General features: G+C 35.3%; 3 protein-coding genes, 1 long non-coding RNA gene and 1 other non-coding gene across 18 annotated transcripts in view; 3 read left to right on the top strand and 2 right to left on the bottom strand.

Moving 5' to 3' along the window:
- Nucleotides 1–28,637: 28,637 nt before the first annotated feature.
- On the bottom strand, nt 28,638–31,840 carry LOC112775247 (uncharacterized). 2 transcript variants are annotated; one of them, XM_025818760.3, is made up of 4 exons: nt 31,388–31,838; nt 30,374–30,391; nt 29,809–30,204; nt 28,638–29,073 (listed from the first exon to the last, which is right to left on the bottom strand). In XM_025818760.3, exons 1-4 carry the CDS (start codon nt 31,427–31,429, stop codon nt 28,891–28,893), a joined length of 639 nt encoding a protein of 212 aa, XP_025674545.1. In that variant the 5' UTR covers nt 31,430–31,838; the 3' UTR covers nt 28,638–28,890. The 2 variants fall into 2 exon arrangements, with proteins under 2 accessions (XP_025674545.1, XP_025674546.1); XM_025818761.2 differs by lacking the exon at nt 30,374–30,391 and having other exon boundaries at nt 31,388–31,840.
- A 12,124-nt stretch (nt 31,841–43,964) lies between these two features.
- LOC112782079 (small nucleolar RNA R71) lies at nt 43,965–44,072 on the top strand. Its single transcript, XR_003192820.1, has one exon. It is a non-coding gene; the product is annotated as a small nucleolar RNA R71 (small nucleolar RNA).
- An 8,388-nt stretch (nt 44,073–52,460) lies between these two features.
- Nucleotides 52,461–56,224, bottom strand: LOC112779598 (bark storage protein A). Its single transcript, XM_025823918.3, has 5 exons — nt 55,782–56,224; nt 54,824–54,979; nt 54,489–54,698; nt 53,514–53,693; nt 52,461–52,844 (listed from the first exon to the last, which is right to left on the bottom strand). The coding sequence occupies exons 1-5, from the start codon at nt 56,082–56,084 to the stop codon at nt 52,668–52,670; spliced, it is 1,026 nt and encodes a 341-aa protein (XP_025679703.1). The 5' UTR covers nt 56,085–56,224; the 3' UTR covers nt 52,461–52,667.
- Nucleotides 56,225–63,580: 7,356 nt separating this feature from the next.
- On the top strand, nt 63,581–68,933 carry LOC112775815 (uncharacterized). 12 transcript variants are annotated; one of them, XM_072226656.1, is made up of 14 exons: nt 63,582–63,872; nt 64,104–64,213; nt 64,861–64,980; nt 65,069–65,097; nt 65,294–65,415; nt 65,488–65,539; nt 65,635–65,825; nt 66,541–66,570; nt 66,709–66,802; nt 67,162–67,179; nt 67,319–67,355; nt 67,441–67,570; nt 68,073–68,402; nt 68,551–68,933. In XM_072226656.1, exons 9-14 carry the CDS (start codon nt 66,754–66,756, stop codon nt 68,653–68,655), a joined length of 669 nt encoding a protein of 222 aa, XP_072082757.1. In that variant the 5' UTR covers nt 63,582–63,872; nt 64,104–64,213; nt 64,861–64,980; nt 65,069–65,097; nt 65,294–65,415; nt 65,488–65,539; nt 65,635–65,825; nt 66,541–66,570; nt 66,709–66,753; the 3' UTR covers nt 68,656–68,933. The 12 variants fall into 12 exon arrangements, with proteins under 12 accessions (XP_072082756.1, XP_025675471.1, XP_072082760.1 ...); XM_025819691.3 differs by lacking the exon at nt 65,069–65,097 and having other exon boundaries at nt 65,689–65,825; XM_025819690.3 differs by lacking the exon at nt 65,069–65,097.
- Nucleotides 68,934–70,530: 1,597 nt separating this feature from the next.
- The window catches only part of LOC112775354 (uncharacterized), a 5,753-nt gene continuing 4,194 nt past the window's right edge, over nt 70,531–72,089 (top strand). Inside the window, exons 1-2 of one of the 2 annotated variants that reach the window (XR_011877958.1) lie at nt 70,531–70,753; nt 71,288–71,922. This is a non-coding gene — a long non-coding RNA (uncharacterized lncRNA). Of the gene's footprint in view, nt 70,754–70,784; nt 71,923–72,089 lie in introns of those variants that run through there. The other variant, XR_003189521.3, reaches the window with a different exon arrangement.

Below are 72,089 nucleotides of genomic sequence, written 5' to 3'. Positions count from 1 at the left end.
GGGGTTTTTGGGATAATAGGCATGAAATGTAAATGGCAATGAAAATAAACTAGTAACTAACAAAGCTCTTGGCAAGATATGAGAACTAGAAGTCCTATCCTAGTTATCCTTCTCAATTGTGACCACAAATTGTCCATTGCTACCACTTAGTTAACCTCTATCCATGGAGGAAAGTCAAGTGAATGAACTAACTTGATTCCACAAGTCCTAGCCAACTCCCAAGGGAAAGACTAGCTTTAGTGGTATCCAAATCAAATTAGCAACTTCTAATTATCAATCATCAAAGGCATTAGATAACTCAAGCGTCACTAATTACTCTACCAAAGCCAAGAGGAACAAAATCTAACTCATATCTAGAAGAGGCATTTCAACAAACACATAGAAGGCAATAAAGGCAAACATTATTATTGAAAGAATTAAAGGAATCTATAACTACAAAAGCAAGAGATTAACAATAGAAAGGCAAAACAATTATGAAACAACAAAGAACTTACCAATTGCATTGAAGAAGAAATGTAGATCTACAAAAGAAAGTTCATAAACTACAACTAACAATACAAAGAAATTACAAGAGAAGAAGAATTCTACAACTACAAGAGAACAATTAAGGAAGGAAAAGGAAAATTAGAAGAGAGAAGAAGAACTAGATCTAGATCTAAAACCTAATCCTAATCCTAGAGAAAAGTGAGAGCTTCTCTCTCTAAAACTAACTTTCCCTCTAAAACTAATCTAAAACTACACTAGTGTCTAAAGTGTGTCATCCCTCTTCAATCCTTGGGTTAAATAGCATCAGAAATGAGTTGGATTGGGCCCACAAGGCTTCTAAAATTGCTGGCCACGAGTTGCATTAAGTGAATCATGTGCAACCATCGGTGCATATGCATACAGTGCGTGTGCGCACCTCTAAACGCGATGAAACTATGGCAAGTCTTATATCATTTCAAATCCCCGGATGTTAGCTTTCCAACACAACTGGAACCGCATCATTTGGACCTCTGTAGCTCAAGTTATGGTCGATTAAGTGCGAAGAGGTCGGCTTGACAGCTTTTGCGATTCCTTCATTCTTCATGAGTTCTCCATTTTTACATGCTTTTCCTTCATTCCCTTGATCCAATATTTGCCTCCTAAATATGAAATCACTTAGAAAACACATCAAGACATCTAATGGAATCAAGGTGAATTAAATTTAGCTATTTTAAGTCCTAAAAAGCATGTTTTCACTCTTAAGCACAATTAAAGGAGAATGTACAAAATCATGCTATTTCATTGAATAAATGTGGGAAAAGATGATAAAACCCTCTAAATTCAACACAAGATAAACCCTCCAAATTGGGTTTATCAACCTCCCCACACTTAAACAATAGCATGTCATCATGCTAAACCAAGAAGGATAAGAGAAGGGGTATGGACATTTATTCAATGCAAATAACCTAAATGCATCTTTCTATATGAATGCAACTAAATGCAAAATGATTCTACCTACTTGGTTAAAAGTAAATCAATCTCCAAGACATACATGCACAAGTAGGGCCAAGATTATATAACGATTCATGAATCCTACCAATTCAAATATCAAGATGAAGTTCAAGTAGACTTGCAAGAAGAAAGCTCATGAAAGCCGGAAACAAGGAATTGAGCATCGAACCCTTACCGGAAGTGTTTGCACTCTATTCGCTCAAGTGTATAGGGTCAATCCTCTCAATTCTCTCCTAATCATGCTTTCTAAGATTTGTTTTTCATCTAACAATCAACATTTATTTCATGCATGCATACAACTATCATGAGGACTTTTCATAGGTTGTAATGGGGCTAGGGTCAAGCTAAGGATCCATATTTGGTCAAGTGGACTTGAATTTTGAATCTTTGATTACCTTAAACTTCCCACCTAACCTATATAGCAACCTATACAATTCTAAACAAGCCTAACTACCCATTCTTCACTTTTCCACATACTCATGCATTTTTTTCCTTGATCACAACATATATGCATTGATTATTATTGAGCTTCATTTGGGACATTTTGTCCCCTTTTTATTACTTTTCTTTTCTTTTTCTTTTCTTTCTATTTTTTTCTTTCTCTTTTGATATATATATATATATATATATATATATATATATATTCTTTTTATTTTCTCATTTTTTTTCTTTTTGCAATAAAGTATATACAAGAGTATCAATGCATATGGTTTTACATTTGATTAACACATGAGCATGTACTCAATTCCCAATATTACCAACAACAATACAATACACCCTTTTATCCCAACCAATGTCCCAAGTTTTCCCACACTTGAATGATACACACTCACACTAGCCTAAGCCAATCAAAGATCCAAATAGAGAACTTTTATTGTTTTTCGCTTTAAGGCTTGTAATGTGCTAAAATTAAGAACAAATTGGGTTAATCGTAGGCTCAAATTGGCTAACAATGGAAGATAAAAGGTAAGGCTTTTTGGGTAAGTGAGCTAATGAAATAATGGCCTCAATCATATAAATGCATGAATACACAAAATAATGGACATAAAGAATCAAACAAATCAAAGATTACAATAATAGAAAGAGAATAATGCACATGAAAGAAAATAAGTGGTTATAAGATGTAACCACATAATTAGGCTCAAAACTCACAAGCTTGTGTTCTTAGCTCAAAACCTATGTTCCAAAATAAATTCTTTCAAGCAAGTTCAGCAAAAATTTTTCAAATTGGTAGGGTGCCCTAAAACAATTTTTCTTAGAAAAGAAATCATCACCCTAACTAAGTAGTCCTAATAAAAAAGAAGTGATAAAATATGTACAAATTCTAACTAACATGCAACCTATCATGCAATACAATAACTAATCTAACAAATAAAACTAAGAATTGGTGTTGAAAATAGAAATTGTTACCCATGGAGATCGGTCGGACGACCTCCCCACACTTGAAGATTGCACTGTCCTCGGTGCATGCAAAGAAGAGCAATGTGGACGGGTTGCTACAACTAATGAGCTCCTTCAAAGGATTGTGTGGATGACTTGTTCGTTGCCCCATTTAAAATCGTTTCCTTTTCCTTCTTTTGGTGGCCAGCCTAAAAGGAGAGAAAAAGAAAGAAAATTTAAGCCTACAACAAAGATATCAAAGCAAAGAGAACATAGGCGGGGCTAATACCAAATAAAAGTAGGGTTCTCATTACATTGTAGCTACGCATGTAAGTGAGAAAGCAATATAGGCAAAGGGCATATCAACGAATACTTGATGCAAGAGTAAAGTCAAAGCATAAAGAGCACTCAAAAGCATTAAGTTTGAACAAGAAAGAGTGGGTCATGAAAGACAATATGAGGTCATATCAATGCACAAAGACACAAGTGTCATAAAAGATTGAAGCATTGATTTAAAAGTTTCATCACCCATCAATATCAAACAAGTCAAGAAGCACCAAAATAATGCAAGAGAGTCTCAACAATTGAGTAGGAAAGTGCAACACCATTATTAAAATGAGAAACTCGAAAAAAAATAAAGTAAAAAAAAGATATAAAAACAAATTAAAAATGCAAAGAATAAAAGTATGTGAATGCAATGGAAAAAAGAAAATGGAAGATGGAAAAAAAAACTCTTTTTTTTTACCGGCGCGGACGCGTCATGCACGCTTACGCGTCGATGCGCAGTTTGGCCAAAGGGATACACGCCAGGTGCGCGTTCATGTAGATGGGGGTGTAGGCATGGGCACGGACGCATACAGTACGCGTCCGCGCGAGGTGAGTTGGGCTAGAGGCTTAATGTTGGCCCAGGTTCAGCACAACTCTCAGGTTGGTGGCCTGGAAACTGTTTTAGTGGATCGGCGTGCACGCGGCATGTGTGCGGGCGCGCGTCTTTGCAAAATAGGGATATCAACGCGTATGCTAACAGTGCGCGCACGCGCGCAAGAGGTTATGCCATTGGCCCAGTATTGGCGCGAGAGTGGCCCAACTCTCTGGAAAAAGTATGGGCCTGCATATGCGTAGGGACGCGCACGCGTACAGCGTGCGTACGCGTCCTTGACACTTTTTCTCTCTGTTTTTTTTTTTTTGGAAAAAGCAAAAACAGCTCAAAATACCCCTCCAACACTACCTACAGCTCAAAATCAATCAAAATTGTAAGGATACAAAAATCTTTTTGGCTTTTTGAGAATCTTCAAATAAAAGCAAGGGTTACTTGCCCCACAAGTAACCTACAATCCACTTATTGAAACAAGTATGTGGAAAGAAAACTACCTACAATGGTAACTCAATTCACTTATTAATCAAAATACAAGAGAGTGGAAAGAGTTTACCATGGTGGGGTGTCTCCCACCTAGCACTTTTAGTTTAAGTCCTTAAGTTGGACATTTGGGAAGCTCTTTGTCATGGTGGCTTATGCTTGTACTCATCCTTGAATCTCCAAGGATCTTTGCTCCTCAAATGGTTGACAGAAGTTCCAACCATCTTCACCAAGTTTGGATGGAGTTCCACCCAAGATATGAGCTCCCATAGTTGGTCTCCGTGCTTCGAACCGAGATCCCATATCTTATTCTCGTACCCATCTTCTTGTTGGTCTTCTTGAATTTTCCATTCAGGTGGTTGACAGATAGAATTCTCTCTAGCACACCAAGCCTTTTTCCTATACCCATGTAAAGTAGCATTCATCCAATCATGGTCCCTATGCTTTGAAGCCTTGACCTCAATGAGCCTAATTCCAAACTTCCAACCACTACACAACTCCTTTTTACCCTTAACTCTACAAAGAGCTCTAAATTGCCCATCCGTTTCAATCAAGCCATATTCAAGTGAGAAAATGAAGCTTAAGGGTAAGAGTTTTACCCACTTGAATGTTGTGTTGGATGATGGCTTAGGGAGGGGAACCTCCCCACACTTAGACAATGCAAGGTCGACTTCCTCATGCTCTTCTTTGTGTATTTCCACCTCTTGATAACTTCTTTCATCTTCGTCATGCTTGTTGACTTCTTCCAATTCCTCCTCATCATCAATCGAGTCAAACTTAGGAGGTTGTATGAAGTCTACTTCCATATCAACTTCACCTTTGATGGAAGAGTCTTTAATGAGATCACCAACATCATTTAGTGTTGAGTTATCTTCTCTAGCTTCAATTTCACACCCCATGGGAGAGGATTCAATTAATGATAAGAAATCATTGACGATTGAGTCCATCTCTTGATCAACCTTCTCATATTCTTCAATCTTTATATGCTCCGGAGGTTGTTGAGACTTCCATGGTGGTTCCGCATCTCCTAGATCTTCAACCACTTCTTCCTTTTCTTCAATGACCCTAGGCGTCTCCAATTGCTCCAATACAAAGCTTGACTCTTCCTTCTTCTCCACCGGATTTTCCAATCCCTCTTTCATGCTTTGCTCATCTTTTGATTTTTCACATGTGGCCACGGAAGCACCTTGAGTATTCAAACATTGGTAGGCTAAGGTATGCACTACCTTAGTCAAATTAGTCACAAACTCTAGGGTGTTCCTTTGCATATCTACTTGTCCTTGAAGTAGCAAGGTAAGAGAATCATCTATTGGGGCATGGGGTGGATAGGAAGGTTCATTATTTTGGAGAGAGGGTTCATAGTAGGAAGGTGGTTCTTGGTTTTCTTGGTGATGGCATGGAGATGATGTGTATTGAGGTGGTTCTTGGTAATAATCATGATAGGGTTGTGGTGGTTCTAAAGGTTCTTGCTCATAATGGTCATAAGAATATGGTATGGGTGATTGGTCATATAATGGATATGGATCATAGGAAGGTGTTTGGTAATGAAAGGCTTGTGAGAATGGTTGAGGTTTATGTTGAGGATAGGAGTCATAGGCACATGATGTTGGTGATTGATTTTCACAAAAAATTTCACCATAGCCATTGAATTGACATGCATTAGGATGGTGATTGTACCTATGAGTATCCAGAGGTTGTTGCCAATAGGAGTGATCAATTCCTTGAAGCTCCTTCCATCTTTGTTGGTTCCATCCATAATGAGTGTCATCATTGAAGTTCACATTTCCTACAACACAATTAAGACCAAACTCATAGCCAAAGTGAGAATTCATAGTGGAAAAACAAAAATAAAGCTAACAAAAATTAGAAAACAAGCAAAAGACAAACCTATTCACACTATTCACATATATATAATAACCAATAACATAACACCATTACAACTCCCCGGCAATGGCGCCATTTTGATGAATGGAAATTGACTGTTTAGAATTCACAAATGAAATCTCGTTGCAAGTATAGTTTCTAAACCAAACAACAATTCTTTCATACAAAAATTTGTTTGTCACAAGTACAAACCCCTAAATTTATAAACCGAAGTATTGAACCTCGGGTCGTTCTCCCTAGGAATTGTGATAAAGTGTCTTGTTATTGGTTATGAGGTATGTTTTGGGGTTTTTGGGATAATAGGCATGAAATGTAAATGGCAATGAAAATAAACTAGTAACTAACAAAGCTCTTGGCAAGATATGAGAACTAGAAGTCCTATCCTAGTTATCCTTCTCAATTGTGACCACAAATTGTCCATTGCTACCACTTAGTTAACCTCTATCCATGGAGGAAAGTCAAGTGAATGAACTAACTTGATTCCACAAGTCCTAGCCAACTCCCAAGGGAAAGACTAGCTTTAGTGGTATCCAAATCAAATTAGCAACTTCTAATTATCAATCATCAAAGGCATTAGATAACTCAAGCGTCACTAATTACTCTACCAAAGCCAAGAGGAACAAAATCTAACTCATATCTAGAAGAGGCATTTCAACAAACACATAGAAGGCAATAAAGGCAAACATTATTATTGAAAGAATTAAAGGAATCTATAACTACAAAAGCAAGAGATTAACAATAGAAAGGCAAAACAATTATGAAACAACAAAGAACTTACCAATTGCATTGAAGAAGAAATGTAGATCTACAAAAGAAAGTTCATAAACTACAACTAACAATACAAAGGAATTACAAGAGAAGAAGAATTCTACAACTACAAGAGAACAATTAAGGAAGGAAAAGGAAAATTAGAAGAGAGAAGAAGAACCAGATCTAGATCTAAAACCTAATCCTAATCCTAGAGAGAAGTGAGAGCTTCTCTCTCTAAAACTAACTTTCCCTCTAAAACTAATCTAAAACTACACTAGTGTCTAAAGTGTGTCATCCCTCTTCAATCCTTGGGTTAAATAGCATCAGAAATGAGTTGGATTGGGCCCACAAGGCTTCTAAAATTGCTGGCCACGAGTTGCATTAAGTGAATCATGTGCAACCATCGGTGCGTACGCATACAGTGCGTGTGCGCACCTCTAAACGCGATGCAACTATGGCAAGTCTTACATCATTTCAAAGTCCCAGATGTTAGCTTTTCAACGCAACTGGAACTGCATCATTTGGACCTCTGTAGCTCAAGTTATGGTCGATTAAGTGCAAAGAGGTCGGCTTGACAGCTTTTGCGATTCCTTCATTTCTTCATGAGTTCTCCATTTTTAAATGCTTTTCCTTCATTCCCTTGATCCAATCTTTGCCTCCTAAATCTGAAATCACTTAGCAAACACATCAAGGCATCTAATAGAATCAAGGTGAATTAAATTTAGCTATTTTAAGTCCTAAAAAGCATGTTTTCACTCTTAAGCACAATTAATAGAGAATTTACAAAACCATACTATTTCATTGAATAAATGTGGGAAAAGATGATAAAACTCTCTAAATTCAACATAAGATAAACCCTGCAAATGGGGTTTATCAAGGGTCAGGAACCTTACCAGATTGATGACACAACTCTTTCAAAAATGGTGGTTGATATCGGAGAGCCGATCACCCTTAGGTCAGCTATTATGGGTGATGACATCATTAACCTTGAAAAGATGTCGATGCACTATCACCAGAGGACCACGATCTTCAAGAAGAAGACGAGATCGATGGCGACGAGGAAGAGGAAGACAAGTTCGATGATCAGGAAACTACCTCGAAAGAAGAGAATGGTGAACCAAAGGAAGAAGATGAAGAATCTAAATAGTGTTAATGTAAATATAATTCTATGATATGTACTTCTTTACAAAACTTTGAAAAGAATGTAATATAATTAGTATTGTTTCAGATATTCAATTACCATCATTACATTTTATTAATTTATATGTTTGATATTTCACATCAGGTTTAAAGTGTTGTTTCAATTATTAATTATCAGAGTACATTATAGATGGTAACAGCTCAATCAATTTTTTAAAATAATTTTTTTTAAAAATTTTCGTCGGCATTACTGTCAAATTAATCCTCCGGTAAAATAACGCGGAGACGTATAATATGGCGCCAATGTTATCATCAGAAATTTTTTGTTGGTAATGTTCAAAAGATTCTATTTTCTTACTGTCTATTTTTTGTCGCTAAATCTGACAAAAATTACCGTCAGACACAAAAAATCTGCCAGTGATATGTTACTGGCGAGGTTTATTCCATGGAATAAATACCGACGTAAAATCCAACAGTAAACATTTTACCGTTAGATTTTATTCATTTTTCTGACAGTAATTCTGACGGTACTCTATATTTTTCTTGTAGTGAATGTTCCTCAAACTCCTCTGAAGCAATCTTTCTCTATAAAGGAGTAAAGAATAAAATTTACATTATTCTCTATAAACTATTTAACTCAATCAAAGTGGCCAATAGAACAAACAAACAAAAAAAAATAATTGATCATATATAAACTAGTTAACTCATTGAATTACAAAATTAGTCATTCTGTAATTTACATTAAAAATGAAAAAAATCAAAGGCGAAAAACACCAAAATCAATTTGGAGAACTAGAGATTGTTGAATCAATAACAACCAGCGCCGAGAATCGCACCTCAGTGGAAAAGCCGTGAGAAACCTAAAATTCAAGAAAAAATAATCAAGCCAGTCTAAATAAATTGAAATTCTAGACTCAAAAATCATAATATCATGCTTAATTACCTATGAACTAAGACAAATGCTGATAAGAGAATCTTAATTTTAATCTAAATTAACCTAATCAGCAAAAACTAGTTTGGCTAAATAAAATTACTATGTAAGAATTAAAATCTAACTAAATTGTAATGAATTAAATCAGAGAATAGCAAAATAAATTTTTCCAAAAACCTGAAAACTGGTGAACAGGGAAATAAGAAGGCAATGATAAGGAGGTTGCAATTGCACTGTAGTGTTACCAGAGTAATAGAACGGCAAAGGGGTGGTTGCCGAAATGTATCAATGCTCTCCAGGGGAACAGAGGTTGCTACAGTTCTGCATCTTTGGTTCATGAAGAGGTTGAGAAGAGAAAAGAGAAAAGAGGAAGAAGGAGAAGAGACGGGAGAGGGGTTTCTCGCTGGTGGTGGTTCGGCACAGAATGAGGAGCGCACTGCGCCGTGGCCGTGGATAAGCGTGCGTGAAGAAGAGCACTGCGTTGTCACCATGGAGGAAAGCACTGCGTGTCAAGCTGTTGTCGCTATTAGGTTCGCTGATTGGAGCTGCCAGTGGGGAAAGGGTGCGTGCGTGGGTTACGTTAGGGCTTAGGGTATATTGGTTGTTCAAATGAACTGATGATGATTCAAATCTTTTTTTTTTGAAGTTATTTGGAGAAAAAAATAGGTGGGAATATGATTAAAAGCTTCCCTTTAAAATTTTTAACTATGAATAATTTTAGGAAACTTTTTATAAATGTTATTTGTTCAGTTTTTTTGACAACTTTTATAAAATGTTGTATTTTTATTTAAGCATGTTATCTTAAAGTTTTTATATTGCAACATTTTGTAAATGTAGTTTTAGATATTAAAGAACTATTTTTATGGGTGGCAAAAAAATTTGTTATCTTTGTCCTACTCAAAGACAACTCGTCAAATATATTGTCTTTGACTATCTAAGGCAACTTTAGTTAAATATTGCTTTGAATAAGGGTTATCTTAGACAAAAAATATTGTAGTGTTGGTAATTCAGCTATCTAGTTCGTCATTCTTTGATTTTCGATTGCCATATGTTGATTAGCCTGTTGCAACTCTATTACCATCCGATGAAGTTTAGATGGTGTTGGAGAAGGTTGAAGAGCCATGAATGCACTTTGAAATTTTGGGGCACAAAGAAAATTTTAAATTTTCAGCCCTACGATGAGCGCCAATTGTTCTAGAGTGAACAAACTTCAAAACCAAATAGCTATAGCTCATTTTTGCAACAATCTTCTTCGAAGACTTCCAGTGAGATGAGTTATACCTAGGTCACTGATAAACCACTATTTCATGGTTTATCTTGTGCTCAATTGAGTGATTTCATCAAGTCTTTGCACACTTATTCATATAGATTGCATGATTTTTATAATTCCTTCCCAATTCTACTCTATGATTAAAAACTTGCTTCCTAAACCTTTAATTTGTGTATTATAATCCCTCCTTATACCATTCGATGCCGTGATCTGTGTGTTCAGTGTTTTCAGGCTTTATAGGGCAGGAATGGGTTAGAGGATGGAGAGGAAGCTCGCAAAATGGAAGGAACACAAGAAATAAAGGAGATAACCAGCGAGCATCGACGCGTGCACGTACCTAACGCGTACGCGTAGATTGGAGTTCTGTAAAATGATGCGTACGCGTTCCTGACGCGTAAACGTGACACGCAAAGATGGCCAGCGACGCGTACGCATGACCGACGCGTACGCGTGACATGCGCGATCTGCAAAAATCACAGAAAATGCTGGGGGCGATTTTAGGCTGAGTTTGGACCCAGTTTCCAACCTAAAAACACAGACTAGAGCCAAGGGACATGCAGAGATTCAAAACACATTCTCATTAGCATAGTTTTAGTTTTAGTTTTGGAATCTTAGAGAGAAATTACTCTTCCTCTAGGTTTTCTTTTACATTCATAGATTGCTAGTTTTATGCTTTTGCTTTGGATATCGAGAAGAGTCATTACCTCCGTTGAAGTTGCTATTATTCTAGTTTGTTTTTCTATTCCCTTACTCTTCCATATCCTTAATCTTTGTTCAGAGTTACAATTGGATTATTTTTAGAATTTATTATTGCAAAGGATTACTTTTACTTTTAATTAATTTTCAGTTATTGTTTATCATGTCTTCCTTCTATTCCCTTTTCAATTCTGTGCAAGTAATTTTCATGTCAATGGAGTAGATTCCCAACTTGACTTGGGGGTTGATTAAATGGAGACCCTAGAGTTGGCATGCTCAAGTGATTAGTTAAATTGGAAGTTGTTGGCTAATTCTCTATTTACTAACGCTAGTCCTTCCCAAGGGAGAGGATTAGGATTTGCGAATAAGAGTTAGCTTAATCACTTGACTTTCCTTTATTTAGTAAGGGTTAACTAAGTGAAAACAATAACCTCCTGATACTACACTTGAGAGAATTCCAACAAGGACAGAACTTCCAATTAATCATTCCCCCAGTCAAGACTTTTTATTTGATTATAGAAATCTCTTTTAATTTACATTGCTTTGATTTGCGATTATTTATTTTTCCGTTCTCCAACTCTCAAAAATTCTCGGAAAACTCCTGATTAATAAGATAGCACCCTTTTGTCAACTCATTGGGAGACGACCTGGGATTTATACTCCCAGTATTTTTTAGTCTAATTTTGTGACAACCTTTCTAAATTAATAAGCGAATTTTTGCTGGTTAAGAACTATACTCGCAACGTATTTCTTATATTAATTTCTTAATTGGCTAATTTCCGCCCGCATCAATTTTTGGCGCCGTTGCCAGGGAGTTGCAATAGTGTGCTAAATTATTAGTTAGTGTAAATATTTGCAGTGAAGGAGTCATGAGGAGCCAAGCTCAAAGGAAAACATTCAAGTTTAAAATGTTGTGGAGGTAGAGGATGCTGAAGAAGAGGATGTAGTACAAGACTTGGTTGAAAAAGAAGCAGCTCAGCCAAGGAATGGAGCACCAAGGGACGCAGAAGCTGGAAGTGGTGCCATTCCTATCCCATTTCCATACCTTGCTAGGAAGTCCAGAAAGCAGATGGAACTAGACCCTAAAATGGTAGAAATATTCAAAAAGGTTGAGGTAACCATTCTACTTTTTTATGCCATTCAGCAGGTACCTAAATATGCTAAATTTCTAAAGGATTTGTGCATGCATAAAGATAAATTACAGAATTTAGAAACTATTCCTCTAGGTAGTTCCATTTCTGCTTTAGTAGGTGATATACCTGAAAAATGTAGTGATCCAGGTCCATGCATGGTTACTATTATTATATATGGTGTAAAATTTTCTGACTATATGTGTGATTTAGGACCGTGTGTTATTATAATGTCATTGTCTGTATATGATGCTTTGAGGCTCCCTCCCTTAAAAAGGTCGGCAGCTCGTTTTGTTTTCGCAGACAAAAGCATTATCTCTGTGGTTGGAATTGCTGAGGACGTGCTGGTGAGCATTAAGGGGCTCACATTTTCTATTGACTTCTATATTTTGGAGATGCCCCCTAATGACTCAGGAAGACCATCATCCATCCTGCTTGGAAGGCCATTCCTGAAGACTTCAAAGTTCAAGCTGGATGCCTTCTCAGGAACTTACTCTTTTGAGATAGATGGCAGAGTAGTAAGCTTCAATCTGAATGAAGCTATGAAGCATCCTCCTGAAGATCATTCCATCTTCTAGTGCGACATCATTGATGAGACGGTAGCTACAGTTCACCAGGAGGAAGTAGAAGAGAGGCATATGGAGCAAGATGCAATTGTGGGGACATTCCCTGGACAAGATGAAAACACGTTACAATCATCACTGGCTCTAGATGATCAAGTGCCTAGCCATGAGCAGAAATTGGAATTAAAGCCCCTTCCACCCCACCTCAAGTACGCTTACCTTGAGGATAATCAGAAGCTTCCGGTTATCATTGCAAGGGAACTCACTTCCCAACAGGAAGAGCAGCTGCTCAGTGTGCTGAGAAGACACAAGAAAGCAATTGGGTGGAGCCTGGCGGATATAGTAGGCATTAGCCCTCAAGTTTGTGAGCACAGAATATTTTTAGAAGAGGGAGCAAGGCCTGTCCGTCAACCTCAAAGGAGACTGAACCCCACCATCTTAGAAGTTGTCAAGAAAGAAGTGACCAGGCTACTGGAAGCAGATATCATCTACCCTATCTTAGATAGTGAATGGGTCAGTCCAGTACAAGTGGTGCCCAAGAAGTATGGAGTCACAACAGTAAAGAATGAGCATGGAGAGCTCCTGACAACCAGAGTGCAGAATTCATGGAGAGTTTGCATTGATTACAGGCGTCTCAACCAAGCTACTCGCAAGGATCATGACCCCCTGCCATTTATTGATCAGATACTTGATCGCCTGTCAGGTAAATCACATTACTGCTTTTTAGATGGTTATACAGGCTATTTTCAAATTCATATAGCTCCTGAGGATCAGGAGAAGACTACTTTTACATGTCCCTTTGGAATGTATGCATACAAGAGGAAGCCTTTTGGTTTATGTAATGCACCGGCTACTTTTCAAAGATGCATGATGAGTATCTTCTTAGATCTTATTGAGAAATGTATGGAAGTTTTCATGGATGATTTTAGCATATATGGTGATTCATTTAGCCTTTGCTTGGATAGTTTAGCTAGAGTATTAGACAGATGTGTTAGTTCAAACCTTGTTTTAAATTTTGAAAAATGTCACTTTATGGTAAAACAAGGCATTGTACTAGGACATGTTGTTTCTAATACTGGTATTTCTGTAGATCCAGCAAAGGTAGATGTCATTTCTAGTTTACCTTACCCCTCCTCCGTGAGGGAAGTCCGTTCGTTCCTTGGCCATGCAGGTTTCTACAGGAGATTTATCAAGGACTTCAGTAAGATAGCATTGCCTTTATCCAGACTACTGTAGAAAGATGTTGAGTTCGAGCTGAGTAAGGACTGGATGAATGCATTTGATTAGCTGAAGATCACCTTGACTCAAGCTCCAATTGTGAGAGGACCAGACTGGAGCCAACCATTTGAGATTATGTGTGATGCCTTCAATCATGCAGTAGAAGCGCTGCTGGCTCTGCGCGAAGGTAAGGATCCTTTCGTAATTGCTTATACTTCTAAGACCTTAGACGCTGCTCAGTCTAATTACACTACCACAAAAAAAGAGCTTCTGGCTATTGTTTTTGCTCTGGATAAATTTTGGGCCTATTTACTTGGTACTAAGGTGGTAGTGTACTCAGACCATACAGCTCTAAAATATTTATTAGCTGAAAAATAGTCCAAACCAAGGTTAATACGTTGGATATTGTTACTGCAAGAATTTGATTTAGAAATTAAGGATAGGAGTGGTTCCCAAAATTTAGTGGCAGACCACTTGAGTCTCCTTGAGCACATCAAAGATGACTCCAATCCTATCAATGATGCTTTTCCATTTGATAGCTTGCATGCAGTATCTGCAGTAGTTCCTTGGTATGCACCTGTAGCTAATTATCTAGTTAGCCATACTTTCCCTCCTAATTTTACTAAGCATCAAAGAGACAAGCTGAAAAGCGAGTCCAAATATTATATATGGGATGACCCATATTTATAGAGGTATGGTGCTGACCATATAATTAGAAGGTGTGTGCCCCAATCAGAATTCCAGTCCATTTTAGAGGCATGCCACTCTTTTGAGAGTGGAGGACATTTTGGCCCTCAAAAAATAGCTAGAAAAATTTTAGACTGTGAATTCTGGTGGCCTACTCTTTTTAAAGATGCTAATACCTTCTGAAAATCTTGTTCCCCATGCCAAAGGTTTGGCAATATATCCAAGAGGGATGAGATGCCGCAACAGATTATGCTTTTCTGTGAAATTTTTTATGTTTGGGGCATTGACTTCATGGGTCCATTTCCAAATTATGGCGGTTTCTTATATATACTGTTAGCTGTAGATTATGTTTCTAAATGGGTGGAAGCAATTCCTACCCGCACTGATGATGCTAACACTGTTATCTCCTTCGTTAGAAACCAAATTATCTGTCGCTTTGGATCACCACGAGCAATCGTGAGTGATCAAGGCACTCACTTTTGTAACAAGAGACTAGCAGGATTACTGAAGAAGCATGGGATCATTCACAAAGTGTCAATAGCTTATCATCCCCAGACCAATGGGCAAGCAGAGGTATCTAACAGAGAAATAAAGCGCATTCTGGAGAAGATAGTAAAGCCTCATAGGAAGGACTGGAGCACCAGACTTGTTGATGCACTCTGGGCATATCGGACAGCGTACAAGACACCCATTGGGATGAGTCCCTTCCGCCTAGTGTACAGAAAGGCTTGCCACCTCCCAGTGGAGGTGGAACACAAGGCTTTCTGAGCTGTGAGGGAGTGCAACATGGAATTTGAGAAAGCTAGTGCTGAAAAGAAGCTGCAACTAGCAGAACTGGAGACCCTTCGACTCGAAGCATATGACAACTCCAGATTATACAAAGAGAAGGTGAAGGCTATGCATGACAAGCATATCAAGAGAAGAGAGTTCAGACCTGGAGATCTAGTTCTCCTTTACAACTCCAGGCTGAGACTCATGCCAGGAAAGCTGAGATCCAAATGGGAAGGTCTCTACAGAGTGGAGAAAGCAGAGCCATATGGAGTCTTCCACCTGAGTTATGCTTCAAGTTCCAATTTAATCAAGGTCAATGGACATCGCTTAAAGCTTTATCATGGTGAGAAGATGAAGGAACACAAAGAGCTAGAGGTCTTCCTCTTGGAGGACCCACCAACAGAAGCAGAATGAGCCTGAAGACCATCCAACTTAAGGACGTAAAAGCAAAGTGCTAGGTGGGAGACAACCCACCATGGTATGATTGTTCCCTTTTATTCTAAGTCTTATTTTACTTTATTTTCTTTTTATTAGCATTCATGCATAAATTCTGCATATTCATCTGCATGCTGCATTCTATATATATATAAAAAAAATGAATGACGTGCAAACGTCACTGACGCGTCCACGTCATTTGTGCGTACGAGGTAAAGAGGAACTAAACAGAGAGTTGGGCAAGAATGGTGCTGGACCCATGCCAAGCGCACAAGCGAGATGACGCGCACGCGTCCCTCACGCGTGCGCGTCGCTTGTGATTCCAGCCCACCACGCGTACGCGTCACTGACGCGCACACGTGAACATGTAAAATCGGCATAAGTAATGTATGGCCAGAAAGTTATGATGATGTGAAGCTGGAACTGTGCTGGGAGCACAAACCACATCACGCGTACGCGTCCCTGACGCGTACACGTCAATTTCTCAAAAAGGCCACGCGCACGCGTCATATGAGATTTTGGCTCCCAAGCCACGCAAACAGAGAGTTGTGCGTGTGCGCGGCTGCCTTCGCACGATTCGCACAAACTAGGGCATGCGCACGCGTGCCTGACGCTTACGCGTCACAATGAAAATCGCGCGCACCACGCGTACGTGTGCCGTATGCGTACGCGTCACATACGCCGCCTCACTTTAACCTGTACGCCACCTAGTTTACGTTTCCCTTCCCCCCCCCCCCAAATCCTATTTTCTTTATTCCTTCTTACTTCTTTCTTCTTTCTTCTTTCTTCTTTCTTCTTTCTTCTTTCTTCTTTCTTCTTCCTTCCTTCTTCTCCCTTCTTACCTTCCACTTCTGTCTTCCTTCTTCTTTCCTTTTCCTCATCAGGTTTCTTTGCTTTCTCTCATTTACTACTTCATTCTTCTTTTAAATTATTGCATTTACTTATTTTTCCTTTCTTATTTCTTTCTATTTTCTTTCTTCTCTTCTTATTATTTAATTATTTTTTGCATTATTTTACTTGGTGTTAGAAATCTAATTGGGTGATTGTTTTCTTCCATAATTGCTTGTGGATTATTAAGGAGTTGTTTGACAATTATCACTAATTAATTTTGGGTTGCTTGCATGTTCAAATTTAATACTTTCAATAACATATTTACCATGCATACTAAGTGTTTGTGAAAAAGTCCGTATGGCATTGTGCATTTTTTAATTATTCTATCCTTCTACTCTAATGCTTGTTTTTCACAAAACCCTTTCAATATTTTATTAATTGAATATAATTGTCAATACAAACGTGATTGTTAGTTTGTTACGAGTGATAATACATTTTAGCTATCGATGCATGATCTATGCTACTCATGCCTTTGCCGGCATGCCAATAAACATCTTGCATCTACTTGCCATAATATGCACTTGCTATATTTCCATTGATGAACTGATCACATGTAGTCGCGACCATGTGTTAACGACATCCTTCTTTACCTTGGCATTGATTATCACTTGTACTGTCCTCCTCCTTGCTTTAACCCTTGGCTTTACATGTTACTTTCCTTTTCCCTTTTCAGGATCGCCACCAAGAAGGGTAAAGAGAAAGCTGCTCCCAAACCACCGGCAAGGAGAGGAACAAAAAGAGCACTAGCTGCGGAACCATCTTCAACATCAGTCAAACCGACAACAAAACGGGTCAAGAGGATCATCAAGGTTGATGAAACCGAGAAAGCTTTTCCAGCAAGGGACACTGCACGGTTCGCTAACCGCTACTGTGAGCAGATGTTCCCCATCCTGGCTGAGCGAAATTACAACAATGAGCACCTACTCATCCTCCCTACCCACATTGTTGAGTTTGTTGAGCCCCGCATTGAGCGCAGACAATGGGGATTCTTACGGAGACAGCCACAGCAGGTTAACCTCTCATGGGTAGTTGAATTCTAATCCAATTTTCACATGCCAACCCTGCAGTCTATCTATGACCATCAGAAGCAAGTCCCTATCTCTGAAGGGGCCATTCAGCGAGCTTTAGATCTCCCCCCTACTCCAGAAGGATTGAACGCATACCAAGAAGCCTCTTTCAAACGCCAGACATACCAATTTGATTGGGACGCCATCCTCAAAGTTATAGCACAACCTGGCAGCAGATGGATATATGGATACCATCGATCCTGACCTAAGGGCATATTGGCTTCAGCACTTACCTTGGAGGCTCGAGTGTGGGCACAGATTATGTCCCACTACGTCTTTCCGAGCACTCACGAGTCCTCCTTCACTGCAGATATGGCTGTTCTCCTTTGGTGTATCCTTACAGACCAGCCTCTCAACTTACCAAGACACCTCCGGCACGCCATGGAACACGTACAGATTACGGGCAACCTACCCTTTTCCACCTTGGTTTCAGATCTAGTCTCGGCAGTCGGAGTCTCCTACAGAGCTGGAGACACCAAGACCATACTTCCGCGGGATGATCAGTATGTCCCCAACGGAAAGTACATCAGACCCCAAGCAGCCACTACCAGCCGGATTGCAGACTCGGCCGAAGATATTCCTTCTCCTTCCACATCACAAGCACCTTCAACAAATCAGTTGCTCCTACAGATACTTCAGAGGTTGGACCAGCTTGACCGGCAGGCAAAGAGAATGGAGCGTTGTAACAAGCGCCAATTTACATACCTCAAGGAGTTGATTGTTGGCAACCACCCACTTGAAGAAGAACCATACACTCCGGAGTCCACTTCACCTACCAGAACCGGGAGCCATGACAACCCCGACTATGGAGATGCTGTTACCAGCCCCCCTTTGTTCCTAACTGATGGCACCGAGGACGGTGCCAAGCTTTAAGTGTGGGAAGGTCGGTCAGTACCTGACTTCCGGAGGTAATCTCTCTCTCTTAACACCAACATTTTAGTTTTTTTTTCTTTGGTTAGATAGAATAGATTGCATGATAATAATTGTTTGCATGTATGTTTGCTTGGTTAAAGTAATAAATTTCTTTTCAATACTCTATTTTATAATATTTCACTAATTTAAATCAAAAGTTTGTGTTAAACTTGTTTGAAGACTGTAAACTGGAACATGAATTATAGCTAAGAACACACAGCCTGTGAAATTTGAGCTTAATTACATGGTTACACTATTTAACCATAACATCTTATTATTGTGTGTTTTCTTCTCTATGATTGTAATTTTTATTTTGTTCCACTCTATATGTCCAATGTTTAATGTGTTTATATGCATGCATATGATTGAGGCCATCATTTGTTATTAACTCACTTATCCCAAATAGCCCACCCTTTCAATTACCTTTGTTAGCCACCTTGAGCCTTTTAATCTCCATTTGTTCTACATTTTACCACATCACTAGCCTTAAGCGGAAAACAAGTTAATTACCCCAAATTGAATCTTTGGTTAGCTTAAGATAGAGATTGTGTATCAATTAAGTGTGGGAAACCGTGGGAACATGGGTTAATAGGGAATGTGTTATGATAAAATATTAGGAATTTGGGTACCTACTCATGTGAGACCAGAAAAAATTAAAAATCCATATGCATTGATATGTTATGTTTACTTTTATATTTAAAAATAAATAAATAAATAAATAAATAAATATATTCAATTAAATAAATAAATAAATAAGGGTACAAAATTACCCCAAATGTTAAGTTTAGTAAAAGATCTATGTGATAAAATTAAAGAAAAGTTTATGCATGAGTATGAGATGCAAAAGTGGGAATTTTGGGTAGCTAGGCATGATTTTAGAAGTATATAGAGTGTGTGTATAGGTGAGAGCCTAGGTTAGTCAAGGATTCAATTTATAGCTCACTTAGCCATATATATACCCTCACCTTTACCTTAGCCCCATTACAACCTTGAAAAGACCTCATGATGTTTGCATTGGTACATTAAATATTTGTTAATTGGTTAGGTGAAGAACAAAGTTTAGAAAACATGACTAGAGAAGACTAGAGTGGACTACCCTATACACTTGAGAGATTAGAGTGTACATACACTACCAGTGAGAGTTCAATGTTTAATTCTATGTTCCCTGCTTTCATGAGCTGTCTATTTACAAGTCTACTTTTTACTGTATGATTTTAATTAGTGATATCTGATTTATGTTTGTCTTGAAGAACTTATTTACTTTTAACCAAGTAGACAGAATCATCTTAGCATATAGTTGCATTCATAGGTTACATTTCATGAGTCTTACTTTTCCCCATTTATTCTTTATATCTCCTTGAGCTTAGCATGAGGACATGCTAATGTTTAAGTGTGGGGAGCTTGATAAACCACTATTTCATGGTTTATCTTGTGCTCAATTGAGTGGTTTTATCAAGTCTTTGCACACTTATTCATATAGATTGCATGATTTTTACAGTTCCTTCCCAATTCTACTCTATGATTAAAAACTTGCTTCCTAAACCTTTAATTTGTGTATTTTAATCCCTCCTTATACCATTCGATGCCGTGATCTGTGTGTTCAGTATTTTTAGGCTTTATATGGCAAGAATGGCTTAGAGGATGGAGAGGAAGCTCGCAAAATAGAAGGAACACAAGAAATAAAGGAGATAACCAGTGAGCATCGACGCGCATGCATGGCTCACGCGTGCGCGTGATCTGGAGATTTTCACAGCGACGCGTGCCCGTATCTAACCCGTACGCGTGGATTGGAGTTCTGCAAAACGATGCGTGCGCGTGCCTGACGCGTACGCGTAACATGCGCGATCTGCAGAAATCACAGAAAACGCTGGGGTGATTCTGGGCCGAGTTTGGACCCAATTTTCGGCCCAAAAACACAGACTAGAGCCAGGGGACATGCAGAGACTCAACACACATTCTCATTAGCATAGTTTTAATTTTAGTTTTAGAATCTTAGAGAGAAATTACTCTTCCTCTAGGTTTTCTTTTACATTCATAGATTACTAGTTTTATGCTTTTGCTTTGGATATTGAGAAGAGTCATTACCTTCGTTGAAGTTGCTATTATTCTAGTTTGTTTTCTTATTCCCTTACTCTTCCATTACTTAATCTTTGTTCAGAGTTACAATTGGATTATTTTTAGAATTTATTAATGCAAATGATTACTTTTACTTTTAATTAATTTTCAGTTATTGTTTATCATGTCTTCCTTCTATTCCCTTTTCAATTCTGTGCAAGTAATTTTCATGTCAATGGAGTAGATTCCCAACTTGACTTGGGGGTTGATTAAATGGAGACCCTAGAGTTGGAATGCTCAAGTGATTAGCTAAATTGACTAATTCTCTATTTACTAATGCTAGTCCTTCCCAAGGGAGAGGATTAGGATTTGCGAATAAGAGTTATCTTAATCACTTGACTTTCCTTTATTTAGTAAGGATTAACTAAGTGAAAACAACAACCTCTTAATACTACACTTGAGAGAATTCCAACAAGGACAGAACTTTTAATTAATCATTCCCCCAGTCAAGACTTTTTATTTGATTATACAAATCTCTTTTAATTTACATTGCTTTGATTTGCGATTATTTATTTTTCCGTTCTCCAACTCTCAAAAATTCTCGGAAAACTCCTGATTAATAAGATAGCACGCTTTTGTCAACTCGTTGGGAGACGACCTGGGATTCATACTCCCAGTATTTTTTAGTCTAATTTTGTGACAACCTTTCTAAATTGATAAGCGGATTTTTGCTGGTTAAGAACTATACTCACAACGTATTTCTTATATTAATTTCTTAATTGGCTGATTTCTGCCCGCATCAGTCACTGTGGAACAAAGAGGGTGGATACCTGTACTAGGTACTCCAATGCTCAAGTCAGTGTGTGAAAGGATAATGTTAAAGATAAAAAGTAAAGAATGGATTCTTTTTCATACCTTTGCTCTTTAAGTATTTGTTATTTTTAAGTGAAACATGTCTCGTTACTGTTTTAGAGTTACCAATATGTTAATAATATGAATAAATGTATTTAATTGAATGATTTGGTAATGTAACAGTTACAATGACTGAGTTATAATGTATACTTTGTCGAACTATACACTAGTCCAAGTTAGAACGTTGCAAAGGATATATCAATTGGTATAAAAATATAGGAAAACTTTCAAGTGTACCGATACACTAGTGTTTCAGTGATTTTTAATCGTTGATCTTAATCATAAAAAATATATATAATTAAGATCAATGATTAAAATTTACTGAAACACCGGTATACTTGAAAGCTTCCCAAAAACATAAACATATTCAACATTAGAAAATGCTTAGCATATACGTCGTCTAGCATCATATCATCTAACTCCTATCTTGTTTATGTCGTAGTCTTTTCTCTGTATGCTCTATGTCGGTGTTAATAACTTGACCACAAACACCTTATGTTTTTTTTCAAAGATAATAGTAGTATTTTATTCAATAAAGAAATAAATACAATGTTCAAAAGTCAGGACAAGAAAATAGAAAAAGGGGATTCCCAAATATTCACGAACAGGTGAAATTGTAAGAAGAAAATAATATAGAAAAGTAGATAGGGAAGAAATTTTAGGGCACTATGCATAAGGCAAAATAGATAACACCTGGTTCAACTTAAGCGATGTTGCTAGCACTTTTTCCAGAGGCTCTTGGACACGCTCGAAGACTCGCTGACACCTCTCCTTCCAAATATTCCAAGTTATAACAAAAACCAATCGAGCCCTTTGAGGGCTTGTTCTTTGAGGTCCAGTTTGTAACACTGACTCCCTCCACCAATCAAATAACAAAGAACGTCTATGGTCTGGAATGAGGTAAGCCAAAAGACTCTTCTTCCACACTAGATTGACGTCTCCACAGAAAAATAGACAGTGCATGAGTGATTCTGGAGCTAACTTGCATATTGGACAAGTTGCCGGAGTAGATGGGAACTGCTGGTAGATGAGAAGCAGAACAAAAAGCTTACCATGGAAGGTTTTTGATAAATCCACATTTCATAGTATTTATTTTCTTTAATTGGGTGGATTTTATTAACTTTTCCTACATTTATTGAATGAAATAGCATAGTTTTGTGAATTCTTCCTAATTTGCACTTAAGATTGAAAACATGCTTTTTAGACCCTTAATTTGCCAAATTTAATTTACTTTAATTTCATTCGATGCCTTGATGTGTTTGTTAAGTGATTTCAGTCTTAGAAGGCAAAGATTGGATTGAAAAAATGAAGAAAAAGCATGTAAAAGTTGAGAATTCATGAGGAAATGAAGTTTTAGAATTCTGCCAAGTTGCGCGTACGCATGCCTTGCGCATACGCGTGACCTGAGATTTCGCCATGTCACGCGTACGCATGCCTTCCATGTACGCGTGTCATGAAGTACGTGACTCACTTAAAGAAAATGTGGCTGGCAATTTCTAGACCTCTTCAAGTCCAGATCAAACTCATTTCTAAAGTATTTGAGGCGAAATTCAAGAAGGAACAAAGGGAGAGCAATTAGGTTTTATTTAGAAACATGTTTTAGGTTATATTCTAGAGAGAGAAGCTCTCTCTTCTCTCTAGCATTAGGGTAGATTTAGTTAATTTCTCTTAGATTTAGGTTTTGATGCTTGTTTGGATTTAGTTTTCCTTGCAACTTCTTGTTATTACATCTTTATTCTCTTAGTTTTACATGTTATTTCTTTTATTTGGTCATTTTTATGTTTATGAACTCTTGTCGGTTTTGATTTCCATTTAATGCAATTTCATGTATTTATGTTTATTGATGTTTAATTGAGTTTTTATTATTGTTATTTTGCATTTGGTATCTTTAGATTTTATTATTATTGCAATTTTATTATGCTTTCATTTTATGCCTTCCAAGTGTTTGATAAAATACTTGGTTTGGTTTTAGAGTAGATTTTAAGCACTCCTGGTTTGGTATGGAGGACTTAGGTAGTTAGGTGCCTTGATATCATTGATGTCTAGTGTGATTGGTAATTTAGGGTTGTTAGTTGGTTTTAGGATCAATTATGTCCACTTGACTTAACCCTCCGATGTTAGAGGATGACTAAGTGGAATTAACCTTTTGTAATTACCATGTTGTGGTCAATGATCTAGGATAGGAAACCTTGACTCTTAATCATTGCCATGAGTGTCTTTTAGCATTTATATTATCTTAGTTGTTAGCTTTAGCTTCTTACAATTTACATTTCCTGTTCATCATTCGAAAACCCCAAAATATCTCATAACCAATAGTATGCACACTTTTCTCCAATTCCTTTAAGAGACGACCCGAGGTTTAAATACTCTCGATTTTTATTGGTTTGACTTAAGTGACAAACAAATTAAACTTTGATTGAGAGTTGTTTGTTCGTTTGGATCTATACTTGCAACGTGATTATTTCGTGAAAATTTCGAACCGACAATTTTCCTTCATCAGTTTTCCACGCAAAGAGCAAAATCCTTTGAGGAATTTTCAGCTTTTATAAATGGCTCCAAACTAGCCTCTGTTGCATGAAGTTCGGACGAAATTCAATGGAGGTATGGTAAAATTGGTAAGCAATCTTATACCCTGATGCAACATCATATGTTTTTGCTATGTTCATTATCCATTGAATTGTGTCTTCACCTTCTCCTGGGGTTATGGAAAGGATTCACTGAGCAATTTCTGGAGAGAAAAAGATTTGAGATTAATACTTGGTTCCACTGCTTATTTGACAAAAACAAGTCTTTTACCCATAACATATGGTAACCATCTGATGGTAGTGCCACAGATGGTGGAATAGTGAAGGGATAAGGAGGAGGGAGGCATGGTTCACTAAAGATTAAAATTTCACCATAACTTACTTTCCAACTAATGCTTTTCTCTACAACTTGCCTCCCTTCAAGAATACTTTGCCAACCCCAAGAAAGTAAGGTTCCTAATTCTGCTATAAGGATAGAATTAAATCTGAAGTATTTACATTTAAGTATTCTAGAAAGAAGAGAGTTAGATTGAGTCACGATTTTTCAGCACTGTTTACCCAAAAGAGCCAGGTTTTGAGCCCTGAGATCTTTGAAACTAAGCCTGCTTTCTTTCTTAGCCTTAGTGATCTTATCCCAGCTAATCCACACCATTCGCCTTTCAGAACATTGCTGCCCCCACTAGAACTAGATTATAATACTGTGAATTTCATTTAGCAAGTTGTCCGACAGTTTAAAACATTACAATGTGTATATTGGTACGGCTTCACCAACTGCTCGGAGTAATACCTGTCTTCCTCCATTAGATAACAAGTACATTTTCCATCCTTGTGTCCTTTGAGAACCTTATCTTTGATTGAGTTGAAGGTGGCTTTCTTAGAGTGGTTGACAAGGAAATGTAAACCCAAATATTTATCCTCTGCACCTATATGAGAAATATTCAAATGTGCTGCTAGAGAGGTTCTAAATAGCTCTGGACTGTTATTACTGAAGAACATGGCCAATTTATTAAGATTAACTCTTTGCCCACTGAAACTCTCATAAGATTTCAATAATTCTATAATAGAAGCACAACTATTTTTCGAGGCTTTACCAAATAGAATGGAATCATCAGTGAATAGCAAGTGATTTATAGTTGGGAATCTTCTACTTATCTGAATTTCCCAAATGATACTATTTTGCGCTGCTTTGTGTAGCAAGAAGGAAAATCCTTCTGCACATAATAAGAAAAGAAAAGGGGATAGAGTGTCACCTTGACAGATGCCTCTATTTGGTTTAAAAAACTATAGGGTTGACCTTCCACAACAACAGAGTAAGAAACAGTTGTCAACAATTCACAAATCCAGTCAATGAATATCGATTCAAAGCTCAACTTCTCCATAATAAACAATAGAAAATGCCACACCACTCTGTCGCAGGCTTTATTCATATCAATCTTGAGTGCTACTTCGTATTCCAAGCATCGCTTCTTTTTTTAAGGTAGTGCATACATTCATGTGCTATAAGAATATTATCGGAAATAAGTCTACCTTTCAATAATGCACTTTGAGTAGGGCTAATTACCTTGTTCATACACCCTTAGAGTTTGTGGACTAGTACCTTTGAAATAATTTTGTAGACAACAAAGGAGAAACTGATGGGCCTTATCTAAGTCATATCGCTCGCATCTAGAACCTTTGGCACTAGACAGATATTGGTGTGGTTAATACTTTTCAAAATTCTACCTTCAGCAAAGAAACTCCTCACAGTCTGGAACACGTCTTCTCCCACTATATTCCAATAGAATTGGAAAAATTTAGCTATTATACCGTCCTCTCCTGGTGCACTCTGAGGGTGGATACTAAAAGTAGCTCTTTTTATCTCCTCCATAGAAACAGGTCTTCTGAGCCTACAGTTTATATTTGTTGTAACCTTAAGGCTCGAAGTCTGTGAAAAAAGGCCTAGGATCTGCTTGATTAGAAAATGTGAAAATACTCTTAAAGTCTTCCTCAACCACCTTAGCAATATCAACATTGGTTGTTGCCATATCCCCATTATCCCTCCGCAAATGAGATATCTTATTTTTTCTAGTTTTAGATTTAAATTTTCGATGAAAGAAGTTTGTATTTTGGTCTCCTTCCTTCAGCTATTTAATTCTAGATTTGTCTTTCCAATAAAGTTTCTCGTCCAAATATGCTTTTTCAAGCCGCTGTTCATGCTCAAGTAATCCTGTGTCTCCCATGATGCCTGATCCCGTTTTTGTTCTAGAAGAGCAGTAACTTCTATAATCTCTTTTTTAGAATTAGTAGAGCTATTTTTTTGCCAGAGAACCAATCGGTGTCTAACCAATTCAAGCTTCTAAAATAATATGAACATTGCTGAACCTTTTATATCTGAGTTCCAAACCTTGCTAATGAAGTTACGAGTTTGTTCTTCACCACACCAGCAGGATTGAAACTTGAATCTCCTCTTTAATCTCTCCAGTTGGTAGTTAATGTCCAAAAGGAGAGGGATGTGATCAGAACCTGTCTCTGATAGTCTAAAGACTGTGGGATGAGAGTATAAGTGGGACCAAGATTCATCAACAAGCACTCTGTCAAGCCTTTCCTGAATTAATTCACCTTCCCTGCATCTGTTACTCCAAGTAAATGGTTTACCCACCATTCCCAAATCAATCAACGAGTTATCTATAATAAAGTAATTAAAAGAAAGAATAGAAAGATGAAATTTAGGATTAACACCAAGTTTCTCACCTTGATCAATAATGGAATTGAAATCACCAACAATAACCGATTTACCTTGGAGTTGGGAGACTACCAAAGAGATTTCTTGGAACTGGATAGCCGAATATTCTCATTAGAATTTAAATAAACGCCTACAAAATTCCATTCGATGTTAAGAGTGACATCTTTTATCAAGGCAACAATATAGAACTCAGAACAACTGAAAATCTGAACAACAAAATCATCCTTCCATGCCAACGCAAGTCCACCCGCACTACCAGAGGATCAACAACTTGCCAATTAGAGTAGTCACAAGCCTTGAATTTTCTTTCCACCTGTCGAGATTCGTTTTTTGTTTCACAAAGAAAAACCAACTCGGGAGAGTGGGATTGAAGAATCCCTTTAAGCTTGTGAACTTTTCCAAATCCTGACAATTCCACGTTAACATTCTCATGGGTCTTGGGGTGTCATTGACTGACTAGCACCATTCACCCTCTCATTAGCAATTAGCTCTTGTTCAACACACATCTTCTTGGCCACAAGCTCTATACATGCCTCCAATCCCTTAGAGAAGTCTTCCTCTATTACAAATACCAATTCCTGCTCTTCTTTCATACTCCTTGGGTTCGGATGTTGATTTACTTTGCCTTTAGATTCATGATATGAATGAAGATGTAATGATAGAATGAGAGAAAAATAAGAAGAATAAAAAAAGTAGAAGAATGAGAGAAAATTATAAGAAATGAATTCAGATGAAAAAAGAATTTGGAAGAATAAGAAGAAAATTAAAGAATTAAGGTTGAAAAGAAAGAAAGAAAAAGAAAAACCCTAGAGGCACAGCAAAAACCCTAGCAGAACAATTTGAAGTATATCGATATACTGGTATTTCAGTAATTTTTAATCGTTGATCTTAAACATAAAAAATATAATATATATAATTAAGATTAACGGTTAAAATTCACTAAAATACCGATGTACCAGTATATTTAAAAATACAAATATATTCAACATTTAAAAATGCTTAGCATATACGTCACCTGACGTCATATCATCTAACTCCAGTCTTATTTATGTCATAATCTATCTGTATGCTCTATGTGGGTGCTAATAACTCCACCTTAAACACCTGGCGACTACTCAAATGAAGATGGCAAAAATATCTTCTCATAAAGATGCTTTGTTTAAAACTGTGGTTTATTTATTTAGTCACACTTTAAACAAAAACAACACTTTTATAAATATCAAAATCTAACCATACAATCCATTAAAATCATCATTGATGACTATTTGATGGCTACAAATCACAAAAATTATTGTCTCATAATAATAATAACAATAACAATAACAATAACAATAACAATAATCTATTATAGATTATTATTATTATATATTTAGTAACCTATACTTATATACGTTGCTTAGAAATAATTCAAGATTGTAGAAATGATTGGAAAGCAAAAGGTTTGTTGATTAGTTATGAAATTAATGACACGTGTAATAAAGACACATCCAAGCAAGTTTTAAATATAAGACAAATTCATTAAAGATACATTTAATGAAAGACAAATTCGAATAAGTTTTAAATAGAAGATACATCTATTAAAGACACATTTAAAGAAGTGTAAAACAAATAATAGATTCATTAAAGACACTTCCAAGAAAAGACACATTTATTAAAAATACTTCTAATAGAAGATACATTCATTAAAGACACTTCCAACAAAATACACATTCACTAAAGACACATTTAAACAAGTTTTAAAGAGAAGCCATGTGCAACAAAAGACACATCCATTAAAAATAAAATAAAATAAGGGATGTAGTTGCACAGTAAAAATTTTGAGTAAATTAGGTTTACAATAATAAATACGAGACATTAGGATCAAATTTGGATAATTAGGAATGTGACTTTTTAAATGAATTGAACTTTGTAGCCCAATTAAAGTTGACAAGAGTTGACAAAATTTCTGTTGGTTACCTAGTGAAATTGTAAAGAAAATCATACATACTTATTTAAAATCAAACTTCAAAACATTTTGCGTCCTTTGGGCCTTCTTTGTACAAAAAAAAGAAAAAAAGAAAAAAAAAAACCTTCAAAACATAGGAAATTAGAAAAGAAGGTAAACTGTAATGGGATCAGTCATGATTGAGGGCTTTGATTTTTCTTGAATCTGGTACACCATTTGAGCATGAGTTCCTCAATGCTGGCATCCATGCGTGTACCAACACCTCCCCAAACCAGCATGTGTGGAATATCCCCAATTGATGAGCCACTCACTTGGCACACCTCTCTAAATCCAAGTCTACTGTAGAACCTAACCAACTATACATAAAGAATAAAAGAAAATATAAAATTAAAAGACAACGAATTTATCACACATGACACTATTATTGTCAGAATTAGTGATTTACTGCTAAACTTTTTCACTGTAATCACCAGTTACGGTGGAATTTATCGTGGAAAATTTCAACGATTATTACTAAAATTTGTTTTGTGCAAAATATTACCATCGGATTGCAAATGCCAAAATAATCTGTTGCAAAATTATGGCGTAAAGCAAGTTTAAATGGCGCGGGATATTATCGTCTGGATTATTTTTTTGTTTGAAAAAATCTGGCTGTAAAATATCATATTGAAACACACAATTTCACTAAATGGAATTGATTTTTCTTTAAACATTCAACTAATTTTGACGGTACAAAGCGTAATTGTTGTAATAAGAATAATATATGTATAATTTTTTTTCTAAAAATGCTAAAAAATCATCAGAATTTATTATTTTTTATCATTACTTAGTCATCAACTCAATTTCTTTTGTCTTATTCTTTAATCTAATAATCTAACAATATACTTTATCTCATACTTTTAAATATTGATGATTAACTGGCCAAAAATAATAAATTCCTTTAGCATTTCTCATTTTTTATACATCTCTTTTGTACAAGTAATAAAAGATAATAAATTTGTTTTATATATATATATAATAAAAAATTTGACATAAATATCATTTCTTTTATAATATTGTGGATCAACTGGTTGTGGATAAGGTTAACTAACCTTAGAATGGTAAAGGTCGGAATCATTGATTGCGAGTAACTGAGCGGTGGTGCAGCCAGAATCGTAGCCGTGAAGAATAGCGACGGCACCGATGAACAAACCAAGGCCAAAGATTGATTTCTCCATGCTGAGGGTTTCCCTGCGGAGCTTCATGGAATCCAAGTGAAGAATCTTTGTTCCTTGAAACGAGATTCGTACGAGGCCTTCAGCTTTTCCCAGCTCTGCGCGGGTTTGGAGGCTAGTGGCAGTGATCCTGAAGAAGGGTCCCAGGGTTTTGAGTTGAAGGTCCAGTTTCTGTGCTCTAGAAGCTTCTAGAATATCAGACATGCTTGGCAGTGAGCGTTTATCGCCTTCCTCACTAGTCTTCTTTGCTGTCACACATGGCCATCTGTAGTTCTTATTTTGAAGGGGCAAGATTGGGAGATGAAAATGATGAAAAGTTAATTCAAGTAATGTGAATGATGCAAACGAGTAGTTCAAATATGGTGGATTAGTGCACTAAGAATTAGAAATGTGTTGCAGTGTAAGTAAATTGCAAATATATAAGTGATCCTAGTGTACTCACCAAACAACACCACCTGTACTAAGAACCGAACATTCAAGAGCACTTTAATTTGGTTAAATTGCCTTCCTAGTATAAACTTAAGAAACAAGCATGAGTCATGTAAATTAGAAAGATAATGAACATGAAGTGAAATAAATTACATATCGTGCGTATTTCAAGTTAACCAAAGGTGACATTTTCAACTTGCTAAGAGGCAATTACTCAATCCACCATCAATTTTATAATATGCCTAATACGAAGTATTAACCTAAACAACATAATACATAGTAAGCATGAAATTTAGATTTCAAAATATCAAAGAGGCATATCAGAGAGCACTTGGCGTGCATTAACATAAATAATAACAAATAGCATAAACCAAGCAAACCAAATGCACCAATTCACAAAATTCAATATTAAAAGCACAAACAGTGGCAATCGGCAAGAAGTAGTATCCAAATCCAGTAATAATAATCCAATAATTCAAGACAAAGACACCATGTTCATAACACTTGTTAAACTAAACTCAGTCAACTAACTAGACAAATTTTCAAAATGATTACAAAAAAACTGAACTAAACCAAACCACACCACACCACACAATTTGCTGAACAAGGGTATGTTTAGGGATGGCAACGGGTCCCCATGGGGGCGGGGACATGCCCCCCGCCCCCCGCCCCCCGCCCCCCGCCTCCACAATCTGTCCCCGTCCCCGCCCCGTCCCTGCGGCAGGTAACGGGTAAAGAAAAAATAGGAAAAACTTTGAAGAAAAAAGACAATCATCAATGAAAAATTCAAACCTTCAGTAATCTATTATCGCATATCCTCAATCAAATTAACCATATTTCTTTTAGCCACTGCAAAATTGATTGACTAACAAATACTATAGATTCAATTAAACAAACTCATATGAGGCATAATGACAGGCAAAAAGGCAGCAACTAATGCAAAATCACAGAGGCTAACTTAGAAAATCACAGAAAATCTCAACAATGCCATAGTAATTAATAAATGTTTAAGGTAAATAAAAAGTACAGAAATCAAAGAGGCTGAGTTAGTGGAAGGAATGGCGGCCATGGCGACCAACAGCGGCGACGAAGACTGAACTGCAACAAACACGATTTTGCCTCCAACGATCTTTCTGAACGGCGACGAAGATAACCCTCTTCTAACGCGACGAAAATGGCGACGATTCTGCTTCTCACTCGACGAAGACGGCAACGCGCCAACGCTTCTGCCTTTGACGATTCTCCTCGGGCTGGGTTAGGCACGCGATGGTCGCAACGGCGATGTTCTCCTCGGCCAGATTTCTCAGATGCAGGACGATGGTTCTGCGGTGATTTTGAGAGTGAGAGGAGAGAAGCGGTGAGAAAGGGGAACACGGCAGTGAGGGGATGAAGGTGGCAAACCACGGTGAGAGGATTTGGCAAACCACGGCACTGAGTGAATGAAATTGGGATTTAGGGTTTCACTTTCACACATTCATGTGAAACTAATATCTATATATATATATATATAAGGGTATTTTTGTCATTTTGTACATACGGGTATTACACGGGTACCCACGGGGCGGAGACTTCGATCCCTGTCCCTACCCCCGTCCCGTTTATTTAACGGGTCCCCGCCCCCATCCCCGCGGGATAAAATTCCTCTCCAAATCCGTTCCCCGGCGGGAAAATTGCCATGCCTAGGTATGTTTGAAGAAAGTTTTCTCCTCTTTTATTTTTTCATTTTAAGAGCCAAAAGCCTATATTCTAAATATATAAATAAAGAAACTAATGCGATTAATGAGATACATAAAAGGAGAGAAAAAGAGAGTATGGAAACTGAAATTCTGCAATTGAGAATTCCTGAATAATAATGATGAATAGTCTCTTCTCATCGTCAATTTCCAAAGCCTTTACGAAATTCAGAAAACAGGGAAGAAGGAAGAAAAAACAGGTAATACCATCAGCGGACATAGCGAAAACTGACAAGTTTCTTGGAGTCTTGTGGTGCAAATGGTAGACCTTTGATGAACTGATGTTTGTTCTAGAACTCTGAAAGAAGTGAGAGTGAGAAGACGAAGTAGCGGTAGCGTTAGAGGGTTTTGGTCGAGCACCCATGTACCAAACTGGACTCAACATGGCCTGTCTCCTCTGTGACCCATTCAGATTGCAGAGAGTCGAAGTTGCCACCCTCACTGACAGGGCTGCCATAATTGCTCTTCTTTGTGTCAGGGCTCTTCTTTGTGTTTAAGATAACACAAAACAGCGTGAGGCACCCCTGCCCCTGGCCCTCAAGTTTACGATATGGAAACTTCGCCGACACGCTCGCACGCTGATACACACATTTTTTAAATTTTATAAGACACAAAAATAGGTATATATTTAAAATATAAAGTATTTTTTAGATAAATAAATTATAATAATAATATTTTATTATTTTATTAATATTAAAATATAAATTAATTTTGAATAATTATTATTTTTAATATAAAAAAAACGCTGATATTTCTATTTATGAAAGACGAAAATTAAAATTATACTCATGAAAGATCAAATTTATACGATAAAATTATTCAAACCTAAAAAATTATCTGAAAATCTTAAATTATTCTTCTCTCTTTATTACTACCGTCATCTTCACACACATTCTTTCTAAATCTTCAACACCACCATAATATGTAGTGCCATCGCACTAACACTCTCCTCCACCATCATCACCATCATCACCGATTCTGAACTAAGAGAAAGAAGAGGGAGAAGGCGCGACGCGGCGCCAACGAGGTTGGGAGCTGTCGTCGCAACCGCAGCAAATAAGAGAGACAAAGAGACGAGAAGTACACGCTTCAAATGGTTTCTCCTTCCTCTTCTTCCTTCGATTTGGGGTTCATCGCCAACCGCTCATTCCACCACCTGCTTTACCGTTTTTCCCTTCCTCAATACAATAATCTCCTACCTCTCTAGATCTGAGAAGTTATTTTTTTTAGAAAAAATGGGCAATTGAAAAATTTAATGTATTTGTAATAAATGTAAATAGGTCAATATCAAAATCTAATTTTGATTGATGAAAGAAAAATTTTTAATTTTTTTTAAATTTGTAGGTTTAGGTATTTTGTGGGAATGCAAATGATTTATATATAGCAGCATGGTTGATTGAAGGAAGACCAAGAGCAACAATCTCAGCACTATTCATGTTCACATGTGGTTGATTTTGGGTTATTCTACATAATTTCTATTGCTACATGTGAGTAAGTTATATATATCAACGGTACTGCTATTACCGAAGATGCAATGGTGGGCATTATTACCAACGCTGTTATTATAAAAATTGTGCGGTGGGAACAGATATCGCAGTGCTGGTGATAGTGGTGGTGTTACAAGTGGAGATTAAGAGAGAGAAAGAGAGAATATGATAATGATAATGATGCTAACGGTGATGGGTATGGAAGGGTAATTTGAATTTTCAGGTAGTTTTTTAGAGTTTGAATAGTTTTGTCATATGAATTCGATCTTTTATGGGTAGAACTTTAATTTTTGTTTTTCGTGGGTAGAAATGTCAGTGTTTTTATCTTTTATTGGTAGAAATGGTAGTTTATTTATTAATTTTTAGTTTTTTTAATATCTTATTTTAATTATATAAAGTATTTAAAGTATTTTTTATTTTAATAAATAATAATATATACTTTTTTTTTTTCAAAAATACATGTTAAGAATAAGGCTGGATATGCTTACACGTGATGGTATTTAGGTGTATCCAATGAGGTAGAATTTTTGTTTTTTATTAACACATGATTGGACACAATAGATATAAAATCTAAAAAAAGATAAATAATTAATTAATAAATTAAATAAGAGAAAAGAAGGTTAACAATTTAAAATTTATATGTTAGGAAAGTGAAAATAATTAGAATACGAATTAAAATGCTAATCTTAAAGGTTTTGACCCAAAATTGGTCCAACGGGCTAAAACGAGTGAATCGGGCTCAAATGAGCCTAAACCCACATATATAATACTTAACAAAGCCACATTTCAGTCTCCATTCCCCATTTACGAGAGTGAGGGGCGGATATGAGAGGAGAAGGGGTGGAGAAACCCTAACACTATTTATCACCATCTTCATTTGCTCATAACTTTTGATCCAGAGTTCCAATTGACGAGTCATTTGCGACCATCCGTCACTCTCCTCGTCCTCTTCATTTTTCTGTAAGTATTGTAGTGAGTCAATCTGAAATCCTTGCCTAGTTTTCTATTCTCTCCACTATTTTGCCTTGTTGGGTAGTTAGTGTTAAAATCTTGTGATTTTGGTTATTTAGGGGTACTTTAGGATGGATTCCAAGTGGGTTCCATCTCTATTTCTTATGGATTAAGGTAAGAAAACTCTTACTCCTTGATTTTCTCTAATTATATATGAAACCCTAGCTTGAAATGTGAATAAATTGATTAATTAGATTGAATAAGAGTGATTGCTAGCTTGGATTGAGTCGGTGGTGCGGAATTAGAGCTTGGCTTACTTTTGGAAACACTTGGTGGAGGCTTGGTGCCGTTGGCTAAAATTGGAGTTCATTGGAGGAGGAAATTCAAGAGTTGAAAACCGCAGTCAACAAGGGAGGAATTTTCTAAAAAACTATTTTTATATAAGGATTGTTATGAATTGATATCGATATGAAAAGTTTACTTTTGTGATTATGTAAGTCTCATGAATTGGTATGTATGATTGATGATGCGCTTTAATAATGATTTGGTTTAAATGTTGTGTTGGATAATGGCTGAAATTGTATCTTTGATTAGTAAATGAAGGTTATAGTTTTGATTATCTTGTGATGAGCTATAGATTGAGTTGAATGATGTTGATGTGAGAGTTTGGGCCTAAGGCCGAGATAGAGTGAGTTATCACCTATATAGTAAGTCACGGTAAGTAATAAATTGCCATGATTAAACTTGAAATGATTGGTATCTGTGGTTGTATTTTGGTATAAATTGTAAATGTGGTGAAGCTTGTTGGGATTTAAATATGAGTAGTGATTGATATATATATATATATATATATATGTGGGTGTTTTGATACGATTGATGATTGAAGTTGGAGTTTGTATGATAATTGAGAATCAAGAGGTGTGAATTGATATGTTTATAAATGATTAAGAATGAGATTTGGTGGTGATTAATTTTGTGGTTGAAATTAGATTGTTGGCATGAATTTGGGCATGTGAGTCTATATAAATTGAAGTTTGAAAGGGTATAAGAAATGAGGTAGGAAGGGGTGTTGTGATTGAAATAAGAATTTATGTTGTTTACAAAGGAGGTATTTGGAAAAGGGAAAATTTCGCTTGTTGCAGAAATTTTGGGTAAAGAGTGATTTTGGCAAACTTTGGTGCGCCATAACTTGGCACTTAGAGTTTGGATTTAGATTAAATATGTCTTAAATTAAAGAAGAGGATGAGAGCTTTAAAATGGTTTAAAATGAAGGAAAATAGAGTTTTGTAAAGAAAGTTATGAGACGTAGAAATTTGGTACAAAAATTTGAAATCTGAAAAGTTGCAGAAAACTCGAATTTTTGGTATGCATGCCCAGGCACCATATGGTGCGCACACACAGAACACAAGCAAGGGAAGCACCATGTGCATACGCACGAGTGTGTGCGTACGCACAGCAAGGGAGTTTTACAAGTCGTGCTTACGCACAAGGGTGATACGTACGTATAGGCCCTGTTTTTACACTTAAACTCTATTTTTAATTGTTTGACTTTTTTGGCAAGTTTTTAAACTTTTGTAACCCCTAATTAAGGTCTAATACCTAGTTTTTGGGATCCGGAATGAGTGAGAGTATATGGAATTGATTAAAGTTAAGTATTCCCAAATAAATGCTTGGTTAAACCGGATGACTTAGTTGTGGAGATGGTGGTTTGTCCCACCCGCGGTGAGGACGGTAGTATTATCCCGCTCATGAGTTAATGGAGTTGATAATTGATGAAAGATTGAAATTAATGAACCTAAGCTTGATAAATTGATAACGAATTGAGGAGGTTGAGGATTCCCTCCGGATTATACAATTATATATATGTGAATGGGGATGATGACGAGATTATGATTGAAAAGTGTGACGGACACTATATCCCAAGAGTGTGGTGGGCACTATATCCCGAAATGAATAGGTGAGTTGAGGTTGAAGATTCACTCTCTCGTGTTGTGATTATAAGTGAGAAGGCATTATGCTGTTTGATCTAATTGCTCTATCCGTTCTCTCTATTTGTGTATTTTTTGTATTGTTTTGTATGTATTTGAACAACTGAGAGATCCCTTATGCTGGACTTGGTGACACTGAGGGTTGTTCTTGATGTAATGATTGGAGGTTTGTGAAAAATCGAATTTTGATATATTTTAGGCCAGAGGCCGTGACTGGTTGGGTCGGAGGCCGTGACTTGGTAAGTTGGTAAAGGTTAATACGTGCTTTGACTTGTGGTGGTTTATGTGTTTATTGTTTTTGTTTGGGCCGGAAGCCGTGATTGGTTAGGTGATGGGCCGGAGGCCGTGAGTGAATTATGTTTAAGGTAGAAAAAAGTAAGAAAAACTTATTTATAAGCTAAGAATGCAGTTTAATCATAATGAGAAAATTAACCTAATGTCAAACTAAAGTAACATAAAATTAATACAAAATATATGTAGCTACTATATTAACATATAATAATATCCAAAAATATATGGTAACTATAAAGCATACATGAAGATTCCCTTTTTAAAGACCAAAATATGTACCAATGGTATGAACAACTCAACTAATCGTGTACTGAAAAATAGGCAATTAAGTGACGGAAACAATTAATAATCCAATTAAAATAGTTGAACTTACACAGATAATTTTACTATCAACTCCGCTAGGTAACCAACAACGATCCAGCCAACTCTTGCTAACTCCTGTTGGGCTGGATCCCAAAATAATAAAAAAAAAAAAACCATTTTTCCCTTTATGACCCTAATTCAAAGTTAGCTTTAACCTTTTCACCTACCCCTTTCCACCACCCATGTTCTTCATCTCGCCTTCATCAACAGTACTAGCTTTACTGCTCAGCCTCTTTCACTGGTGCACGAAATTGTGATCCTTAACAACGGCGCCAAAAATTTGGTGCTCGGAACGAAATTCACACACTTTGTCACAACTTCGCACAACTAACTAGCAAGTGCACTGGATCATCCAAGTAATAAACCTTACGTGAGTAAGGATCGATCCCACGGAGATTGTCGGCTTGAAGCAAGCTATGATCACCTTGTAAATCTCAGTCAGGCGGATTCAATTGATTATGGAGATTTAATAATTAAAAGATAAATAAAACGTAAAATAAAGATAGAGATACTTATGTAATTCATTGGTGAGAATTTTAGATAAGCGTATAGAGTTGCTTAGTTCCTCCTGAATCTCTGCTTTCCTACTGCTTTCATCCAATCCTTCATTCTCCTTTCCATGGCAAGCTGTATGTTGGGCATCACCGTTGTTAATGGCTACATGCCGTCCTCTCTGTGAAAATGGTCCAATGCGCTGTCACTGCATGGCTAATCATCTGTCGGTTCTCGATCATACTGGAATAGGATTTACTATCCTTTTGTGTCTGTCACTACGCCCAGCACTCGCGAGTTTGAAGCTCGTCACAGCCATCCCTTCCCAGATCCTACTCGGAATACCACAGACAAGGTTTAGACTTTCCAGATCTCAGGAATGGCCATCCATGGGTTCTAACTTATACCACGAAGATTCTAATATTTCGGACTCGGTCTCCTGTATTAGATATCTAAGAGATACTCATTCTGTCTCGTCTTCATGTAGAACGGAAATGGTTGTCAGGCACGCGTTCATAGGTGAGAATGGTGATGAGCGTCACATAATAATCACATTCATCATGTTCTTGGGTACGCATGAATATCTTAGAATAGGAATAAGCTTGAATTGAATAGAAAAACAATAGTACTTTGCATTAATACTCAAGGAACAGCAGAGCTCCATACCTTAATCTATGGTGTGTAGAAACTCTACCGTTGAAAATACATAAGAACAAAGTCTAGGCATGGCCAAATGGCCAGCCCCCAAAACGTGATCAAAGGATCAAAAGACAATCCAAAGATGTAAATATAATAGTAAAAAGTTCTATTTATACTAAACTAGTTACTAGGGTTTACAGAAATAAGTAAATGATGCAGAAATCCACTTCCGGGCCCACTTGGTATGTGCTTGGGCTGAGCATTGAGCTTTCATGTGTAGAGACTCTTTTTGGAGTTAAACGCCAGTTTGTAACGTGTTTCTGGCGTTTAACTCTGCTTTGCAACCTGTTTTTGGCGTTTGACTCCAGAATAGGGCAGAGAGCTGGCGTTGAACGCCAGTTTGCGTCATCTAAACTCGGACAAAGTATGGACTATTATATATTTCTGGAAAGCCCTGGATGTCTACTTTCCATCGCAATTAAGAGCGCACCATTTGGAGTTCTGTAGCTCCAGAAAATTCATTTCGAGTGCAGGGAGGTCAAAATCCAACAGCATCTGCAGTCCGTCTTCAGCCTCTGAATCTGATTTTTGCTCAAGTCATTCAATTTCAGCCAGAAAGTACCTGAAATCACAGAAAAATACACAAACTCATAGTAAAGTCCAGAAATGTGATTTTTATTTAAAAACTAATAAAAATATACTAAAAACTAACTAAATCATACTAAAAACTATGTAAAAACAATGCCAAAAAGCGTATAAATTATCCGCTCATCACAACACCAAACTTAAATTATTGCTTGTCCCCAAGCAACTGAAAATCAAATAGGATAAAAAGAAGAGAATATACTATAAATTCCAAAATATCAATGAAACTTAGCTCCAATCAGATGAGTGGGACTAGTAGCTTTTTGCCTCTTAAATAGTTTTGTCATCTCACTTTATCCATTGAAGTTTAGAATGATTGGCATCTATAGGAACTCAGAATTCAGATAGTGTTATTGATTCTCCTAGTTCAGTATGTTGATTCTTGAACACAGCTACTTTATGAGTCTTGGCCGTGGCCCTAAGCACTTTGTTTTCGAATATTACCATCGGATACATAAATGCCACAAACACATAATTGGGTGAACCTTTTCAGATTATGACTCAGCTTTGCTAAAGTCCCCAATTAGAGGTGTCCAGGGTTCTTAAGCACACTCTTTTTTTTTTGTTTTGGACCTCGACTTTAACCGTTCAGTCTCAAGCTTTTGGCTTGACACCTTCACGCCACAAACACATGGTTAGGGACAGCTTGGTTTAGCCGCTTAGGTCAGGATTTTATTCCTTTAGGCCCTCCTATCCACTTATGCTCAAAGCCTTGGATCCTTTTTATTACCCTTGCCTTTTGGTTTTAAGGGCTATTGGCTTTTTGCTCTTGCCTTTTGGTTTAAAGAGCTTTTGGCTTTTTCTGCTTGCTTTTTCTTTTTCTTTTTCTCTTTTTTTTCCGCATTTTTTTCTGCAAGCTTTGCTATTCACTGCTTTTTCTTGCTTCAAGAATCATTTTTATGATTTTTCAGATCATCAAATAACATTTCTCCTTTTTCATCATTCTTTCAAGAGCCAACATATTTAACATTCATAAACAACAATATCAAACGACATATGCACTGTTCAAGCATTCATTCAGAAAACAAAAAGTATTGTCACCACATCAAAATAATTAAACTAATTTCAAGGATGAATTTGAAATCATGTACTTCTTATTCTTTTATTTTTAGAACATTTTTCATTTAAGAAAGGTGATGGATTCATAGGACATTCATAACTTTAAGGCATAGACACTTAGACACTAGTGATCATATAGTAAAGACACAAACATAAGTAAACATAAAGCTCAAAAATTGAAAAACAGTAAAATAAATAGACAAGAAAATTAAGGAATGAGTCCACCTTAGTGAGGGTGGCGTCTTCCTCTTCTTGAAGAACCAATAGTGCTTTTGAGCTCCTCTATGTCTCTTCCTTGCCTTTGTTGCTCCTCCCTCATGGTTCTTTGGTCTTCTCTAATTTTATAGAGGAGGATGGAATGCTCTTGGTGCTCCACCCTTAATTGTCCCATGTTGGAGCTTAATTCTCCTAAGGAGGTGTTGATTTGCTCCCAATAGTTTTGTAGAGGGAAGTGCATCCCTTGAGGTATCTCAGGGATTTCATGGTGGAGAATTTCCTCATGCTCTTGTTGAGGTCCATGATCTCTTGTTTGCTCCATCCTTTTCTTAGTGATGGGCTTGTCCCTTTCAATGAGGATGTCTCCCTATATGTCAATTCTAGCCGAATTGCAGAGGTGGCATATGAGATGAGGAAAGGCTAACCTTGCCAAAGTGGATGACTTGTCAGCCACCTTGTAGAGTTCTTGAGGTATAATCTCATGAACTTTCACCTCCTCTCCAATCATGATACTATGGATCATGATGGCCCGGTCTATAGTAACTTCAGACCGGTTGCTAGTAGGAATGATTGAGCGTTGAATAAACTCCAACCATCCTCTAGCTACAGGCTTAAGGTCCAGTCTTCTCAATTGAATCGGCTTGCCTCTTGAGTCAACTTTCCATTGAGCTCCTTCCACACATATGTCCATGAGGACTTGGTCCAACCTTTGATCAAAGTTGACTCTTCTAGTGTAGGGGCGTGCGTTTTCTTCCATCATTGGCAAGTTGAACGCCAGCCTTACATTTTCCGGACTGAAATCTAAGTATTTTCCCTGAACCATGGTAAGCCAATGCTTTGGATTCGGGTTCACACTTTGATCATGGTTCTTAGTGATCCATGCGTTTGCATAGAACTCTTAAACCATTAAGATCCCGACTTGTTGAATGGGGTTGGTGAGAACTTCCCAACCTCTTCTTCGGATCTCATGTTGGATCTCTGGATACTCATTCTTTTTGAGCTTGAAAGGAACCTCAGGGATCACTTTCTTCTTGGCTACAACTTCATAGAAGTGGTCTTGATGGACCTTTGAGATGAATCTCTCCATCTCCCATGACTCAGAGGTGGAAGCAATTGCCTTTCCTTTCCTCTTTCTTGAGGTTTCTCTTGCCTTAGGTGCCATTAATAGTTATGGAAAAATAAAAATCTATGCTTTTACCACACCAAACTTAAAATGTTTTCTTGTCCTCGAGCAAAAGAAGAAGGAAAGAAGGAGAAGAAGAAGAAAAAATGGAGGAGAGGGAGAGAGGTGTGGAGTCGGCCAAGGGGAAGAAGAAATGGTTGTGTTGTGTGAAAATGAAGAAGGAATGAGGGGTTTATATAGGAGTGGGGAAGGGTTTAGGGTTCGGCCATTAGGGTTGGGTTTGGGAGGGAAAAGAGTTTGAATTTTAGAGGTAGGTGGGGTTTTTAGGGAAGAGAGGATGGATGTGAGTGGTGAAGAGGTGATGGGGAAAAGTGATTGAGGTGATTGATGAGGGGTATTTGTGGAAGAGTGTTATGAAAATGTGTGAAGAGGTGAGAAAAAGATGTGGGGATCCTGTGGGGTCCATAGATCCAGTGGGGTCAAGGACTTAACATCCCTGCTCCAATTAGGCGTGTAAAATGCCCTTTGTATGCAATACTGGCGTTTAACGCCAGACTGCTGTCTGTTTTTAGCGTTAAACACCCAAATGTAGCCTGTTTCTGGCGTTTAACGCCAGGTTGATACTTGTTTCTGGTGTTAAACGCCAGCTTGGTGCTTGTTTCTGGCGTTAAACGCCAGACAGATGCTTGTTTCTGGCATTTAAACGCCAGAATGCTCCTCCTCCAAGGTGTGCTATTTTTAATGCTGTTTTTCATTCTATTTTTATTTTTCAGTAGTTTTTGTGACTTCACATGATCATCAACCTAAAGAAAACATAAAATAGCAATGGAAAATAAATAAATAAATATAATTAGATAACATTGGGTTGCCTCCCAACAAGCGCTTCTTTAATGTCAATAGCTTGACAGTGAGCTCTCATGGAGCCTCACAGATGTTCAGAGCATTGTTGGAACCTCCCAACACCAAACTTAGAGTTTGAATGTGAGGGTTCAACACCAAACTTAGAGTTTGGTTGTGGCCTCCCAACACCAAACTTAAAGTTTGACTGTGGGGGCTTTGGTTGACTCTGCAGTGAGAGAAGCTTTTCATGCTTACTCTCCATGGTTACAGAAGGAGATCCTTGAGTGTTAAACAAAAGGTTGTCCTCATTCAGTTGAAGGACTAACTCTCCTCTGTCCACATCAATCACAGTTCTTGCTGTGGCTAGGAAGGGTCTTCCAAGGATGATGGATTCATCCTCTTCCTTCCCAGTGTCTAGGATTATAAAATCAGCAGGGATGTAAAGGCCTTTAACCTTTACTAACACGTCCTCTACTTGTCTATAAGCCTGTTTTCTTGAGTTGTCTACCATCTTTAATGAGATTCTGGCAGCTTGCACCTCAAAGATTCCAAGCTTCTTCATTACAGAGAGTGGCATTAAGTTTATGCCTGACCCCAGGTCACACAGAGCCTTCTCAAAGGTCATGGTGCCTATGGTACAGGGTATTAAGAATTTGCCAGGATCCTGTTTCTTTTGAGGTAATTTCTGCCTATCCAATGCATTCAGTTCATTAGTGAGCAAGGGAGGTTCATCTTCCCAAGTCTCATTACCAAATAATTTGGCATTCAGCTTCATAATTGCACCAAGGTACTTAGCAACTTGCTCTTCAGTAATTTCTTCATCCTCTTCAGAGGAAAAATACTCATCAGAGCTCATGAAGGGCAGAAGGAGGTTCAATGGAATCTCTATGGTCTCTAGATGAGCCTCAGATTCCTTTGGTTCCTCAAAGGGGAACTCCTTATTGATCACTGGACGTTCCAAGAGGTCTTCCTCACTAGGATTCACGTCCTCCTCTTCCCTTGTAGGTTCGGTCATGATGGTTAAAACAATGGCCTTGCACTCTCTCTTTTGATTTTCTTCTATATTGCTTGGGAGAGTACTAGGAGGAGTTTCAGTGACTCTTTTACTCAGCTGGCCCATTTGTGCCTCCAAATTTCTAATGGAGGACCTTGTTTCATTCATGAAACTTACAGTAGCCTTAGATATATCAGAGACTATATTTGCTAAGCTAGATGGATTCTGCTCAGAATTCTCTGTCTGTTGCTGAGTGGATGATGGAAAAGGCTTGCTATTGCTAAACCTATTTCTTCTACCATTATTAAAGCCTTGTTGAGACTTTTGTTGATCCTTCCATGAGAAATTTGGATGATTTCTCCATTAGGGATTATAGGTGTTTCCATAGGGTTCACCCATGTAATTCACCTCTGCTATTGCAGGGTTCTCAGGATCATAAGCTTCTTCTTCAGAAGATGCCTCTTGAGTACTGTTGGATGCAGCTTGCATTCCATTCAGACTCTGAGAAATCATATTGACTTACTGAGTCAATATTTTGTTCTGAGCCAATATGGCATTCAGAGTATCAATCTCAAGAACTCCCTTCCTCTGAGGCGTCCCATTACTCACAGAATTCCTTTCAGAAGTGTACATGAACTAGTTATTTGTAACCATGTCAATGAGTTCTTGAGCTTCTGCAGGAGTTTTCTTTAGGTGAATGGATCCACCTGCAGAATGGTCCAATGACATTTTAGATAATTCAGACAGACCATCATAGAATATATCCAGGATGGTCCATTCTGAAAGCATGTCAGAAGGACACTTTTTAGTCAGTTCCTTGTATCTCTCCCAAGCTTCATAGAGGGATTCACCTTCTTTTTGTTTGAAGGTCTGAACATCCACTCTAAGCTTGCTAAGCTTTTGAGGAGGAAAGAACTTGGCTAAGAAAATCGTGACCAGCTTATCCCAAGAGTTCAGGCTATCTTTAGGTTGAGAGTCCAACCATATTCTAGCTCTGTTTCTTACAGCAAATGGGAAAAGCATAAGCCTGTAGACCTCGGGATCAACCCCATTGGTCTTAACAGTATCACAGATTTGCAAGAATTCAGTTAAGAACTTAAAAGGATCTTCTGATGGAAGTCCATAAAATTTGCAATTCTGTTGCATCAGAGAAACTAATTGAGGCTTCAGCTCAAAATTGTTTGCTCCAATGGCATAGATTGAGATGCTTCTTCCATGTAAATTGGAATTTGGTGCAGTAAAGTCACCAAGTATCTTCCTTGCATTGTTATTATTTTCGGCCATGTCTCCTTCTTTTTCGAAAATTTCTGTCAGATTTTCTCCAGAGAGTTGTGCTTTAGCTTCCCTTAGCTTCCTCTTCAGAGTCCTTTCAGGTTCAGGATCAGCTTCAACAAGAATGTTCTTATCCTTGTTCCTGCTCATATGAAAAAGAAGAAAACAGAAAAGAAGAAGAATCCTCTATGTCACAGTATAGAGATTCCTTTATGTGAGTAGAAGAAGAAAAGAAATTCGAACACAGAAAGATGGAGAGGGTTCGAATTTTTAAGAAAAAGAGAAGTGTTAGTAGATAAATAAAATAATTAGAAAGAGATGAGGGAGAGAGAATTTCGAAAATTAAATAAATTAAAATAAAAATATTTTTGTTTTTAATTTGAAATTAAAATAAAAATTCAAAAATTAAGAAAGGAAAATAGAATTAAATCAAATTAAAATTTAAAACAAATAGTTAATTAAAAAGGAATTTTGAAAAAGAGAGAAGGGGTTCTCGAAAATTATAGAGAGAGTTAGTTAGGTAGTTTTGAAAAAGATATGATTGAAACAAAAAGATATGATTGCTAAAAAAAAAGATTTGAAAATTAATTTTAAAAAGATAAGAAGTTAGAAAAGATTTTGAAATTGATTTTGAAAAAGATATGATTAAATCTTATTTTGAAAAAGATTTGAAAAAGAAATTTAAAAAGATTTGATTTTTGAAATCAAAGTTGATTACTTGACTAACAAGAAACTAAAAAGATTTGATTCTAGAGTTTAAAGATTGAACCTTTCTTACTAGGCAAGTAACAAACTTAAAACTTTTTTAATCAATCACATTAATTGTTAGCATTAATTTCGAAAATATGAAATAGAAATAAGAAAAAAATTTTGAAAGTCAAATTCAAATGTTCGAAAATCATAAAAGAAAAATGAAAAAGATTTGATTTTTGAAAAAGATAGAATTTTTAAATTGAAAATTTGATTTGACTCATAAGAAACAACTAGATTTTTAAAAATTTTTGAAAAAGTCAACTCAAATTTTTGAATTTTATGAGAAGAAAAAGGGAAAGATATTTTTTTGATTTTTGAATTTTAATGATGAGAGAGAAAACATCAAAAAGACTCAATGCATGAAAATTTTGGATCAAAACACATAATGCATGCAAGAACACTATGAATGTCAAGATGAACACCAAGAACACTTTGAATGTCAAGATGAATACCAAGAACTTATTTTTGTTTTTTTAAATTTTTTAGAAAAGAAAAACATGCAAGACACCAAACTTAAAAATTTTTAATATTGAGACACTAACAAATTGAAAATGCATATGGAAAACAAGAAAAGACACAAAACAAGAAATTTTAAAGATCAAACAAGAAGACTTACCAAGAACAACTTGAAGATCATGAAGAATGCAATGCATGAATTTTCGAAAAATGCAAGAAAGAGATAAACATGCAATTGACACCAAACTTACAATTTGATACAAGACTCAAACAAGAAACACTAAATTAATTTTGGTTTTATGATTTTATTAAAATATATTTTTTTTTGGATTTTTCGAAAATTATTTTGAAAAAGAAAAATAAGGATTTCAAAATTTTTAATAAGAATTCCAGGAATCATGCAATGTTAGTCTAAAGCTCCAGTCCAGGAATTAGACATGGCTTACTAGCCAACCAAGCTTTCAGTGAAAGCTCCGGTCCAAAACACTAGACATGGCCAATGGCCAGCCAAGCTTCAGCAGAACATTACATTCAATAGCTAATTTGCTAAGAAAGACAAAGAAGCTCTTCTCTTGAGAATAAGTGAAACCTCGGTCCAAAAGATTAGACATGGCTTAACAGCCAGCCAGGATTCAACATATCTCTTGAAACTCTAGAATTCATTCTTAAAAATTCTGAAGAACATAGAATAATTTATTTTTTTAAAATTTTTTTGAAAATTTTTCGAAAATAAAAGGAATAAAAACAAAAACTTAAAATTAAAATAAAATTACCTAATCTGAGCAACAAGATGAACCGTCAGTTGTCCAAACTCGAACAATCCCCGGCAACGGCGCCAAAAACTTGGTGCACGAAATTGTGATCCTTAACAACGGCGCCAAAAACTTGGTGCTCAGAACGTAATTCACACACTTTGTTACAACTTCGCACAACTAACCAGCAAGTGCACTGGGTCGTCCAAGTAATAAACCTTACGTGAGTAAGGGTCGATCCCACGGAGATTGTCGGCTTGAAGCAAGCTATGGTCACCTTGTAAATCTCAGTCAGGCGGATTCAATTGATTATGGAGATTTAATAATTAAAAGATAAATAAAACGTAAAATAAAGATAGAGATACTTATGTAATTCATTGGTGAGAATTTCAGATAAGCGTATAGAGTTGCTTAGTTCCTCCTGAATCTCTGCTTTCCTACTGCTTTCATCCAATCCTTCATACTCCTTTCCATGGCAAGCTGTATGTTGGGCATCACCGTTGTCAATGGCTACATCCCGTCCTCTCTGTGAAAATGGTCCAATGCACTGTCACTGCATGGCTAATCATCTGTCGGTTCCCGATCATACTGGAATAGGATTTACTATCCTTTTGCGTCTGTCACTATGCCCAGCACTCGCGAGTTTGAAGCTCGTCATAGCCATTCCTTCCCAGATCCTACTCGGAATACCACAGATAAGGTTTAGACTTTCCAGATCTCAGGAATGGCCATCCATGGGTTCTAACTTATACCACGAAGATTCTAATATCTCAGACTCGGTCCCCTGTATTAGATATCTAAGAGATACTCATTCTGTCTCGTCTTCATGTAGAACGGAAGTGGTTGTCAGGCACGCGTTCATAGGTGAGAATGGTGATGAGCGTCACATAATAATCATATTAATCATGTTCTTAGGTACGAATGAATATCTTAGAATAGGAATAAGCTTGAATTGAATAGAAAAATAGTAGTACTTTGCATTAATACTCAAGGAACACCAGAGCTCCACACCTTAATCTATGGTATGTAGAAACTCTACCGTTGAAAATACATAATAACAAAGTCTAGGCATGGCCGAATGGCCATCCCCCAAAACGTGATCAAAGGATCAAAAGACAATCCAAAGATGTAAATACAATAGTAAAAAGTTCTATTTATACTAAACTAGTTACTAGGGTTTACAGAAATAAGTAAATGATGCAGAAATCCACTTCCGGGCCCACTTGGTGTGTACTTGGGCTGAGCATTGAGCTTTCATGTGTAAAAACTCTTTTTGGAGTTAAACGTCAGTTTGTAACGTGTTTCTGGCATTTAACTCTGCTTTGCAACCTGTTTCTGGCGTTTGACTCCAGAATAGGGCAGAGAGCTGGCGTTGAACGCCAATTTGCGTCATCTAAACTCGAGAAAAGTATAGATTATTATATATTTCTGAAAATCCCTGGATGTCTACTTTTCAACGCAATTGAGAGTGCACCATTTGGAGTTTTGTAGCTCCAGAAAATCCATTTCGAGTGCAGGGAGGTCAGAATCCAACAACATCTGCAGTCCTTCTTCAGCCTCTGAATCTGATTTTTGCTCAAGTCCCTCAATTTCAACCAGAAAGTACCTGAAATCACAGAAAAACACAGAAACTCATAGTAAAGTCCAGAAATGTGATTTTTATTTAAAAACTAATAAAAATATACTAAAAACTAACTAAATCATACTAAAAACTATGTAAAAACAATGCCAAAAAGCGTATAAATTATCCGCTCATCATTCACCCACCATTTCTGTCACCATTGACGGGTCTGCTCAGTGCCACCTTCGCTTGCCACCTAAGCAGCCCGAGTTGCTCGCCCACCCGCTAGGATGCCATCGTCTTCAACACCACAACACAACCCCGCTGCTGCTACTTCTCACGGAGGTCGACGCCGCCGAAGCACTGTTGATGCTGGTTCTCACGGAGGTTGACGTCACCGCGGGAGTCTTTTTCGTCTGAAGGGATCGATGACACACCGCCTCCTCCAGCTGCAGCAGCAACCGCTGCTGTGTCCACACCGCCCCGCCGCATCTCGCCGCCAACCATCGCAATCATCCCGGTGTCTCCAATTGGTTAGTATATTAGGATTTTAAGTAACAGTAGATGTTTTGACTTTATTTCGGGTTCAAATTCTTGGTATTCATGGTTCTTATGTGATGCTCTTTTGATTTTTTTTGGATTAATGGATTTTTTGTTGATTTTAATTATTGGATGTTTCTTTTAGGGTAGTTTGATATAATTTCCCTGTAACCTTTTTCTGAATTGCAGTTCATTGAGCTCCTTTAGTCCATGCTTGTCTTAATAGGAATATAATGGTGTATATTGATTTTAAGGCTGAATTTTGATTTTGGACTTTCATGCCATGTAATTTCATTTAATTTCTATTTACCACTATGTATTTGTTACTTGGTTATATGTATATTTGGTGTAACTTTTCTATTTTTAGCTATATGCTATGATGAGTTTATTGGCTTTTTATTGGTTATATGCTACAATAGAAACACCATAGAATTGAATTTACCAAAAATCCATCATTGCTAAACACAAATTCATTATGATGAGATGTTGAATTAGTCATGAATGGCTAGTCTTTGTTTATAACTATGGTAAATTTCTTCTAGTGTTGATTTAGGAGCAAAGTAGAAACTTGTAAATGGTTAATCACATGGGGCTTGACATGAATTCCTAAGAGAAGGCTTGTTCTAATTTTCTAGGAGATGCATAAATGGAGAAGAAATAAAAGATTGTGTAGTATATAGAGAAAGACTTGATAGGACCTTTGCTTCACCTGATCTTACAAATGATGAGATGCTCAAAAAACTTGTCAAAAGCCAACTTGTATGTTCTTCGGAACAAGAAGTAGAATGTCATAACGTTCCCTTGTGTCCTTTGAATTCATTTAGGCAGAAATGGTACTAGCTTGGTGGAGCCATTATTTTTAGTTAAATTATTCTTTTATACTTTCTTAAGATGCTTTGTTTGATCAATTATCATACAAGGAGAAGTTGTTAGAAATGAAGACAATAGAGGTATCTAATTTTCTTGATATGTTAAGGAGTGTTTCTTCATATGATATCTGTTTGCTTTTGTTAAACACTTGTTTTATTTTAACCAGTTAATATTTGGATGTTCTTTAATAGATGTGTCTTCTTTTTAAAATTTGTTTGGATGCGTCTTTAATGAATGTGTTTTCTGTTGGAAGTATCTTTAATGGATGTGTCTTCTGTTTAACACTTATTTGAATGTGTTTTTAATGTATGTGTCCTCTGTTTAGAACTTCAATGTTGCTTTTTGAAACTTGTGGACTTTCTTTTGGTTAAGACCCAAATTTTTCTTCTTTGTTGGACTTACTAGTGCGTGTCTCTATTGAGACTCTAGTGAAATCTTTTTAGTGTGGATGTGTCTTCTCTATTAAGACATTGATGTGTTATTTTGCATTTGTTAAACACTTGTTTTGTTTTAACTGAATAATGCTTGGATGTGTCTTTAATGCTTAGAAGTGTCTTTAATTATAAGAGAGAAAAATTGCGGCTGCTCGCACTAAGTATGAGAAGTTGGAAGAGGAGATAAAGAAAGCTACGACTAATTTGGTCTCTCAAGCATGTCAGATAGAGGAACTAAAACTCCAGGGCGCGTGATCAAGAGATTGCTAGCAAGACATCACAAGCAAATTCTTATATTTCCATACAATCATTGATGAAGGAAAACTAAAATGTCACACACCCATACCCTAAACAAGTAAACTAATCCACCAAAATAAAAGTAACACAAATTAAAAAATAGAACAACTAGAACAAGTCCGATTCGACCACTCGGTACTCAACACTCCGGCGAATACTGTAGTTCTTCACACCCTGCATTACTGCATCTCTACTTTTGAATCTGTGGCCGACACGAAACTCGACCCCACCATCTAGGTTGTAATCGTCTTTTCCGGTGTTCGAAAAAGGAGATTTCTCATGCATCGCGTCCAGATCCAATGCATGATAGTGACTAGGTACATCTAATAGCACCGGAATCAGGTGAGGGGAGGCAGAACATAGTGCACCGAGGCCTTGCCTGGCGTTTCCGGTACAAAATCCTCCTCATCATCATCTTCAGAGAAATCACTATGGTTGCTATCCACAACGTACTCTTAGTCGGAGTTTTCATCACCAACTTCCATGTCTTCCACTAGACTAGCAACATGAATCAGTCGTGGTGCGAGAGGTGGGTCATCTGCACAAAAGTCGAGTGGCCGGATCCACTGCCACCAACATCACCAACCTCGGCGGAAAGCTCCTCACTTGTTCTGCCATGATTCTCCCATGGATGTCGAACATGAGCCACACATGCTTGTCTCTCTAGAGTCGAAATAGCCGAAACCAAAAAACTCCGTTACCCAATAGTGCTAGCAACTTATACCCCAATCTTCCGATCTCTTTTCTTCCTAAACCACCAAGGTTGTTCAATATCAAACTCTTCAACTCCGACAACGGATTTACGGGCTGAGTGCGGAACAGCAACAGATTATCATACTCAAATATCATCCCATTGTCACTGTTTACGCCAATTGGAATACACATAGACAACCACATATCCACTACTACTGGACATTTTTCCCTACTTTTTTGGAAGAAAAAAAGAGGAGAAGAAGATATGAAATGTATCTGAAAAATGTCAAGGGTTGCACATCCTTTTATAGCTATTCGAAGTTTGTCTTACTTTATCTCGTTTACATTGTAAACGACATAAGGAATGCTACGTATATTCGTAATAATTTTTAATTATTTATTTCAGTAAATAAAACATTTTTTAATTTATTTAAATTAAATAAAATTTTTCTATTTAAATTACATAATTTTATTATTTTTAAAACTTGGAAAAATAGAACATCTTCAGAATAATGTATAGTAATTAGCATTTTATCTAATTTTACTTTTGTTATTCTCGTAGATATTTAATAATGTAGGGGTGTGTTTGGCAAACACGTTACAAGAGAAGAAGCACGTTTACCCTTCTTGAAAGTTTCAATTTTTTGTTTGGCAAACTTTTGATCCATGAACGCAGAAGTGATTTTACTCTCAAAACCACGTTTACAAGAAGCTACAATTTTGCATGAACTCCATCAAGAAGTGATTTTTCTGCGTTTCACCAACGGACTTTTAGCCATCAATACTCCATCTTTATTTATCTTTTACCAACTTTATCCTTTATGCATGTTATTATATTATTTATGGAATTCTTATTATTTTTGTTTACATGAACTCTTTTTTTCTATTATTTATTATTTTTTTTATTAATTATTTACTCGATATTATACCCTTTTATAATTGCAATTTTTTGTATTATTTTTATTATCTTTTTATAATATGATTTATTGATTCTATTAGGTAAAATAAATTAAATAAAAAATTAATTGTAAATAATAATAATAATAAATTATAGCATATTAAAAAAGAGTATTAAGAGTACTAAAAATATACTATATAAAAAAATATCATAAAATTTTTTTGATTTATTTCAATTACTACCAAAATCAATATTTAATTTTTTATTATTCTTAGTACTCTCTAAAATTTATATTTTGTTAGTTTTAATTAAAAATATATTTTGCCAATTTTTATATATTATTTTTATTTTAGTGTATAAATATTAATTTTATTATAAAATTAATTAATAAGATCTATTCAAATATCTAAATTAAAATGATAAGATAATTATTTAAGTTGGTGTCTATTTTAGTAATTTTTTTATCTAAAAGTGATTTCGAGTAGTATAATCCAAACAACATTTATTTTACTATAATCCATTTTGATATAAAGATTGCAAACATAAATCACTTTGACACAAACTTACTTTTCATCAAAATCAAGTTTGCAAAATCAATTTTATACAAACTCTCGTTTGCAAACTGTAATTCAAACACACACCTAGTAGTTAGACCAACCAGTAATTAAGCACAACGAATAGAATTCAAGTGTCAAACATTCATGAAAGAAGATGCTTCATCTGAAGGACATAATATTAACAGGATCGTGGAAGTTGTTGAAAGTTAGAACTACTCAATTCTTATATCATCAGTTAAAACTGAAATAAAATAAAATGATATTACAAGTTACACAATACATTAACTTTTGCTTATTACCACAAGAATGGCATGAAGGGTTGTTTCAATTTCATCGAACATGAACACAGTAAACAAACCCTTAACTGATTGAGAAATCAAAATAATAAGCAGTAGTAGCTCAATTAAAGCAGAGCATAGTGAGGATTTGGTAAAGTTTTCAAGAATTCAATAACAACTCTGGCAGTATTAGATGCTGCAAGAGGCCCAAATATTTGAATGTGATTATCTCCTTTCTGTTCACCTGCTAAATCTGATAGCCCTCTAATCACCAGCACTGGAAAACTATTTGACAAACTAGTCTGCAAAAACCCATGCATTACCATTAGCATTATTAATTAATCAATGTGAGACTTTAACTACTTAAATTTAAAATTTTGAAACGGTAATCATTTGCATCTAACGACGCCATCTTGTATTAAGTACTTAAGTGGTCAGCTTCTAATCCGCTTAGGTCTCGAGTTTAAATGTATTTTGTATTAACAGTAATTCATTAGCCAATAAAGTTTTAAACAAAGCTCAGTTATCAAATACCGTGGAAGAAGAAAAAAAAAGAAGCTATGTCTTGTAAAGATTATATGTAAATCTTGTTAATTATCAGTTAAATTATATTTCATAATAACTTTTACGGAAATGTTTGGTAACCAAAGAAAATCAGCCAAAAACAGTCATAACTTGCCTTATTTGGCATTCATTAATTGTTGCGACAATTAATTAATACTAAATAAGATAAGTTCTACCTGTTTTTTTTGTCTATCTAACATTACCTTCTAATTTATAATAAATATTTACACATGTGTAAGCTTTGGCTTAAATTTTTGTGGATGAGTTGAATATGTACACACAAATGACAAAACCATAAAGGTTATTTATGATACTCCAATAATTAAAGCACCCAATATATTATGTGAAATTTTGATGTACGAAAGTAAATTCAAAATTACTACTAGAAAATGAGGGAAATTATATACCATGACTATTGCTGAGCTCTCCATATCTAGAGAGGAAACATGAAATGTTTGGAAGAGGAAGTCCCTGTAAGCTGCATTGTCAATAAAAGTGTTGGCTGTTGCACCCCTAAGACCAATCACTAACTTGGGTTGCTCTGAAAGGCAGAAGCTGGAATTCACACACCGTTCTAGTCTTATGCCCTAAAATTCAAATGAGAGTAATCAAAGTAATTAATTAGCAAGAGAAAAATAAATTTAAACTGTATATACTGATAGTCTAAAAAAAATATATATACATGTGTATCTAATTAGACAAATATGGATTTAGCCAATAATTATTCTAGAGGCCCTCGTCAAAATGTTAAATACAGAAATATTGTATTAAAAAAATTAAAATTTTAAAGTATTTATTGTACAAAAAAAATATGTAAATTAGGAAAAAAATTAAATAAGTAACCTTAACTAATATCTTTAAAATACCTACTAACAAAACCATACGTATATATTACTATATCAAAAATATTATTAATTATTACTATAATAAAAATTAATTTTAGAAACAAATTTTTAATGGTAATAACAAAATGGCCACTATATATCTTATTTAACTTATATTTTTGTGATAATATATTTACTATTATTATTATATGTTATAATGACAATTATATATTTTTGCAACTATTAAAAATATCTTTACCGATAATGACACTAAAACCTTTTACAAAGTATAAAACAGTTAATGTCTAATTGCCGCTAAAACAAAGTAAATGGTCAATTAGAATAATTTAATTGCCAGAATATAATTAGAATTAATTAGATCAATTAACTTTATATAGCATATCTGAATATTTATTAATTAAAAATTATTTAGTCCTATCATTTACAATCTCAAAAACCATACAAATACACTTCCTTAATTGGACTATAGGGGAAAGTTTTGACACATTTTATAAGTGGCATAATTGTAGAAAAAAACATGGATATTATTTGCCTAACCTCCAAATTTGCAGCAAGGTTTAGCCATTGGCGAGTGGTATTGACCCAAATGACACGTTGGGGTGTGTTTGGGTCCCCAGATTCTGAGTAAAATTGTTCAGTGCTATATCCAACATGCCCCAACAAATTTTGCCCTTCTCCTCTTGGCACATTGAAGTTCCCAATATCCAACTTTCCAAAGTCACTAGGATCAACTATCCCATTGGGGTTCTGTTCCTCCACAAATAATCGTAGCAATTATTTATTGGTCAAATGAAGTAATTAAAATGGGGACACAAGCAAAATAATTATGATTTATTTTGAAAAAAAAAAAAAAAAAAAAAAGAGAATTGTACCAGCCAATCCCATAGGCCAGTGTTGGCAAATTGTGTTGGGATAGTGACATCACCAATGGACATAGAGCTATTAGCATTTCCTGCAATGCCAAAATGGACAATTCCACTTATCTCAAACATGTCAACCATATTCTGTGTGGCTGCTGCTGCATTCACCTACAGTAGAATAATCCATAAACGACCACATCATTTTTACATGACCAAGAAAAAGAAAACAAAAATATTGCTACAAAACTCAAAAGTAACCAAATGAAACATTATTATTGTTGAGATTGCTTTAGTCTAGCTTGTGTTCTGTTTGACCTATAGTGGTTGATTATTATGTAGATTTTTATATTTTTCTTTATGAAATTTTCAATTAAATTTATACAGTTTAAAAACTTTTGGTTAACTTTTTGTACATTAAAAAAAAATTCAACTAAATTCTATTAATAGTTGTTAAAAAGTAATATTTTTTATAATATTTCATCCTAAATTCAAATACGTAAATGAATATTCATTTCTTTTTTATAATAACAAAAATTAGTAGAGACTTATTAAAATTTTATTAAAGTTACAGGGAGGTATAAAATAATTAAATACATATAAATTAAACTCTTAACAATTATTAGTCAAAACATATTTCTTCTCACTTATATTTATTTGGCCATTATTACATGTAATACTATTTCAACTATCTAGCGTTGACTGATATATAAATCCAATTTAAGTGGAATACAAATCTTATTTCATAATAAATGATACGTGAGTTATCAATTATCATAGCTAGAATAGTACACATTGATATTACTAAAGAAAAAAAAATAAATTTATCTTATTTAATATTTATTAATTTTAATTATTTTTTATTAGTTTTTTTTTTATCAAGTATTTTTGAGTATTCACGTAAATGTAACAATATAAGCTGGCATAATATTATATTTAATTTTAATATGAGTAAAGTGATATGAACATTTACCAGTCCAACGCCACATCTAACGTAGATAACTTTCTTGTTATGGATTTTTCCTACTCTGAATCTACGTCCAGCAAGATCAACAAATGGGTGTTTTGGATCTGATTGAAAGGCTCCAGTGGCAAAGAAAGCAGTCTCTTCTGGTGCATACACTGTGATTAGACCAACGTATGGCCCATTGCCATTTATTTTCTTGATTTCTTCGAGTGTCTTCCTCTTCTTTCTTGAAAATTCTGAGCCACAAACACTCAAAACCATAATCAACAACACTGCTACTCTCATATTCAAAGATCTTGATGTAGCCATGCTTATTAGCTTCACGAGTTGAGTTCCTCACATATATAATTGTTATCTTCAAAATCAGGCTTTGCATTGGTGTGCGCGTGAACGACACTCGCTATAATTATTGTGTTAACATAAAGTAATACGGATTTGTTTACTACCATGTGTTTCTCGTGAGCTGATTTTCTTTCATTTGATTTGTTTTTGTTCTACGGCATGTATATGGTCAAGCATAATGATTAAATTTTTGTTGATTACTTAGCGAGATTAGTTTTATATATAATTTTCACTTAAGATTTGAATCAAATTTTAACACTTACTTAAAAATAATGATTGACTATACTCTTCTAACTTTTCTTAATTTGATTTATTATGATGAATGAAATTCATTCTGAGTTGTAGATTTTTTAGTGAAAAGCAAGTTAAAAAAAAGAGAAATGTATCTATTGCATTAGTAAAAAATTCTACTTTTACCGACACAAAAGATATAGTTATATATAGCCAAAAAAAAGAAGAAAGAAAAAAAAATTATACTAGTTACTTTTTCATATTCTATTATACAGTTGTAATTCATTAGTGTACACAATACCTAATAAAACAAAGAGTATTGTGAGTACTAATAGTATTCACACATTAATAGCTTTTCTTAAATTGAGAGGGTACAAATTATACATTCCAAACTTACTACATATCTCTTCAAAAGGACCTGTTGAAAGTGCCTTTGTAAGGACATTAGCAGGTTGTTCTCTTGATGGAATTGGCATGAAATTTAAAGAACCGTCTTGAGCTTTTTCTCTAACTTTGTGACAATAAATCTTAATGTGTTTCGTCCTTTTATGAAACACTGGGTTAGCCGCAATATATCTAGCAGATTGGTTATCACAAAATAATGTCATAGGGGCTGGTAACTTGATTTTAAAGTCATTCAAGATGTACATAAGCTAAATTCCTTCACAAGTTGCAAGAGTCATTGCTCGATATTCTGTCTCCGAAGATGATTGAGCAACTATGTGCTAATTTTTACTTTTTCAGGACACCAAAAATCTTTCAAGAAAGAAGCAATATTCGGACACTAATCTTCGGGTATCTGGACAAGTACCCCAATCAGAATCCGAGAAACCATGGAGGGACAAGTCACAAACAGACTCAAAAAGTAATCCTTTTCCAAAACCTCTTTTTAAGTACTTCAACACATGTAAGGCTGCTTTGAAGTGCTCATCTGTAGAACAATCTAGAAATTGACTTAACTTGCTAACAGCAAAGCTTATTTCAGGCCTGGTATTAGTGAGATATATCAACCTTCCAATGAGTCTTCTATATGGCTTAGCATCATTCAATAATGTTCTTGATGACTTTGAGAAATGAATTGAATAATTCATAGGTGTGTTGGGTGATTTTGAATCTAATAATCCATACTCTTTTAGGAGATCAAGAGTATACTTCTTTTGATACAAAGCTATTTTCCTTTTGCTCCTTGCAACTTTCATGCCCAAGAAAAATTTTAGTTCGCCTAAATCTTTGATTTTGAACAAAGTGTTGAATTTCATCTTCACACATTGGATCTCTTCTATGTCATCCCCCGCTAAAACCAAATCATCGACATAAACAAGAATAGAAGTGAAACCTGTTGGAGAAGATTTGGTGAAAAGAGAATGATCTGCCTTTGATTGTGAGTAACCTGAAGCAATCAAGACAGAGCATAATTTAGAGTTCCACTGGCGACTTGGTTGCTTAAGGTCATATAAGGATCGTTCCAACTTGCAAACCATTTCTGGCTGTGCATTTAAACCAGGGGGCAACTTCATATAGACTTCTTTAGGTAGATCACCATGAAGAAAGATAGTGGTCATATCTAATTGATGAATAAATCAGTTCTTACTAGCTACAATTGCTAAGAGTACACGAAGGGTAGTCATTTTGATTATAGGACTAAAGGTATCAAAGTAGTCATACCCTTATGTTTGAGTGAAGCCCTTGGCCACAAGCCCTGCTTTGCGTCTCTCTTTAGTCCCATTAGAGTTATACTTGGTTTTAAAAATTCATTTACATCCGATTGCATGCTTCCCTTTCGGTAGAGTAGTAAGTTTTTAGGTCTTGCTTTCCTCTAATGCTTTAAGCTCAGCTTTGATTGCTTTCTGCCAATAATCACTCAGAATAGCCTGCTTATAGTTTTTTGGCTCCGGATTTATAGAAATTGTAATGGAAAGGGCTTTGTGTGATTGTGACAGGGAATTGTAACTCAAGTAATTAGAAAGAGGATACCTTTTTGTGATTGATGATTGGATCATGCTATTAGAGACAGTGGTTTGCATACATTCATAATCATCAAGGTATCTTGACTTGTGTCTTTCTCTAAGAGATCTTCTTAGTGAAGAAAGTGGATTAATATAAGTGGGCTGGGGATTAGATGGATTTTCATCATATGATAGTGTAGTACATGATGCTGGTGCTGTTGGTAAACTCAAAGAAATGGGTAAGGTTGGCTGTGGTTGAACATCAATTGTGTTGGATGGAGTATTTGGCAATGTATGTTGAATGGGATATATATCTAAGGTATGGGAAGATAATGCGCTGCTATCAAAGACATCTATAAAATCATGATTATATAATGTAGGTTTAGTGTCTTGATTAGAATTGAAAACATATTTAAATTGATGAGAAATTTGATTATTCTTATATGGAAAGAAATTTTCATAAAAAATTATATTTCTAGATATGAAAAATTATTTGTTATTTATGTCCATCGAAAGATATTCTTTTGTTCCTGTTTTAAAGCCAAGAAAAATACATTTTCTTCCTCTTTTATCCAATTTCTTTCTATTTGCAACTAAAGTTGAAGCAAATGTAAGACATCCAAAGATTTTAAAGTGTTGAATGTTTGGCATTTTACTAAAAAGAATTTGATAAGGACTTTTATTTTTAATAGATGAACTAGGCACTCTATTGAGAATATGTATAGTATGAGATGTAGTACATCTCCAAAAACTTTTAGGAAGATGAGCCTTAAAAATGAGTGCTCTAGCAATATTCAAAATATCTTGATGTTTTCATTCTACAACTCCATTTTGTTGAGGTGTCTCAACACATGAAGTCTAATTAATTATTCTCTATTTTTCATAAAAAGAATTCATGATGAATTTAGCTCCATTATCAGTTCTGATATTTTTTATTGTTGTTTGAAATTGGGTTTTAATTAGTTGCACAAATTATTGGATTAAAAAAGAAGTTTTATTTTTATTTTTCATAAAAAATAGCCAAGTGAACCTGCCTTTATCTTCTACTATTGTTAAAAAATATTTATGACTAGCAAAAAATGGAGTAGAAATAGGTCTCCAAATATCCATGTGTACTAAATCAAATAAATTGACAGATTTTATTTGACTCAAATGAAAAGATAATCTTCTTTGTTTTGCATAATGACATGGTTCACAAGGTTCATCTTTTAATGGACATACAAAAAAAGATAACTCTTTTTCATATCTTGTAACCTATCAATTAAGACATGTCCTAACCTACAATGCCAAGTTTTATGATTTATAGTGTCTGTGATAGCAGTAACACTAACTGAATTGCTGGTGTTGACTAGTTCTCTATTCTTTGCTTCTAAGTTGATATAAGTTGCATTTGTATTGAAGATATACAAGGCACCTCTTTGTCTAGCATGACCAATCATCTTCAAGAAAAGATTTTTCTGTATCTCACAGAGTGTATTATTAAATAAGAATTGACAAGGTAAAAAATTAGTTGCTTCAAACATATATATGAGATTAAAATTGAAATAGGGCATATATAACACATCTGTAAGGTAAAAATTACAGGTTAAACTTATAGTTTCACTAATTGTTGTTGTGGTCTCAGTTTCATTTGGACATTTGATTAACACAGGATCTATTGTGTGATGAGAGTAAAAAGTATCAAGAGAAAAAGTAACATGTGCAGTGGCACCAGTGTCAATTATCCAGTCATGTGTGTGCAAAGGAATGTGAAAATTGATAAAATATGATGTATACCTGCTGAAGGAGCTATCACTGTGTTTATGGCTTGTGTTTGAAGAGAACTATGAGCAGGATCACCTTTATGTTGTCGGAATAGAGAAATCAATGCTTGTTTTTTATCTTCGAAAAACAAGTTGTCTAGACTTTTACTATTCTCTTCTTGAGTTGAACGCACATCAGGTATGTTGCCATCTCTACATATTTTTTAGCAACAATCATATTATTCACATTTGCTACTCCAAATTCTTTTACAAATGAGGAGGAAATCCATGCTTATGGTAGCAGGTCTCTTTGGTGTGTCCAGCCATCCCACAATGAGAACAATTTCTCATCATTCCTCTTCCACTACTAACTCTGCCTTGGCCTCGGCCACGTTCGCCTCTGCCACCTCGATTTGTGATACCATAATTTGCATTCAAGGTCATACCAAATTTTCTGTTGTTTTCATTGCCAGTTCTTCCAATATTGACAGCATTAACTAGCATCTTTTCTTCACTTTGATCTGAGTTGGTTAATTGTCTTTCTTGTTGCAAAAGTAAAGAATAGATGGAATTCACACTAGGAAGTGGCAGCATCAACATAATTTGTGATTTAACTACTGTGTACTGCTGATTTAACAGCATGTTCTTGGTCTCTATATTCTCTGATGATCTTCAATCCATATGAGCATGATGCTCCACAGACACATGATGGAATTGGTTTGAACTCATCAAGTTTTTTCCAAATTCTCTTAAGTTTAGTGAAATATGCAGTGATGGATAGATCTCCCTACTTCATAGAATTTGTGCTTGAGATCGTTCCAGAGTTCCGAGGCCACGTTACACTAAAGAACACTCTGAAGAATCTCTGTGCTTATGGAAGAATGAAACCACGATAGTACAAAGGTGTTGCATCTATCCCACGCTTCATAGGTTGAGTCAGTTTTTTCAGGTTTCAGAATGCTTCCATCAATGAATCCCAACTTGTTCTTCAATTTGATGGATAGCCAAACCGATCTCGCCCATGAGTGATAATTTCGAGTTGTAAGAGGAGTTTGAGTTAGTGATAAACCTGGGCTTTCATTTGGATAAAGATAGAAGGGACTTATCTGGTCTTGAATCGGGTTCAATATTGATCTCTCTACTTGCATTTGAAGGCTGGCAAGTTGATTCATCAATTGTGTGAGATTTTATAAATCACTCATTGAAAATGTTTGCAGTTGCGAATTTTCTGGATTATCCACTCCAGCTTCTCAATCTGCCATGGATGTTGCAGAAAGAAGGGGCAAAGTTCACAATTCTTGCTTAACAATATTTGCAGCTCTTCTACGCTCACCGCACCATGATAAAATCCGTTCTGAGCTGCATATTTCTTAGTGAAAAGCAAGCTAAAGAAGAGAGAAATATGTCTATTGCATTAGTAGAAAATCACACCTTTACAAATACAAAAGGTATAAGTATATATAGCCAAAAAGAAAGAAGAAAGAAAAAAATTTATACAAGCTACCTACTCTTCATATTCTATTATACATAGTGGCGGAATTTGAAATAAAATTTTGGAGGGGCCAGATAGAAGATAATTGTTAAGATGTTTTTGATATGGACCCCATTTAAGATAAGCTCGCCTAACCTCATCTCTCTAATTTGGGTGATATTGCCAAATTTAAAGTCGTTTTTCAGTGTCTCGTTCTAAAGAATTAAGGTCAAACTCATCAGATCTTTGAACTTTTGAAGATTGTATCTCACTTTCTTCGTGATTCATTAAAGTAGAAAAACTATCTACAGGTGTTGATATTGTAAAGGGTAATGCTAGGTAACCAATAATTTTTTAAACAATATGAACAACCACCAATCAAATTAAAATACACTACACCTCCAAATTAACCACCTAAATCTTAATATTAGAATAATCATCCGCACACCTAGTGAAATTAACATCCGATCTATCCATTGTTCACATTGTTTAGTATTTTCATTGTCTACCTATACTTTTCTATTGTAAAAATTATATGTTCTCCTTCTTGAATATTAGTCTTCCTCTTAAAAATACATCAATTCTTTAATTTTTCATGATTATTTTATATAAAAATTTGAATATACATCCTGTAAAATATGTAAAAAAGAAATTAGAAGGATAAATATTAAAATTGATAATATTTATTGAATTTTTTATCAATTTATACAAATACAATAATATCAATACTTATTGAATATTCTAATATTTTTTATCATATAAAAAATTAAATTAAATAAACAGTAAAATATAAAATAATATTAAATTACATAAATAAAAAATGCCTAATTTTTTATATTTGAATTCAAAGGTAGAGGGAGTGTTGCTTATTGAATAAAGAACTGCGAAATACAAATACACTCAATTCAGTCCAAATCCAACAAGGTTTGAATGTTTAAAACTAAAAAGCTATTGTACAATAAAAGCAAGAGATGAAGATTGAACTTTAATATTTTATGTCATAGTAAATTAAAGTATTTGAGCCAACTGAACTATTTTTTATTTTCTAAAAAAGTACTACTAAATTTTTTTAACAAAAGTTTGGGGGCCATGGCTCCGCTTGTTTTAACTAAGCCCCGCCCCTGATTATACAACTGTAATCCATTAGTCTCACATATTACCCAATAAAATAGAGAGTACTTAAAGTGCTAATAGTATTCACACATTAATAGTGATTATTCTAAATCTGTTTGGTATGTGACACAAGATATGGAAGATAAAAATACGGAGAAAGTAAAGACATGGATAGAATATTTTACATTTGATTATCGTAGATATAATTTAAAAAGAGAGATGTTTAGGTCTTTAGGACCGTCAAAATTTATTAATTTTTGTCGTTATTTCTAGTTATAAACTCAATTTTTTAATTTAGTAATTTAATAATATATCTTTAACTTATATTTTTAAATATTAATAGCTAACTAATGATAAAAAATAATAAATTTTAATAATTCTCTAACCTTCTTTATTTAAAAAATATCTTAATCTCACGTTTGATTAGAATAAAAAATTATAAACGCATGTATAACTAATACTACCATTTTTATTATTAAATAAAAATTATTTTAATTTACACTTTCTTTTCACTTGAAAAATTGTCTTTTTAATTTAATTATTTTTATTTTAAATGTTTCATTATTCAAATGTAAGAGAAAAAGGGAGACACAAGAAAAGAGTAGAAGAGAGGAAAATTGGCGGTAGAGTTAAAGTAATAAAAAAAATAAAAGATAAACCACTACTAGAAAATTAGTTATTACAGACGGATATTTCCGACGGATTTTATCCTACAGAAATACAGAGGGAATTTCAAAGGAATTTTTTGTCGGAAAATAAAAAAAATGAATTAGCATAAATTACAGACGGAAAAGAGAATCCATCGATAATTCCGTCAGAAAAATTAATTTTTTTCCGTGAAAAATGGTTACAAACGGAAAATCCGTCTATAATTAAATAAACAAAACGTTGCGTTTTATTAAATTATTACAGACGGAAAATTCGTCTGTAATTTAAATTTTCCGTCGGAAATATCGAGGTAACCCTAATTTTATCACCACCAATTCACACTCCATTCACACTCATCCCTCGAACATTTTCAGCAGCCCTCATCCCTTGAACTCTTCTCCTCCGGTAGAAGGTGGTGTCGCCGCCGGCGGGGACAGACCGTGGCTGCCCTCGTCATCTGGGGAAGCTCTACTCGGCCCTCTTCGCATCGTTCCTCCTCGTCTCGCCGTCACACGAAGTTCTGAGTTGAGCTCATGGCGTTGCCGTCGCGAAGGGTTCCTCCCCTCCTCGCCATCCATTGTTTCTGATTCTCTGCTCCTCGCCGGTTTGTGATTTTGTGATTTAATCTCTGCTCCTCGCCCTCGTTGTTTCTGATTTTGTGATTTCATTTCTGATTTTGTGATTTAATCTCTGCTTCCTTTAATTCTCAAAGGTGCTTGATCTGCGGTTTTGCCTCTTATTTCCATTTCTCTCTCTCTCTCTCTCTCTCTCTCTCTCTCTCTCTCTCTCTCTCGTTTTCTTAGTAGCCAAACAACTTGTTCTTGTTCTTGTTCAGGTAGTAGTTGCTGCGTGTATTGGCTTTGATGTTTGTGCAAAGGAGTTGAAGATTGATCAGCCTTGAAGTTTGGTAAATGTGGTGATTCATATCTTCAAAATTTGCTTCAGGTGCCACTCTTCACAGTTTTTCAATTTTTCAAACCTAATTTCTCTGTTTATTCTTTTGTTAATTGTTATAATTACTGTTTTTTATTTTTTATTCATATTAATTTCTTGTATTGTTTGCTTGATGGAGTATATTTTCTTCTACGATGATACGCTTTTTTTCTTTTTTTCAACTTTTTTATTTTCCGATTTGATTTGATTTATTTTGGGGTTGATGGATGATGCTGCTAATCACTTAACTTTGCTTGATTCATGCATCCAGCCATATCTAGTGAGGGAAAGGTTTTGATGTTGTCATGATAGGTTTTAGTGAATTACATCATAGTTTGATTTTATTAGTAGCTACTTGGGTTTGTGATCATCCAAGATTATCCCTCTCCAGGTGAAAGAATAACTTCCTCACAAATGAGATTAGGAGAAGACTCTTCCATTAAAATGACAGCTTTTTTCCAAATTGATATATTAAAATGACAAATTTCAGCATGAAAGTTAAATGCACCAGAGAATTGGCCAATTAATTTTAGATGCAAAGTGACCTAATCTCCTAACCTCATTTTATTGTGTTTTTTAGTAAAGTGTAGATCTAAAACACTTTGATATCAGAAAATACGTATTCAAATTTAAAGCCTGATAGTTTATTTCTAACACAGGTTGGAGAAGGTGGCACCCAACTTTCTGGAGGACAGAAGCAGAGAATTGCTATAGCTGATTGGGAGTAGCAAAGGTGGTTGAGAACGACATGTTTGTTTTGATGAACAAAGAACGAACATGTATGCTCTCTATGCTCCCATCCTTTTCATTCTCTCCTTCCCCTTTGTTTAATTTTGATTATTGCTTGTTCCCTACTGCAATTAAAAGGAAGCTAAGCTAAGCTAAGCTAAAATACTGTAAGTAATGCTTTATAATCTCTTTTTGACACTTTTTTTGTTGGCATTATGCTTTATTTATTTATATTTTTTTGCTGTTGTAAAGATTAATTTTTTATTCAGAAATTGAATACTGTTGTCTGTACTTCACTTATGGATACTGCTTTGGTGTGGAGTTGACTATTGATAACATCATAGCTGAATACTTCTGTGACAGATTCAATCTCAAGCTGCACACTGCTGGGATCATTGCTGCCAGTTTCGGATTGGCGAATCTTTTCTCCAGGCCCGGTGGAGGGTTCATATCTGATGCAGTTTCAAAGAGGTTTGGAATGAGGGGTAGGCTCTGGGCCTTGTGGCTTTGCCAAACATTCGCTGGTGTCCTCACCTATGCCAGTTGCTTCCTTACAGATAGTCAGAGTTCAACAGCAACCACCTTAAGATGCTGTTTTGCTCTTCATAGGTACATAGTGTTTTGCTCTTAATACGCCAGTTGCTCTTTATAGATTTGGGTTCCATGTTTCTTATTTATTTGTTTCTTTATTTACTTATTTGAAGTTTGAAATTGGATTGCAAGACAAAGAGAATGTTTGAGGAAAAGGAGTGTTACAGGTTATAGGCAGGAGAGACAGAGCCAAGCCTCTGCCATTCAAGATGGATTCTAGCGGCCCATGGGTCTTTGCCGGAGCTAATGAAGGGAACCCAAGAGTCAGATCCAAGTTTATTGCACCATGTTATTATATGAACAAGTAAGGTACTTACTCTCCTTCTTGCTTTTAAATTCAATTTTGACTATATAAAGGATTATTAACTGCTTCAAAGTAAGAGACTTAATATAATTTCATGACTAAGCTAGGTTTCTAAAATGGAAGTAAGAAATTATTACGTCTCTGCTGTGTTATATATTTTTCTGAATCTTCCCGAAAATAAAAGCAAACTAACCCATTGATCAAATTTAAATATTTTTCAAGGTTCAAGCACGCAATGTATGTTTATTCATTTATTTTTATTATCTCTCATCAACAATAATAAGAAAGCAATATTTGAATTTGAAATCAATATCTACAATTTCATGCGGCCAGTAATTCATTTATTCATGATACTATATTACTATATTCCTAGCTAGTATAGGTTTAGTGTTCACTTGATTGCAGGGCTTGTTAAGTTATTAATTAATCATACTTGTTCACTTGATTTCACTCCTTCTCTGTCTGCTGTAAGTTCTAACATAACCTTTTTAATAAATTGAGATCATAATATATATTTTCTAAATTAATTAAGCGAATGAATCTAGTCTTTAACCGTGAACACAAATAGTTAATTAGTTGTTGCTTGTATGATAAATATAGTACTCATGAAGCTACTTAATTTTAAGGATAATTTTAAGTTTTCTTCTCTCTAACATTCTTCTCTCCAAATTTTGTTGCTTTATTCTAATTATTTGAATGTGTTCTTGTTTGACAGTTGACTGAACAAAAATTGACGAGAATGAAGGTATAAGCTTTCTTGTTTGAGGTTACTTGTTTGTTAGAGTTACTTGCTTGTTTGAGGTTACTTGCTAAGATTAAAGCCTCGCTATATGTATTTGTTGCTGCAAATCAATGGCTTATTGAATTCTATTTTTGGCTGCAGTTTTTCTCATCAAATGGTTTTCCTTGCCCAAGTCTCTAATTTACAATGTTCTCTTTGCCTCGTGCTCTCTCCTACCAGGGAGCTAGCTCAACAAGTATGCTTCTTATCTTTTAATGCATAGGTTGTTGTTTCATTGATTTTAGGCTCTTTATCTTTCAAAACCAGTGTCGCACTTTGCCTATTGCTTAGTTCATTGGGATGCAGCATTACTGCATTACATTCAAATCTGTTTTGACAATAATAGATATTTCAATGTGTGTGGTAGCTTTGATTAAGTGTCTGCCTAAATGGAGTTATTCCTACTTAGTCAAAGGACTAAAATGAACATTACCTCCTTGTTATTCACATATAATTTTATATATTTGATGCAGCTTAATATTGATTAGTAATTTAGAATAGAAGCTTCTCTATTCAATTAAGTTACTCAACTTCCCTTGAAATTTGATTATGCAGGGTCCATGCCTAAGCAAAGTGGGCACTACTGTTTCTTTTATTTAGTGATGGCACTACTGTTTCTTTTATCTCTTTTCCGTTCTTACTTTTCGGTGGGTTTGGTATGAATGTGAATATGATCTTTGCTTCTTTTTTTTTTTCTCTCTTGGTTCTTCAGGAATCCGACAATATCAGAGGGTGAAAACCAACGAGAGGTACTCTGCAGTTCTAATCTGATCAAGGCACTCATTTTATGTGAACTGTTTCAAACACTTCTAAAACTCTGCAGATTTGTGTTAGTTCCATTTTTCTTGAAGGTGAGGATATAAATATGAGCATTTCACATGCTGCTGATTCTATTGGTTTGAAAGAGATACCAAGATATGAAGTTAAAATTATTGAGGAGGATGACTGGATGAAAGGAGCTCAGGTCAGTTTGCTTCTTGGTTTCTGTTTAATAGCTAACTGCTAATTGTTTGGTTTCTATTTAATAGCTATTAAATTTACTGCGTTCTTTACCTAGCATTCTTAGCCGGGGAATGATCACTTATTCATATTATGGAAAACTGTCAGTGCGAGAATGCCTTTGGTGTACAGTAGAGTTCATTTTCATTCTTACTTTGTTTCCTTGAACATCTGTGTGGAAAGTTAAATATTATAACCGTCTCTATCATATTCACATATTTTAACTGTCTTTTTTTGGTTAATTGACAGAACATATGACAGATATAAATTTTCAGAGACATTTTGATATGACATGTTCTGTACTTATTGGGCCTTATATAGGGTTTGGGGTTTAATTATTAAGTTAGTATGAAAGAGCATATTATTGATGTAATAGAATCAGTTGAGAAATTAATCAAATGAGAGTTCAGGAAAGCAATTCTAGACCTTCTGCAGTTTCATATTCACCAATAATAGACCTTTTGCAGTTTGGTGCTGCCTTTGCCATTGGAGTCGATATAGATTCACAAGCAATTGCATCAGCATCTGAAAATGCTACTCTGAATAACATCAGACCAGACAAGCTACAACTGCACTTGATTGCAAGCCAAACTTCTTCATCCTGCAGGGATGACTGGCCATCTAGAGTTGTCGAGGGAGAAAATGCTTTCGAGATAGACAGAGTCACTCACAAGGATAAATATGATGTGGTCATTGCAAACATACTTTTAAATCCTCTGTTAAATCTTGCTGATCAAATTATCTTTTCTGCAAAGCCTGGAGCAATTATTGGTCTCTCTGGAATCTTAAGTAAACAGGTAGTTTAAATGTTCAATTAATTCTCATTATCGATTTTCTTTATTCGGAATGCAGCTATCTCTTTGCTGCCAAATGCAGATTCTTGTTGGTGGAACTGCTTCGAATCACATTCTCCTCCTAAATTCATCTCCTTTGTTCCTTATGCAGGTCCAGAACTTATTACAGAAATATTCACTATTCTTAGAAGGCATAGAAGTGTCGAAAATGGATGACTGGGCCTGTGTGAGTGGCAGAAAAAGAAAGAATATATGATATCTGCTGATTTGTTGCTGTAGATGCTTGGTTTAGGGGTTTAACTTTTCTCATCCAATCATTCTTTGCCGTTTTAATGCCACCCAGAATGTTTTACAAGAAGCAGCATGTTGATGATATACTAGGAATTATAGTTGATGATCAATACATTTTGTTTGTGTTTTGAATTATATATATTGACTTGCTTGTTTATAATACTTTTCTTTTAGTTTGATAATACGATGAATTTGTTTATTTTTTGAAATATTATAAATATTCGAATACAAATTAGATAAAAATTTGTATTAAATTTATATTTATTTTGTATGAAAATAAGTTTATTTTGTAATTAGAAAAAAAATTTTTTTACCTTACTGACGGATTTACAGACGAATTTTCTGTCTGTAATCAGAGTGTGAGATGATTTTCCAAAGTTCAAATTACAAACGGAAAATCTGTCGAAAAATCCGTCTGTAATTACAGACGAAAAATCCGTCGGTAACTGGTAAAAATCCGTCTGTAATTTTTTGACGAAAAAAAATCCGTCGGTAAATAATTTCCGACGGGGCTTTTACAGAGGGACAAAATCCGTCGGTAATTTCGTCGGTAACCAAAAATCCGTCTGTAATAAGGACTAAATCTGTCTGTAAATCTGTCTGTAATAACTAGTTTTCTAGTAGTGAACGACGAGAGAGTCGATATATAAAAAAAGTTTAAAGTGAGGTAGTGGAAGGGATAAAATGACAAATGAGTAATAACATAGATAAGAGTAGGGGTGTATGTTCATAGGTTAAGTCGGATCGGGTTTAACTTGATTTGAATCCGATTCTAAAAAGTTATTGGGTCTGTTTTGACTTTATTTAAAATAAAACGGATCGACACGATATAGAATTAGTATATATAAATTTATAAATTTTATATACTAAAATAATAAAATTTTATTTTTAAAAATTAAATTTAACAAATATTATATTATATTTATATTAAAATAAATTATTTTAAAATAAAAATAATACTATAAAAAATATTAATTAAAATATAAAAGTATAATATAATATTATTAATTTTATTTTAAATATATTTTTTTATTAAAAAATAATTTCGAATTGAATCGAGTAATCCAAATCATAATCTGAATCTAATCCAAATATAGCACCAAATAAAAATAACAAACCTAGATCGACAAAATATATCTTGAGTTTGAATTAAATTTTGAGTCAGGCCGAATCTTAAATTCTTTACAAGGAAGACAGTAAAAAAAAATAATAGAAAAAAAGAGTAAAATAAAAAGTGTAAATATAAAATTAAAAAAATATATATATTAATCTAAATATTATTTCATTAAATTTGTGTCTCTATTTTTTATTCTATTGCCCTCCCCTATTTCAAATATTCAAAATCTTTATTCCGTTTAGGAACACAAACTTTTGTCATTTCATGTTAAGACAAACCAAACACATCTTAAGTTGTGTTTAATTTGTTAGTTTAAATTTTAGAAACTTTAATTATTCATTTGTCATTCAATCATTGAACTTTTTTTAATTTTTTTTAATGTTTTCATAGTACATCATTTATTCCACGTTTATGTTGACAAAGATGCATGCTTATCTTGTAACTTTCCGTATAAATATTATAAAGCTAAATATGGTAGGTAAATGCTAAAGCAGAGTGAAATATGTCATTTTAATGATGGAATTTCCTTTCTATAATTGTTAATAAATCGGCAAACACGAGGAAGATCCGATCGTAATATTTGACGGATTTATCTTTAATAAACTTAAGTCTTTTTTGAACTTTTTTAATATATACAAAAAATAAATTACAAATATATCTCGTATGGAATTTAATAATAATTATTATTTTTTTATATATATCACATATTTTTTAAATATATTTATTGGAACTCTAATTTTATTTCTTGTTTTTGTAAACTCACCACACTTCAATCTATCCACAGACGTCAGCTACCACCACCTACTCGACTCTTATCTGGTCTTTGCTGTCGCCGTTCAGCCCATCCGTCGCCGTCGGTCTCAGTCTATCTTCCGGCGTCGTTCCTATGCTCTCTTTTCCCATCTCCTCTTCTCTCTTCCCTCATCGAGTCGTCGTCAGCGCCGTGGTGCTCCGTCTCTCCCTTCATCCTCTACTTCTAAAGTTCCAATAGAGCCTCAACCTCAGATATAAATTTTTTTCATTGATTTCATTTTTGTTGTTCCTTTTATGTTCTTGTGGTATAAATCTGCTTGAACTCATTCAGTTATTTTTTTTCTACTTAGTTTTTGTTTAGGTTTTCGTATTCTTTTCTTTCATTGATTTCATTCAATTATTTTTTTTTTGTTACTGTTATTTGGTTGTTTGAATTTTTTGGGTTCTATTTGTGAGGGTTAAAAAATTTTGGAATTTGTTTTTATGATTTTGATTTCAATTTCTGTGTGTATGATTCTATTCATAATGTTCTAGTTTTTATTTGTTCTATTTGTTATTTGTTACTGCTGTTTGATTTTTTTTAGTCTGTTTGCAAATTCAGAAATTAGTATTGTGATTCTGTTTGCAAATTTAGTAGACACTAATTAGTTTTTCTTATTTGATTATAAATTCTAACTAATTTGTGCTATTTTGCTGGGTAATTAACTTTAATCACCATAAATTGCAGGAAGCATCAAATAGTCTATGAAAATGGAAAACAACTGAAATCTGCATCTAATTTGCATCCCATATAATATATTTTAAATTAATATTTTGATTGAAGCTGTTCTGGAGTTTATTTTTGTGGGTTTTCACTACAATAAACACTGGAAGATAGCAGCGATTATGATATCGGTTTGGGCTTTGCTACAAAACGAACCAATATAGCGGTGGTTTGCTTCCCAACGGCTGCAAATCAAACCAAGAAGAGAGCCCTCCAAATGTCCTGTCACTCACTCGACCAGAAGTCAAGAGCTTTGAACTCTGAATCACTTCCTCTTTTCCAGCCCTAGCTTCTCTTCGACCACCCACGCAGCGCCATTTTTGCTCATCACAGTCCAGAGTCTCCATCAGAACCATAGAACCACCACTGTCTTCCACCTTCGCCGAACAACCATCGCAAAAATCTTTTCTCTCTTTCTCTTTCCCTGTCTCATGCCTTCTCTGTCTCGATGCCGGCTATCATCTAGCGTCACCGCGACCATCTTCTTCCCCTCCTTACAATCTCGCACTGTGGGCCTGTGGCTCTCTAGCTTGCCCATGCCTCCCTCATTCCCAGTCGCAAAATCAAAACAGAGCCACTCTAGTGTTAATTCGACTCAGGTTCTCAGATCACCTTTTGTTCTCTGTTTTAGTTAATTTAAGATTAGTTATATGTTGATTATAATGTTAATTTGATTTGGTTAGAATTATTTGCTGTTGTTAGTTGAGTTTAGGTTAGAATTAGGATTTTCTTATTAGAATTAATCTTAGTTTATACATAGTTAAAC

The sequence above is a fragment of the Arachis hypogaea genome, chromosome 19 (genome assembly GCF_003086295.3).
Source record: "Arachis hypogaea cultivar Tifrunner chromosome 19, arahy.Tifrunner.gnm2.J5K5, whole genome shotgun sequence".
Classification (NCBI taxonomy): domain Eukaryota; kingdom Viridiplantae; phylum Streptophyta; class Magnoliopsida; order Fabales; family Fabaceae; genus Arachis; species Arachis hypogaea.
The sequence above is the reverse complement of the archived record's forward strand: the minus strand, read 5'-3'. Positions and strand labels throughout refer to the sequence as shown.

What these genes read in the sequence shown, in the direction of transcription:
- LOC112775247 (XM_025818760.3), bottom strand. Translation starts at nt 31,429, where the DNA reads ATGGCCGCCATTCCTTCCACTAACTCAGCCTCTTTGATTTCT. An exon ending in CCGACCTTTACCATTCTAAG is followed by an intron (nt 29,074 to 29,808) that starts GTTAGTTAACCT and finishes CTTTATGTATAG; the next exon opens with TTGGTTAGGTTCTACAGTAG.
- LOC112779598 (XM_025823918.3), bottom strand. Translation starts at nt 56,084, where the DNA reads ATGGCTACATCAAGATCTTTGAATATGAGAGTAGCAGTGTTGTTGATT. An exon ending in TTAGATGTGGCGTTGGACTG is followed by an intron (nt 54,980 to 55,781) that starts GTAAATGTTCAT and finishes ATTCTACTGTAG; the next exon opens with GTGAATGCAGCAGCAGCCAC. An exon ending in AGAGCTCAGCAATAGTCATG is followed by an intron (nt 52,845 to 53,513) that starts GTATATAATTTC and finishes GGGTTTTTGCAG; the next exon opens with ACTAGTTTGTCAAATAGTTT.
- LOC112775815 (XM_072226655.1), top strand. Translation starts at nt 66,754, where the DNA reads ATGTTCTCTTTGCCTCGTGCTCTCTCCTACCAGGGAGCTAGCTCAACA. An exon ending in AGGGTGAAAACCAACGAGAG is followed by an intron (nt 67,356 to 67,440) that starts GTACTCTGCAGT and finishes GATTTGTGTTAG; the next exon opens with TTCCATTTTTCTTGAAGGTG. An exon ending in CTGGAATCTTAAGTAAACAG is followed by an intron (nt 68,403 to 68,550) that starts GTAGTTTAAATG and finishes TTCCTTATGCAG; the next exon opens with GTCCAGAACTTATTACAGAA.